Below are 72,089 nucleotides of genomic sequence, written 5' to 3' on the forward strand. Positions count from 1 at the left end.
GGGCGAAGCGGCACGGCTTGTACTTGTAGCGGCTCGGCTGACATGTGTGGCGGCATAAAGCCGGTTCAGGTAAAAGGGACACGTGTCCGCTTGGTTGTGGCTGGATTGAAGATGCATAAAAATGGGGGTTCACTTGGATGGGAAGGTGCATAAAGCCTGATCAAATGGCTATTTTGGTAAACACCTTAGTCAAGCGGCTACTGCCGTAATTTTCCCTATTTTTATACATGTTCTAACATGACAAAATGAGACAGTCATTAGTCATTGTTTACCAAGTTAAATGTACAAACAAAAAGTACGACATAAAAGAGACAAATGAAAGATTGGACACAAAGCCATAGTTTACAACAGAAAGTACAACTAAGAGACAAATGAAAGGTTGGACAAGTCGAAATGGTTTGTTGTCTGCTTCCAAACCTCCAAAGAGGAGGCAGGTGTTCGAATACACCATGGCCTTTTCTTTGTACCGTCCCATTAAAAAAAACAAATGAAAAAGTACATTCTTTTTTTTTTTTTTTGAAAAATAAAATCTTTCTTGAACTATGTATCTGATTATACGACTTCAAGCAACAATTGATGAATAATCCAAACACTATCTTTTACAACATGGTTTGAAACAAAAACTTGTTATACCGCTATTATCAATACCGAAAATGAGAAAATCAAATACCAATACAAGTACTAGTATGGGGAAAAAAGATATTCACATCCCTAGTTTTTTGAAGGGCAAATTTTTTTTAGAGTTAATAGCCAAAATGGTCCCTGAGGTTTGCTTACTTTTGACACTTTAGTAAATCCAAAATTTTTAAATCTGAGTCCCTGAGGTTTGCATTTTATTGCCATTTTAGTCCAAATTTCAAAAACTCCCTTTTTTAACTGTTGCAACCAGCCTGTTTTGTCCTTTTGTACGTGCAGAGGTATTTTGGTCATTTTTATGAGCTATTATAACAAACTCAGATCAAGAACCCAGAATACCCCTGCGCAAAAGGACAAAATAGGCTGGTTGCAAAAGTAAAAAAAGGGGGTTTTTGAAATTTGGACTAAAATGACAACAAAATGCAAACCTCAGGGACCCAGATTTAAAAATTTTGGATTTTGGACTAAAGTGGCAAAAGTGAGCAAACCCTAGGGACCATTTTGGCTATTAACTCATTCTTTTATTCTTATCGAGTTGTCGTGTCTCTGTGATACTTGAAACCAAGATCTTCCCCTCCCAAGATGTTTAAAGGCTTTGCCTTTATTAACCACCACTCAATTGGTTCTCATCCCTAGTTTTAACCTTGTAATTGAAGTTTGTAGAAACTGAGGATCATAACTTGAGTCATTGTATATGTTGGTGATTATGGTTCTTGGTGGATTAAGACTCTTATGATTTCTTGGATTTGATAGTGTTTTTTTTACCTATATTTGGCTACAATCATTACATTACATTATCCTAACCTTATCTATAACTAAACATACATATCTATGCTTAGTATTTGTATGCAATCGTCCATGGCTTTATAGCCTAGTGGCATATTGGGGGTGGGATAAGACTTTAGGGCCAATAGGTCCTGGGTTCAATTCTCACAAAGGGGGTTTTCCTATAATTATTGGGTTTCCTCCTGAATTGGTGTATAGGCATTATGCCTAGTGAAGATGGATATGATCGGGTGGTTACGCTGGTGGCACGATGATACTCTAGTGATCCGTCAGTGATCCAAAATTTGTCGTTCAAAAAAAAAAAAATATTTGTATGCAATCCCTAATCTCTAATTTTATGCCTATCTACCTATTTACTCCTGTATTTCTTTTTCTCCAATCTAATTCTAAATACTGATTCAACATTTAAGATGTAATATACAACCAATTGCAGTTATCAGACAATCACAGCATTTTTTTAAGAAAGAAACATAAATTCCTTTTTCTCAAGGAGAGGAAAATCATTCAAATGTTTTAACACCAAATCCAAATAAAACAAACATGTTATGGGATTTAATTTCCGGCGCCTTGCGGTTGAACATCGCCTTGCGGTTGAACATCGCCTTGCTGTTGAACATCGCCTTGCGGTTGAACATCGCCTTGCGGTTGAACTTCGCCTTGCTGTTGAACATCGCCTTGCGGTTGAACATCGCCTTGCGGTTGAACTTCGCCTTGCGGTTGAACATCGCCTTGCGGTTGAACATCGCGATTAACACTGAATGATCCACGATACACATAAAAGGAGCCGTCCTCTCTCATCCGCAAAAATAACGCCTACACATAACAACAGCCAGAAAAAAAAAAAAAAAAAAAAAAAAAAAGATAACATAAATCAAGTGTTTTGGGTCAACCCATATCAAAACTATCCACTTTGACCCAATCTTGTTTTGACTCATTACTACGTTAACCAACCCACCCCACCTCGTCACTTGTATCAAGATTATCTAGCTTTTGTTATGAAGCACGAGAGTACCAAATTGCCACAATACCGATTATACACGGGCGGACCCACATAGGTGGATCGGGTTCTCTGGACCCAATGTTTTTAAAAAATTAGTAGATTCGGTATATTAAAGTGTAAAAGGACCCTATAAATACAATTAGATGGGCACCATAAAATAAAAAGGAAAACTGCTGTAGTGGTAAACCCCCCCCCCCCCCCCTCTCTTTTCCAAAGAGAGCTCATGGGTTCAATCCTTGTATAACCCCTTTTTCTTGTTTTTTTTTTAAACCTAGTTCAAACCTCGCTAAAGCTGGTCTAGTGGTGAACCCCTCTCTTTTCCAAAGAGAGCTCATGGGTTCAATCCTTGTATAACCCCTTTTTCCTGTTTTTTTTTTAAACCTAGTTCAAACCTCGCTTTGACCCGACCCAAGGACCGATCCAAAAATTTTAATGCTTTGTTATGAAAAATTTGAACACAGAAAAAAAAGGACCCCATTGAAAAAAAATCGACCAACCCAAAAATTTTAATGTTTTGTTATGAAAATTTTGAACACCGGAAAAAAAGGACCCGTTCAAACCTCGCTTTGACCCGACCCAAGGACCGATCCAAAAATTTTAACGTTATGTTATGAAAAATTTGAACACCGAAAAAAAAGGACCCCATTGAAAAAAATCGGCCAATCCGAAAATTTTAATGTTTTGTTATGAAAAATTTGAACACCGAAAAAAAAAGACCCCATTGAAAAAAAATCTCGGATCCACCACTGATTATATAACATCATGATCATGCAAAGAGAAGTTTACTTTGGGCATCATGCTTCTCTCGTATCCATTTCAGTTATGCTTCAGTTCACTATTCAAGCATATTGCTTTCAAAATTTGAACCGAAAGCAGGACAATCATTAAAAACGATCGAAGAGGTGTTGGAAGAAATACCTGACTGAAATGAAGACCGCTGTCTACTACACCGGAATGAATTTGTTTCCCGCAGACATACACGACACACGAGATTTCAGAGAGGAAATCGTAATCGATGGACGTGATTTTATGATAGACATTCTTGTGCGGGAGAGCCAGGAGCGCGCCGAGGATGCTGGAAGGGTCATTGTACGTCTTACCCTCACAACTAAACTCAGAATCGTTGTCGAATTCCTTTAATAAAAGTGCCCGGTCGCGATCGAACTTGTTGAAGTAATGCCTGACGTATGAGTCAACCATTTTTGTTACATCGTCCATCTGGTTCCTGGTGTTGGGGTAAAAGTGTGGAAAATACAGAGGAGAAGAAGACACGGTCTTGATGCAGATGTTTTCTTTTCGAAGACAACACTCTTGAGAGAGTGGTATAAATAGTGGTGGAGTTAGCCCATTATTTTAGGTAGGGGTGCAAACGAGGCGAGCGGCTCGCGAGCTACTCGAGAAAAAGCTCGAAACGAGCCGAGCCTTATCGAGCCCGAGCCGAGCTTGAGCCTCAAAACAAAGCTCGTTTGTTTATCGAGCCCGAGCTCGAGCCTCACATGTGAAGCTCGTTAGGCTCGTCGAGCCTTATCGAGCCTCAATGTAAACGAGCCGAGTCGAGCCGAGCTTATTTAAACTTGTTTACGAGCCGACCTCGAACCTAAAAATAAGCTTATTTAGTAAACAAGCCCGAGCCCGAGCTTTACTTATCGAGCTCCCAAGCCTAAAAAGTCTATTATTTATATTATTTTTTATTTAATATACTAATTAATAAATAATAAACGAGCCGAGCCCGAGCTTGATAAAATACAAACGAGCCGAGCTCGAGCCCGAGCTCTCATAAGTTAATCGAGCTCGAGCTCGAGCCTGGCCGAGCTCGGGCTCGGCTCGGCTCGTTTGCACCCCTAATTTTAGGAGTATCCTCCTATTTGTTTAGGGACATCCTTTTTATAAAACCCAAAAACCCTCCCAAAAACTGAAAAAAAAAAAATACACTACTAATGTGGGGTTGAACCGTAGCCTGTGCTACCCCTCTTAATACATTAGCTCTGCCCCTGGGTATAAAGTCTGTAAAGGCTTTATCATGCCACATCAGATCCACCTAAACGCCATATCATATGGGGGGCTTTAAAGCCCCTCCCTTTAACTTTTTAGAGTTAATTGCCAAAATGGCACCTGAGGTTTGAGCACATTTGCCATTTTCGTCCAAAATGACATTTTTGTACCATTTTGCCCCCCACGTTTGTAACTTTTGCCATTTTCATCCAAACAACTAACTTAGTTTATTTTTTCTGTTAATTTGAAGAATATTTGGATGAAAATGGCAACTATAAACCATAGGGACGAAAATGACAAATATGCTCAAACTCTTTTTAATTTCTTTTATTTAGTTAATTTTGTCACATATATAATAAAAAGGAATATACATGCAATTTTTATATGAAAAAAATAATAGTTCTGTCACATATTTTTTATAAATTTTTGTCACACCCTAGCTTTGCGGAAGCGTGGTTAATTTGGTGTGACTTCTTAATACCATAGCTTAATCATAACAAGGCTATATGAATTAAAAATATGCAAGATCATCCATTGATAATAAAAATATTAAACATTGTCTTAACGGGTTAACACCCAACAATCATACTTGTCTAAACATTACAAATGCAAACTTAAAGTAAACATGGTTCAGGGACTGTGACTTGTCCAGGAAAGAGTCACAAGCCTCGAACCCTGGATGACCTCGGGCCTAATGCAGCGGAAAACAAGCCATACCGCGCCAGATCGTTAGTTTCCTGAAATACATGTAAGTTGAAAAATCAACAATAATGTTGAGCGAGTTCATGCGAAAGTGAGTAAATAAACCTTTATCTTCATCAAAAACCTGGTATGTAGCGAATAAGGAAAAAGAGATCACCAATGGTTTGCAAGGCCATTGATATGTGTGAAGTGCAAGTAGGGATGACTCAAACCTAGCGGATTTATGCGTCGGGCACTAAGTCACCCCGAGGTCCGTTCAGCTGGACCTGGGGCTGGGCTCGCTACACCCAGATAGATCTACCGCTCCTGTCCCTCGGTCCTACCATGAGGATTAATGGCCTCAAGTTTCCGCCTACCCACTCACATGATCTAAGTAACAAACCTCCTTACGCTAACCATACCATGTATAAACATATTCATAATCATTGTAACATGTATTTCACCCCCGCAGTTTATAAAACTGAAAACAGTTAAGAGAAAAGGGGGACATGAACTCACAGTCAGTGCGTAGCTAAATCAAGCACTCCAAATGTCCGAAAGCTGTGCAACGACCTACATGTGCTAATTCTATTAGACGGATGGCCGTGCTTTAGCTTTATAGTTTAATTTTTCGGGAAACAGTTAGACAACTGTTCCTTGTATATATTTGGTAGTTAATTTCCTTCCCAAGGATGGGGGAATAAATACATGTGCGTTTATAATATTAAGTCTCACTTAATATATTTTATTTCTCATTCCAAAATATAATTATTTTTCTCAAAAATAATATATTTTCTCTTCGCATAATACTTTCCAAAATAATACGTTGACAATATCCGCATTTATGAATATTTCCGGATAAGGCGTAAGTTACGTTTTGGCGATTTAGTGGTAATAGTAATTACCGTTGTAACTTATATGTTTGTCGTGTAGGCGTTGGTATTATTTTGGGTTCGACAAAGTTTGTAAATATTATTTTTACTCTAAAAATAATATTTATATATTTTCACAAAATAATCATAAACAGTGTGGTGAAAAATATATTTATCGAATAAATATTTATCACGTTTAGTTTTTGTGAAAATCCCACCTCCGATTATTTAATAAATAAAGTCTTGGCGAAATATATTTGAAAATATATCAAAAATAGTCTAACACTTGTAAATAATTCTAAGTGTTAGATTTTAGAAAAATTTCGCCAGAGTTTCCCCTGTAACTGGAGGTGGCCACGCTTTCAAGCGTATCATTTTCTTTTACAAAATCACTTCAACAATTTCTTTAAATCAACCAATCAATTTCCGATACTTCAAACCAGTTTTAACACATCGATCTTGCAGACTAGTATGTAAAATCGCATTGTTACATGAACTTGTAATTTTTCCGAAAGTCGTAATGTAGATCACCTTATATGTAGTGGATCTATGTATAAAATAGTTTAGTCTTGTAAAAACCCCGTTTTTGGAACAAATCACTCTTTACAACTTCCCGACAACTTTTGTAAAAATTGTTATTTTGTCGGATCTTTCGTTTCACAAGTGTTTATACACTTGTAGTTTGTAAAAATCATATTTGTTAACATGTCATCCAACTTTTATAAAACATGATTTTCTCGACACTTGGTTCTACGAATATACCACTTGTACATACGTAGATCGGCTCGTTTTAAATACTATTTTACAAGTCAAAATACTTTTACACAAGTTCATGTTTCTCGTGTGGTGGAGTTTCACCTTTTAACCCTTGTACCGATAGAAACAAGCGTATGTCAAGATTTGTGATCTTAAAAAAGTCGGGTTAAACGATGATAAGAGCCACCACAACGTAGATCGGGCCTCAATAATCAACATATTCGAATACTATGACTTTTACACGCGTTATAAGCTTTTAACCAACAATATTCGAGTTTTAGTAGTCTTTAAAGATTCAAAACGCATGACTTCAACTTTTAACCGTTAAAAATCATATTAACCACTTTAGATACGCTCGAGAGTGAGTTTTAAATATTATACCTCTAGCTCGGGGCTAGGGAAGAATCTAGTCGGAAAAGGCGTGGATAAAAGCAAATGAACGAGGTCCTTCAACTTCCGCTTGCTTCAAGCTTCCTTATACGTGACCCGAATGCCTTGTATGTACTTGGAATGGCAAGACAAGAACCGAAAGATGGATGGTTGTGGGTGGGGGGTTACGGCCGAGAAGAGAGGGAGAGCAAGAGAGAGTGAGTTTGTGGTGAGTGGTGGTGGATGACAAGTCTTGTGTGGTGGAGGGTATTTATAGAAAAATCAAGCTCCTTCGTCCAACGGATTTATGTCGTCTAGATATCCACGAAACCAATATAATAATCAAAAGTTTGTACTCCCCTTGTCCCATCATGTTGGCCGATTCCATTAGGGGGGGGGTATCCGGTTGGATCTCGATTGTTCAGTTAGTGTTCAGTTATGTTAAGTAGGTTACTTTTAGAGATTAACCCCGTTAGTTGTTTGACGCGTTATAAAGCGGGTGTTAGGGTAATCAGGGACCCTAACTGGCTTAGAAAAAGACCAATAATATTTTTGGCAATATTTTTATGTTCCGGGTATAGTCCGGTTGTTCGGTTGGATAGTAATCCGTTAAAGTGCTTAAGTAATCCTTTAAGCGTCGTAATTAATATTTTTAGCGACACAATTTATTCTGCAAAGTGTCAGGAATATTTCCTCATATTTTGGCACTTTATTAATTAGCTAGAAGCTAGTGTGTTGATAAAAGTGCTGTGTTTTGTGCTTAGAGTACGTTTTAGGCACATCCAATCTCTGTATCTTATTCCTAGAGACGTAGTTATACAACCCTTGTATCCCTACACACACTATGGGTGTAGTAAAATATTTCTGGCTCGTACAGGCCTTTAGAGGCAGTGTTTGCCTGATGCTGGCTATATCAGCATGTCAAATAGGTTATCCGTTCAAATGCTACTGTGCTTTTGTGCATCATGTCTGTCACTAGAGTTCAGTAAGTAATAATGTAGTGACGGAAAAATCAAAGTATGATGCAGATATGTACAAGTATCAACAATCAAGTAGCAGTTTATCAGAAATCTCAGTTAAGCACAGTAATTAGGCAACAATTAATAGATAATTAAGTCGTACGGATACCTGGTTTAGTGAGGGTTGTCACATTCTCCCCCCGTTAAATAAATTTCGTCCCGAAATTTTAAATTCTGCTTGTAGAAGCAGGGTTCTCAGGAAATAAGTGGGGGTATTTCTCTTTCATTCGGTCTTCACGCTCCCAGGTGAACTCAGGACCATGTCTAGCATTCCAACGAACTTTGACGAGCTTGACACTGCTCCGGCGGGTCTTGTTTACTTTCCAATCCGTGACCTCGACAGGTTCTTCAACGAAGTGGAGCGTGTCATCAATATGAATTTCGTCGGTAGGAATGGCAACGTTAACTTGAGTTGGACTTCTCTTCAGATTGGATACATGAAATGTATCGTGAACATTATTCAGTTCGGCAGGTAGATCCAACTTGTATGCTACGGTCCCAATTCTTTCCAAAACTTGAAAGGACCAATGTAGCGCGGATTCAACTTCCCACGCTTCCCAAAGCGTGCCACACCCTTCCAGGGTGATACCTTTAACAAAACCATATCCCCAACCTCAAATTCCTGGGGTTTCCTTTTCAGATCTGCGTAGGTCTTCTGACGGTCACGAGCCGCACTGATGCGATCTCGGATTTGCGCGATCTTATCTGTAGTTTCCTGAACTACATCAGGACCTACCAATTGTCTATCACCTACGTCAGACCAACAGAGCGGCGACCTGCACTTGCGCCCATATAAGGCTTCGAATGGCGCGGCACCAATACTGGTGTGGTAGCTGTTGTTGTATGAAAATTCAACCAGGGGTAAATGCTTATCCCAGCTACCGCCTAAATCCATCACACATGCTCTCAGCATGTCCTCCAACGTCTGAATCGTCCGCTCACTTTGGCCGTCGGTCTGCGGGTGAAAAGCTGTGCTCATATTCAGCTTTGAGCCAAAAGCTTCCTGGAAGGATTGCCATATCCTCGATACGAACCTCCCATCTCTATCAGAAATAATCGAGAGAGGTACTCCATGGCGTGTAACAATCTCTCTCATGTAGATTTCAGCCAATTTGCTTGTATGATCCTTCTCGCGGATAGGCAAGAAGTGTGCTGACTTTGTTAAGCGATCCACTATCACCCAGATAGTGTCATGGCCTTTTGGCGTTCTTGGCAATTTCGTAATAAAATCCATGGAGATTTCTTCCCACTTCCACTGGGGAATTTTTGGTTGCTGCAGAAGTCCCGAAGGCTTCTGGTATTCCGCCTTAACTTTGGCGCAAGTTAAACATTTGCTCACGTAAATAGCAACATCGCCCTTCATCCTAGGCCACCAGTAATAATCTTTAAGATCCTGGTACATCTTATCCGCTCCAGGGTGGATAGAGTACCGCGACTTGTGAGCTTCATCAAAGATAACCTCTCTTAAACCACCAAACAAAGGAACCCAAATCCTTTTCTCAAAACACAACGTTCCTTCCCTGTTTGGCACCAAAATCTTCTCCATCCCACGGAGATATTCTTCCTCAAAGTTTCCCTCCTTGAGAGCTTCCTTCTGTGCTGCACGAACGCGCGAGGAAAGGTCGGTTTGAATTATCATTTCCATAGCCCTAACCCTTATGGGCTTGATTCTCTCTTTACGACTTAGGGCATCAGCGACCACATTCGCCTTCCCTGGATGATACTTGATCTCGCAGTCGTAATCGTTCAACAACTCGACCCATCGCCTTTGCCTCATATTCAACTCCTTCTGATTGAATATATGCTGGAGGCTCTTGTGATCTGTGAAAATCGTACACTTTGTACCGTAAAGGTAGTGTCTCCAAATCTTCAAAGCGAAAACCACTGCGCCAAACTCCAAATCGTGTGTGGTATAGTTCTTTTCGTGCACCTTCAGTTGGCGTGATGCGTAGGCGATAACCTTTTGACGTTGCATCAACACACAACCCAATCCTTGACGCGATGCGTCACAGTATACCACGAAATCGTCAGTGCCTTCTGGTAGAGCTAAGATTGGCGCGTTGCAAAGCTTGTCTTTCAATATCTGAAACGCTTCATCCTGTTTGATTCCCCAATCAAACTTCTTATCCTTCTGCGTGAGGAGTGTCAACGGTTGAGCGATCTTTGAAAAGTCCTCGATGAACCTTCGGTAATAGCCAGCCAAACCCAAGAATTGTCGGATCTCAGTTGGCGTCTTTGGCGTTTCCCAATCTTTGATCGCCTCGATTTTGGTTGGATCCACGTGGATTCCATCTCCATTCACCACGTGTCCAAGGAATTGCACCTCTCTTAGCCAAAACTCACACTTAGAGAATTTGGCGTACAGCTGTTCCTTCTTCAGCAGCTCCAGAATGGCTCTAAGATGCTGCTCGTGCTCAGCCTTTGTCTTCGAATAAATCAAAATGTCGTCGATGAATACAATTACGAACTTATCCAAGTATGGCTTACAAACTCGGTTCATCAAATCCATGAACACTGCAGGTGCGTTTGTCAAGCCAAACGGCATAACGAGAAACTCGTAGTGTCCATATCGAGTTCTGAAGGCTGTCTTCGGGATACTTTCCTCCTGTATCCGTAGCTGATGGTATCCAGATCGAAGATCGATCTTTGAATAGAAGCTCGAACCTTGAAGCTGGTCGAACAGATCATCGATTCTTGGCAGGGGATACCTATTCTTGATCGTCAGCTTGTTCAACTCTCTGTAGTCAATGCACATACGGAAACTACCGTCCTTCTTCTTCACAAACAACACTGGAGCTCCCCAAGGCGAGAAGCTTGGTCGGATAAAACCCTTGTCTAGCAACTCTTGAAGTTGTGTCGACAGCTCTTGCATCTCAGACGGAGCAAGTCTGTAGAGTGCCTTAGCCACAGGCGCGGCGCCTGGAACTAAGTCGATGCGAAACTCCACTTGCCTTTGAGGTGGCAAGCCAGGCAAGTCTTCTGGAAAGACTTCTGGGTATTCCCTCACGACAGGGATGTCTTCGATCTTCGGCTCAGCAGCCTTTTTATCCACAATGTGTGCCAGAAAAGCAACACATCCTTTCTGCAAACACTTTCTCGCTTTCAGGCAGCTAATCATCCTTAACGGCGTCTCACGCTTCTCCCCATGAACAACAATGATGGTCTCACCATCACTGGTCGGGATACGAATAACCTTCTCGTGACAAACTATCTCTGCCTTGTTACTCGATAACCAATCCATTCCTACTACCACATCGAAGCTTCCCAACTGGACCGGTAGTAGATCGAGAGCAAACTCACGCTCTCCCAGTTCGATTACGCAACCCTGAATCACCTCGTTAGCTTCTACTAACTTCCCATTCGCTAATTCGATCGAATATGGAATATCTAACTTACTAGCAACTAAACCAAGCATGTTTCTAAATTCTAGCGATACGAAGCTATAATCGGCACTAGTATCAAACAAAACGGATGCATAGCGTTGGTTTACAGGGAACGTACCGGTGACAACATTGGGATCCTGGCGCGCTTCCCTGGCCTCCATGTTAAAAACTCTTCCGCGTGCCTGGTTTAATTCTGGGCAATTCCTCTTGTAATGCCCTTGATCTCCACAATTGAAACATCCGGGCCTCTGCCCGTTCCCACCATTGTTTCCAGCTTGATGGTTTCCCTGGTTCCGATTCATGGCGCCTGCTTGGTTAGCATTGTTGGCACGGTTCCCATCACCTCCCTGGTTTCCTTGTGGGCGGTTCCCATTACTACCACGGTTATTCCTATTTCCAGATCCTCCCTGGCCTCCCCGGCCAGCACTAGCCCAGCAAAAGTCCTTCGTATGACCAGTCTTCCCACATGATTCACAAACTCTTAGGCTGCAACGACCAGAGTGATGTCGTTGGCATGAGTTGCACTTGGGTTGTGCACCCATGTATCCCTTCCCTTTCTTTTTACTACCAGCTGTATCTTGAGCTGGCACATTCTGCTCTCCTTTCTTAACCACCATCCCGGTGCCCTGCTTGAAATTCGAAAACTTTCGCTTGTTTCCACCTGACGACTCCACATGAGTCTCCTTCTTCTTGGGCTCGACTTCATCAAACTTGTTCAACCGAATTGCCTCTTCGGTGAGAGCCACACTCAAATCAATGGCCTCAGTGATAGTTGCAGGTTTGGAGGAAGTCACCATGCTGATTATTTGAGGAGCCAATCCCCAAATGAAGCGTTCAATTCTCTTGAACTCCGGTGTAACCATGTAGGGTACCACGTGCGACAAATCGTGGAACCTCTGAACATACTCAGCTATCTTGGGACCTTCCATCTTCAGGTGCCAGAATTCGGTCTCTAACCTCTGGATTTCAGCACGAGAACAGTACTTCTTGCGCATAAGTTCTTTCAACTCAGTCCACGTCAGTGCGTAAGCTGCAACTTCGCCAAGGGTCTGGACCTGTAGGTTCCACCAGGATAGGGCTCCATCCACAAATAGCCCTGAGATGTAAGTGACTTGTTGATCCAGCGCGCATTTGCTCATGCGAAGTACGGACTCGGTTTTCTCAGCCCAGCGAACGAAAGCAACAGCACCCCCTGTGCCATCGAAGTTTGTGGGCTTGCAGTCCAAGAACTGTTTGTAAGTACACCCATGCGGTGGATTGTTGTTGTTGCCCGTGTTGCCAGAGTTGCTTCCACTCATTCCTCCCTGAGAGGCAGCATATTGAGCAATAGCAGCAGCAATGACTTGCTGTAGTTCGTCCTGAGTAGTAGGCATTGGCTGAGGTTGTCGTCTTGGCGCCATCTTCTAAAGATGTGTACGTTGGTCAGGCCATAATAAAGCGTACGTATATAGTAATAATAATAGCACATAACATCTCATGTTATCAATATATCACACACAACATCCCATGTCCCAACATCCCATGTCGCAAATATCATACATACAACATCCCATGTCGCAAATATCATACATACAACATCCCATGTCCCAACATCCCATGTTGCAAATATCATACATACAACATCCCATGTCCCAACATCCCATGTTGCAAATATCATACATACAACATCCCATGTCCCAACATCCCATGTTGCAAATATCATACATACAACATCCCATGTCCCAACATCCCATGTCACAAAAATATAAATAAGAAATCAAGTGCATCAGATATGGTGAGAATACCGCGATTGCTACATATATCGAGACCATAAAGTGTAGTAAGTGTGTCATACAACCATCAATCAATTAGGGGCTACATCACCCCTGTACAAAACTATATCGTATCAGTATCTCATACATCAGGTACATCAAATAAGTATCAATAAAAGTCAGAAATCATCAGATGGTCTCCAAAAGGCTGTGCAGTCACAATCGCTGTCGTCTCACCATCGTCTACCACTATGGCACCGATGAGCTCTATGCGGATGGGGGTGGAGGAGGGGGAAAGTGAGTGTAGAGTAAGCGGCGTAAATGAAGCCAATCCTCCTCCATCGCCTGCTGAGTGCGAATAACAGAAGCGATCTGCTGCTCCATAGTCGTAAGTCGGGCAGCAAAGTCCGGGGGTAGTGATCGAAAAGGCTGAAAAGATGAAGATGTCTGACCATGATATGGACCTAGTGATAGCTGAGCTCTCTCGAGCTCCTGGAGTCGCTGTGTATGGGACTCATGCTGATGGACAAAGGACATCAAGACGTCCTCTATGGTATGCCCCATATGGAATGGATGATATGGATCAGTGGGTGGCATCGGAGAGGAAGATGACCAAAGCAGTGGCGTGCTGGTGGGATCGAATGGTGCTGCATGAACAGAAGATGGAACAGGTGTCATCTGAGGTACGAAAGGCATAGGCATCGGTACGTGACCAAAAGGGTGGGCTGAAGAGCCCTCTCCAGGCCCCGCTGGAGGTACAAACGGTGGGATCTGAAACGAAAAATCAGTATGATGTGCATCAGTGTGATGTGGTGGAAATGGTGGAACATCCTCGTCAGCAGGTATCCAACCGTGCTGAGCCTCCTCATCGGGTGGATCCATATGCTCTGCAAATAGAGCGTGCTCAGGCTCGAGGGGTACAGGATCAAACGGAGCAAAGACAGGATCAACGGGTGCAACATGCTCACCTGGGTGGTCAACAGGGATATCAGCAATCAAAGGGGGATCAACAAAAGGTGGATCAATAACAGGATCATCAGCTATCAAAGGAACATCACCAACAGGTGGGTCAGCCAAAACGGGCTCAACAGGAACGTCAGCATGTACCAAGTCATGCTCATGCACAGGATCGAGAGCAACTGCCTGCTCTGGGGCCAAGGCAGGCTCTGGGTCATCAAAAGCCATGTCAAAATCAAACTCTGGATCAATGGGGTTGATAGGATCAGCAGGATCAACAGGATCAACAGGGTCCTCCATATGCTGGTCCATAGGAATATACTCAATGTCGCGGTCATGATCAAATCCTGGAGGAAAAACGGGATCCGAATCCTCAATGTCGTCGTGCTCGAACACAAAGCTCGGGATGGGTGCGGCAGAAGATGCCTGATCGGGGTCCGAGTCATGTACAAAATGCTGCGTGCTCACCTCGTGAGACGGTACAGATGCCACAGACTCAAAGGAGTCTGGGACTGGCGAATGGGCGGGCGAGTCCTCAACTGGAGCACCAGCGATCATCAAAAGATCGCCAGCGGGAAGAGGGGCAGCATCAGGAATCTCATCCTCGTAAGGCTCGTCCTCAAAGAGATCAATGTCGCCGTCAGCCTCGGCGTCTGGTAGCAAGTCGTATGCTGGATAAGAAGCAAGAGGTATGGGAGCTGGAATCGCTACCAAGGGAAGATACTCAGCAGGATCGCCATCAATAGGCTCATAAGCACCCTCGGGTAGAGCGAAGGGCAAGGAGTCATCATCATCGGTGCTGGTGAAGTCGGAGGTATGCACCTCGTGCTCTGAAGACACAATGTCGTCCGACACTATGGGTAAAGGTCCGGTGGTATCTGAATCACATACGCATAAACATGTCGCATGCCACGGGTGATTCATAATGTCAGTTACATAATCACAAACATGCACAAATAATCAGTAAATCAGGTAATCACACAAGTTACCAAGTAATATTCACATAATCCTCCTAGTCCCACTAGCCTCCCAGCCTCCCAGACTGTCTTTCCTAGTCCCACTAGCCAACTTTCCCAGCCTCCCAGACTGACTCCCTAGTCCCACTAGCAAACTTTCCCAGCCTCCCAGACTGACTCCCTAGTCCCACTAGCAAATTCTCCCAGCCTCCCAGACTGACTCCCTAGTCCCACTAGACAACTACCTCGATCCATTAGATCGAGCCTCGGCCTCCCAGACCGAGCCTCAGTCTCCCAGACCGAGCCTCAGCCTCCCAGACTGAGCCTAAAATAATAAATAAAATATGCTCAACATTTGTTTATAAAAAGGTTTTGGATCTGGACTTAAGTGGTATGCAGTAAAAATGTTTTCGTGAGAGCCCTAGTGATCATAGTCTAGACTCGAGAAGGAATCCTAGTTCGCTATGATCAGAGCTCTGATACCAAGCTGTCACACCCTGGCTTTGCGGAAGCGTGGTTAATTTGGTGTGACTTCTTAATACCATAGCTTAATCATAACAAGGCTATATGAATTAAAAATATGCAAGATCATCCATTGATAATAAAAATATTAAACATTGTCTTAACGGGTTAACACCCAACAATCATACTTGTCTAAACATTACAAATGCAAACTTAAAGTAAACATGGTTCAGGGACTGTGACTTGTCCAGGAAAGAGTCACAAGCCTCGAACCCTGGATGACCTCGGGCCTAATGCAGCGGAAAACAAGCCATACCGCGCCAGATCGTTAGTTTCCTGAAATACATGTAAGTTGAAAAATCAACAATAATGTTGAGCGAGTTCATGCGAAAGTGAGTAAATAAACCTTTATCTTCATCAAAAACCTGGTATGTAGCGAATAAGGAAAAAGAGATCACCAATGGTTTGCAAGGCCATTGATATGTGTGAAGTGCAAGTAGGGATGACTCAAACCTAGCGGATTTATGCGTCGGGCACTAAGTCGCCCCGAGGTCCGTTCAGCTGGACCTGGGGCTGGGCTCGCTACACCCAGATAGATCTACCGCTCCTGTCCCTCGGTCCTACCATGAGGATTAATGGCCTCAAGTTTCCGCCTACCCACTCACATGATCTAAGTAACAAACCTCCTTACGCTAACCATACCATGTATAAACATATTCATAATCATTGTAACATGTATTTCACCCCCGCAGTTTATAAAACTGAAAACAGTTAAGAGAAAAGGGGGACATGAACTCACAGTCAGTGCGTAGCTAAATCAAGCACTCCAAATGTCCGAAAGCTGTGCAACGACCTACATGTGCTAATTCTATTAGACGGATGGCCGTGCTTTAGCTTTATAGTTTAATTTTTCGGGAAACAATTAGACAACTGTTCCTTGTATATATTTGGTAGTTAATTTCCTTCCCAAGGATGGGGGAATAAATACATGTGCGTTTATAATATTAAGTCTCACTTAATATATTTTATTTCTCATTCCAAAATATAATTATTTTTCTCAAAAATAATATATTTTCTCTTCGCATAATACTTTCCAAAATAATACGTTGACAATATCCGCATTTATGAATATTTCCGGATAAGGCGTAAGTTACGTTTTGGCGATTTAGTGGTAATAGTAATTACCGTTGTAACTTATATGTTTGTCGTGTAGGCGTTGGTATTATTTTGGGTTCGACAAAGTTTGTAAATATTATTTTTACTCTAAAAATAATATTTATATATTTTCACAAAATAATCATAAACAGTGTGGTGAAAAATATATTTATCGAATAAATATTTATCACGTTTAGTTTTTGTGAAAATCCCACCTCCGATTATTTAATAAATAAAGTCTTGGCAAAATATATTTGAAAATATATCAAAAATAGTCTAACACTTGTAAATAATTCTAAGTGTTAGATTTTAGAAAAATTTCGCCAGAGTTTCCCCTGTAACTGGAGGTGGCCACGCTTTCAAGCGTATCATTTTCTTTTACAAAATCACTTCAACAATTTCTTTAAATCAACCAATCAATTTCCGATACTTCAAACCAGTTTTAACACATCGATCTTGCAGACTAGTATGTAAAATCGCATTGTTACATGAACTTGTAATTTTTCCGAAAGTCGTAATGTAGATCACCTTATATGTAGTGGATCTATGTATAAAATAGTTTAGTCTTGTAAAAACCTCGTTTTTGGAACAAATCACTCTTTACAACTTCCCGACAACTTTTGTAAAAATTGTTATTTTGTCGGATCTTTCGTTTCACAAGTGTTTATACACTTGTAGTTTGTAAAAATCATATTTGTTAACATGTCATCCAACTTTTATAAAACATGATTTTCTCGACACTTGGTTCTACGAATATACCACTTGTACATACGTAGATCGGCTCGTTTTAAATACTATTTTACAAGTCAAAATACTTTTACACAAGTTCATGTTTCTCGTGTGGTGGAGTTTCACCTTTTAACCCTTGTACCGATAGAAACAAGCGTATGTCAAGATTTGTGATCTTAACAAAGTCGGGTTAAACGATGATAAGAGCCACCACAACGTAGATCGGGCCTCAATAATCAACATATTCGAATACTATGACTTTTACACGCGTTATAAGCTTTTAACCAACAATATTCGAGTTTTAGTAGTCTTTAAAGATTCAAAACGCATGATTTCAACTTTTAACCGTTAAAAATCATATTAACCACTTTAGATACGCTCGAGAGTGAGTTTTAAATATGATACCTCTAGCTCGGGGCTAGGGAAGAATCTAGTCGGAAAAGGCGTGGATAAAAGCAAATGAACGAGGTCCTTCAACTTCCGCTTGCTTCAAGCTTCCTTATACGTGACCCGAATGCCTTGTATGTACTTGGAATGGCAAGACAAGAACCGAAAGATGGATGGTTGTGGGTGGGGGGTTACGGCCGAGAAGAGAGGGAGAGCAAGAGAGAGTGAGTTTGTGGTGAGTGGTGGTGGATGACAAGTCTTGTGTGGTGGAGGGTATTTATAGAAAAATCAAGCTCCTTCGTCCAACGGATTTATGTCGTCTAGATATCCACGAAACCAATATAATAATCAAAAGTTTGTACTCCCCTTGTCCCATCATGTTGGCCGATTCCATTAGGGGGGGGGGTATCCGGTTGGATCTCGATTGTTCAGTTAGTGTTCAGTTATGTTAAGTAGGTTACTTTTAGAGATTAACCCCGTTAGTTGTTTGACGCGTTATAAAGCGGGTGTTAGGGTAATCAGGGACCCTAACTGGCTTAGAAAAAGACCAATAATATTTTTGGCAATATTTTTATGTTCCGGGTATAGTCCGGTTGTTCGGTTGGATAGTAATCCGTTAAAGTGCTTAAGTAATCCTTTAAGCGTCGTAATTAATATTTTTAGCGACACAATTTATTCTGCAAAGTGTCAGGAATATTTCCTCATATTTTGGCACTTTATTAATTAGCTAGAAGCTAGTGTGTTGATAAAAGTGCTGTGTTTTGTGCTTAGAGTACGTTTTAGGCACATCCAATCTCTGTATCTTATTCCTAGAGACGTAGTTATACAACCCTTGTATCCCTACACACACTATGGGTGTAGTAAAATATTTCTGGCTCGTACAGGCCTTTAGAGGCAGTGTTTGCCTGATGCTGGCTATATCAGCATGTCAAATAGGTTATCCGTTCAAATGCTACTGTGCTTTTGTGCATCATGTCTGTCACTAGAGTTCAGTAAGTAATAATGTAGTGACGGAAAAATCAAAGTATGATGCAGATATGTACAAGTATCAACAATCAAGTAGCAGTTTATCAGAAATCTCAGTTAAGCACAGTAATTAGGCAACAATTAATAGATAATTAAGTCGTACGGATACCTGGTTTAGTGAGGGTTGTCACAATTTTCATCCAACCACTAAGTAATTTAATTTTTTTTCTATTAAGGCGAAGGATGTTTTAAATTTAATAAATTAATACAGAAATTAATTTCCAATTTTTTACTTTTGATCATGTTACTTCACTTTTTGGGTTGTCATAGGGATCTTGGGAAGGTTTTAGGGATCTTAAGACACCCCAAAAGAATAGTAACAGGATCAAAAGTTAGTGATCTGGTGACAAAACATAGTAAGTGTTAAGTTGGGGGTGACGGACGTCAAAGTGATAGTTGGGTGTGGCAGCAGCCAATGACCAATAGTTAAGGGTGATAAAATCTAATAACCCTTAAAAAGAATATTATACCTAATTTACAATACAAAAATATTCATAATTGTATTTAGATTTCTTTTGAAATTTAATAAATAAAGATCCTATATTAATTTATAAAATTAATAGAAAAAAAGTTACAGACGTGGGGGGCAAAATGGTACAAAAGTGTCATTTTGGACGAAAATGACAAATGTGCCCAAACCTCAGGGGCGATTTTGGCAATTAACTCAACTTTTTAATAAATATTTCTTAATCAACATTTTTAGTTTCTTTAATAACGTTATTACGAAAAAGAAAAAGAAAGCAAGCTTGCATTCTAGAATCGGTGATACGGGAATTGAGTTTAGCATTTGTATTTAGGTTGGTGGCCGAGTATAAGGCTGAGGTATATGGCTTGGAATCGGGCTAAGGTGGGTTTCTTTTGTACGGGTGATGCATAGGGATAATACTTGTATTTATTTGAATTTTAATTTCTTAACTTTTTGATATTTAGTTTCTTTTTGAAGTATGATTCCTATCCTTTTAGGGTTTATGTTTTGGTAGTTTTGATTGAATTTGAATTAGAACTTTGTTCTTTTAATCTTTCTTGAGTCATTTGATAGCTTTCATAATTGCATCAGTTGGTATCAGAACTTTTGATTCTCAGATGATGCACGGCGTGGAGGTGAATACTTGCTTGCTCATAGAGTCGTCGACAGAGGCAACGACATGAGTGTTTCATATTTACGTGCTCGTGGAGAAGAACGACACCCTACTCGTAGATTCACCGATCAGGGCAGCGATGGTGTTGGTGCAGTCATCTGTCGACTACGTCTAATGTCGAGTTCGGGTTGCGATGCGGATCTGGTCAAGCATGATGTTATCATGTTCAATGATGACATCATGTGACATCATCAAGAAAAATATGATCATCATCAAAGGATTTCAAGTAAACGACAAAACATGTTGGATCTTTGTGTTGATTGGACCAAATGAGGGTCCAATGAGATTCCACTTCTCAAAGATCAAATGACAACATGTGAAGTCAAAAGACAAACTTGTGAACCGCTTTTAAGGAATCTGTTCGGATCGCTTATTTGACAAGTTGATGGATCGCTTTTAGTGTAATGTTCATGGATCGCTTTTATGGCATGTAATTTCGAGCGGTCCCAAAGTACTATAAATAGGTTGAATGTCATTTCATTTGTAATAACTTTCAGATCTGATACCGAGGTATTGCCGGTTTTTCCTTGTAATCGAAACGTTGTAAAATCAATATACAAGAGGATTTAAGTATGATACAAGCTGTGTACGCATCCGTTTCCTTGTTTCCGCCTCTGAAACGGAGTTGAGCTCTTCCGAACGACTCGTTTAGGTCGCGAAATCGATTCTATAGATGGAATCTATCCTGATCCACAGGATCCGAAGATCATGCGGCACCGACAACGAGTTCGAGATCTTGAAGAGATCATATGGCTTCGTTAAGGAGTTCGAGATCTTGAGTTACGAGGGGAGATGCACGTTATGGAAACAGAATCGGGAACTATCATTCGAGATGATGTGAACGAGGAAGAGGAGAATCCTTTCGGCCATCTCCACCATTAGTTGCTTGAACCGTTTGGTCAAGATTGTTTCTCCGAAGAATGAAAAATCGATAGGTTATCTCTTGTTTAGCTATAACCACATATAAAGATCTAAGGCATCCCCCTCGAAATGCATTGTTGCAACATCAACATTTTCTTCACGATGGTGGTATAAAACCGAAAATACCTCACTGCATTTAGTATCCAACCCCTAGGAAGTATCCAACATTTGTGGTGCAAATTGGTTGATCTAGAGAGTTTTTTCATTGCACTTATGACCAACCTGTAAGATTAAATATATTATTATTGTAATATTTAATCTTGTAGCCATATAATCATTTATATTATATAGATCAAAATATACTAAACCTATTATATAATTAGTTGGTAATTGTTGATGGACCATATTACCCTTATTAACTAATTGGGTTTTCTCTTAGGTGTATATATAAGGAGATAACCGGAGAGGTTAGAGTTTAGACTCTAATAATAAATCACAATCTCACCTCCCCCACATCTCTCTCTCCATCCGAATTCTACCCTTGAATTCGGTTTTACCATCATCATCATTTAACAACCATCATTTCACAATATTTTATTTAATCATAACAAATAAAAATAATAATAATAATAATAATAATAATAATAATAACAATAATAATAATAATAATAATAATTTTTTGATGGTTTTTTTTATTTAATTTTAATACAAACATAATACCCCACAATGCCCACATCCCTACTAAACCCATCATAGAAAACGCCCCGTAATGCGTCATTGCTGACTGGATTGCCACAATGCAAAACGCCCAAGAGTAGAGGCATTACCACTACACAGATCCGACAATAGGGTCCACGGACCTTCCACAGTTTCTTCAAATGAAATCAACTGCTTGGATTGGAGTGAGGTCCGTATGTTCAGTTGGATATTTTTGTTATTCAGATCTCTATTCGGTCATCTTTCCAAACTACAACACACGAATGTGTGATTTCAACGAATTGGTGTGACTCGGTAGTTAGATAACGATAAGTTTGAACTTTATATTGCATTACATCCCCGTTGAAAAACAGAATTATAGTCCTTTTCCTTCAATTTTTAGAATAGCCACCAGCAGTATCAGTTTGTTACCAGTGCTGTTGCCCTGAGCCTGAGGAACTTTTAATAAGCTGTCACAGTTGTCAAATTCATTGCGTGCATTCATATTGTTTGAACAGTCACACCCCAGCGATTAACATCCACTAACGATACTGTTATTACACCCGAGACGATTCAAGTGAGTCATATGAAGCAAGTGTCTGTCTATTCAATTGAGAGGAATCATTGCATTACATCCCCGTTGAAAAACAAAATCACAGTCCTTTTCCTTCAATTTCCAGAACAGTCACCAGCAATACCAGTTTGTTACCAGTGTGGTTGCCGTGAGCCTGAGCAACTTTTAGTAAGCTGCCACAGTTGTCAAATTCGTTGCATGCATTCATATTGTTGGGACAACAACAGATAATGAACGAATTGTTGGACTTCTTGTTCCAAATGCAACTGTAGGATCCGTACTTTACGGCACGCTTACCTTAATCACATATTCCATGGAGTAACATATCCGACAATAGGGCCCACGGATCTTATGCCCACCCGAGACCGACCTCTGGACTACACGTTCTCCGAAATCGATTCGGGTCACGTGTTGAATGATAATGGTAAAAACCGATCATCTTTCACCAAGAAGGATAACGCAAACAAGTTCTCCACAGTATGTGCAAATGGCGGTTTCCAGAAGAAATCGCAGACTAATACATAAAAATACATATAACGAGTTATCGTCTTCAGAATCAGACGAAGGTTACAAACACTCATAAAATCACCAAAATGATATTGAAATTTGCGAGCCTTCAAATAATTTTGGGAAACATGAAAGAAGACCACCAGTACTACCAGTTTGTTACCAGTACGGTTGCCGTGAGCCTGAGGAACTTTTAATAAGTTGTCACAATTGTCACACTTGTCAAATTCGTTGCGTGCATTCATTTTAATAACATTGTACAAACATGGTTCACGTTTAATACGCTGTTTGTTACCAGTGCGGTTGCCGTGAGCCTGAGGAACTTTTAATAAGCTGTCACAGTTGTCAAATTCGTTGCGCGCATTCATATTGTTTGAACAGTCACACCCCAGCAATTTAAAGGTCTCTCTCTAAAATATGCAACTTTACGGCACGCTTAACTTAATCATATCTTCCGGGTCGAATATTCTAACATGAAATTTAGATTTTCCTAGATGTTTGAAGACCATCAAATGTCCAAACTTTAAGCAATAATCCTTAAGAAACTCAGGCCACCCCTTCTATAGCCAGATCTTACCGTCGTCAGACACCGTCCAACTGAGAGGCTAAACCTTGTCATCTGAAACAATTAACAGGACATTGTTGTTCGACAGGATTTGCTTCCGGTGATCTTTGGTAAACTTCTTCGGGATTTTCTGTTCGTGAAAAAAAAAATATTGATGGTACGAGAGAACGGTGAAGAAAATCAGAAAAGCCGTGTAGTTTTCTGTCCAAAGTGTTGCTTCTTCGCCCGGGTGACAGAAAGCTACTGCGTGACAAAAAGCTACCTTGGACAATTAAATTGACACCTTCAATATGCATCGTATAAGCCTATACGATGCGTATTACTTTTTATAATGGGGACATTGTCAGCCGTTGACTGACCTTGAAGTTTGAACCAACCCTATACGCATCGTATAGACCTATACAATGCGTATTGAAGGTCAGGGGCGGACCTACCCATTTGGGTAGGTGGGCGGCGGCACCCCTTGAAAAAAAGGTTTTAAGGTTAAATTTAACGCAAAATCTTGACCGCACTCCTTGAAAATTTTCAACCGCACCACTTGGAAAATTTCAACCCCCCCCCCCTTCTAAAAAAAATCTTAAGAATTAAAAAAAAATGTAAACATTGATTTTTATTAAAATATAACCTAGTATATATAATTATTCTTTAACCACTTTACTTAACAATTTAACCCAATAACTTTCACTTAACAATTTATCCATTAGCCCACTAAACATTCTATTGTAACCCAAGCACATTTAACCATACCCAATTAAATTTAAAGTTAAATAAAATAACCCAACCCAACCACCCCTTCCAATTCTTTCTTCCACTCTCCCTCTTCTGATCGCGCAACGACCGACGCACGAAAGCAGTCAATAGGCATGACGGAAGCAGCTGCATTCTCACCGGAAAAGCTTGATTCCGGCCACCCCACCACCTGGAATACAGAATTTAACGAGGTACCTTCTTTTATTTATTTATTTTGTTGTTGTTTTTTGTGGTTTGTAGGAGAGATAGGGTTATAGAGATGTTAAAAGAGTTTGAAATTGTGGGTGTTTTGATGATTTTTTTTGTTGTTCTAGACTTTAGTAGCATGATTTTGTTGTTTTGATATTTTTTTTGTTGTTCTAGACTTTATTAGGGCTTGGAAATTAAAATTGAAAATCATGAATCGATTTATATGTAATAGAAACCATGAGTAAGGAAGTTTTGGCGAGATTTTTCATGAGTAACCATTAGAAAAGTAACTCTAGATGATGTTTTGCATAGATTTCAAAAAATGAAAACATGTAGGGCATAATTTCAAACATATTTATAATGACGTTTGACGTGTTTTTGATGGTTATATAAATTTGAGTGAATTTCAAGGATTGTCCTTTATCTTTATACTCATTTTCAGGCACTGTCCTTTATGTTCAAAATTGACGAGTTTTGTCCTTTAGGCCTAACCATGTTAGTTTTTCAGTTAAATTTGGTCATGTGCTTTGCACATGAGGACATTTTTGTAAATTCAAAGGTTGCAGAAGCTTTGAGCTGTAAATCTGCCGTTGAACTTACCTTTAAATTGATAAAAATGCCCTCATGTGCAAAGCATATGACCAAATATAATTGAAAAACTAACTGGATTAGGCCTAAAGGACAAAACGTGTATGACATGAAAACATAAAGGACAAAACTTGTCAATTTTGAACATAAAGGACAACGCCTGAATATGGGTATAAAGATAAAGGACAATCCTTGAAGTTCACTCTATAAATTTTAGTTTGATGTTCTTTTCTTTTACATGACTGGACCCGATATGAACCGATTTTTTATATATACCTAGGAATCTAAAATCTTTAAAAATATTACGCACCCCCATTGAAAAATTCATGGGTCCGCCACTGTTGAAGGTGTCGATTTAATTTCCAAGGTGTGCCAATAATACGACCCTTTGAATATTCCCCATGCCAGTCCCACATTTCACCTATTTTTCCTCCATCGGTCCTCAGTTAAAAAACTTAACAGAGTTAAGTTTTTTTTTCCAAATTACAAACTAACGTATTAGGGATTTTGATCAGAACGAGGATACAAGTATATTGATGTAAAACTTACCTCGAAACAGTGCTCTAAACAATTGATTTTTGTTAATTTGAAGTTTAAACACCCGAATTGAATCACCGTTTTCATCGTTTTGAGCACAATTTCAAGGTAAATTTACATCATTCGACTTGTATCATCGTTCTGATCAAAAGCCCTAAAACGTCAGCTTGTAATTCAAAAAAAAAAAAACTTCACTCTGTTAAGTTTTTTTAATTGAGGGCCGGTGAAAGAAAAATAAGTGAAAGGTGAGACTGGCATGAGGAATATTCAAAGGTGAGACTGACAATAGCCAATGACGTCTAGCTGGAATTATTACAGGGTAAAAAGATATTTTTGCCTTCATAACATATAAATACAAATAATATCATGATCAAGATACATATCTCAAAAGAAAATTTTATTTTCCGAATAATGAAACTATTGTAGTGAAGCATTACTAAACATGGGTTAAGGAGAAAAAATTAATTTTTTTTCGGGGGTATCTTTCAGGTATATGGTTTGGGTAAACCTATATATAGTTTCAGGTAATCGGGTCGGGTATAACCTAATTCTCTACCCGTCCCATATCCGTGAAATATATAGTTTCAAGTATACACGACCCCCCGAATGTTTTGAATTTCAGGTATGTTCGTCGAGCTCAGTTTCTCTTTTTATCCATCATGTTTCGAAGACGTACGAAGAGCAGCCTTGTATATCATAGTTATTGTTGAGTTAGAGCCGGTCCCATATGTGAAAGGTGAGCAAAGCAGGTGATGATTTTGTAGGAATATGAGTAAATTTCAAAGTTCGTCCTTTATGTATGTCTAATATATCAAAGTATGTCCTTTATCTTTAATAAGCTCATAAAACATCCTTAATGTTTGAAAAACCAATCAGGTTATGTCCTTTACCCTAAACCTTGTTTGTTTTCCCAGTTAAGTCAGGTCACATGTGAAGCACATGAGGGCATTAATGTCATTCTACCTACCAATATATATATATACACCCACACATACATACAGAACACACACACTCTCATCTTTCTCTCTGCTCTCTCTCTCTACTACCACCACCACCACCACCGCCGCCGCAAAACACAACCTGCAACAATACACCTCCGACTAACACCACTTCAGCCACACCTCAGCCACCACCACACTTCAGCCACCGACCACACCACATCAGTCCCCCGTCGGTGACCATCACCTCCACCTCCACAAACAAAAACAAAAACAAAATCAAATCCAAATTAACGAAAGAATCAAATCAAATCAAATCCAAACAAACCTACAAACAAAATCAAACATAAACAGGCCGCTGCCACCGCGCCACCTGACCACCGCCGCTGCCACCGCTTCCCCTACACAACCCTTTTCCACCCGAACCTACACCGTCTGAGTCATCAAACTCGCCACCACCACCGCCGCGTAAACCACCAGCCACCACCAATTTCAACCGCCGATCTGCCAACACCACCTCCACTTGCAATATCCATCACGAACAAAACCTGCCACCATCTTCCAAAAGCCCGATTCCTTTGATTAGGTGATGAATCAGTAGGGTTTTCGAGTTTTTTTTTTAGGTCAACAAAAATCCCCAAATTTCACCACCACAACCGTTAGATTAGAAAGACAGGGTTTTTCTTTTTGTTTTGTTGAGAGAGATGATAGTTTGCAGAAACTTGAAATTGAAGAGGATTGTAGGGTTTGAGTTTTCGTAGAGAGAGGGAGAGGGGCTGGTAGTAGAGAGAGAGCAGAGAGAAAGATGAGAGTGTGTGTTCTGTATGTATGTGTGGGTGTATATATATATATATTGGTAGGTAGAATGACATTAATGCCCTCATGTGCTTCACATGTGACATGACTTAACTGGGAAAACAAACAAGGTTTAGGGTAAAGGACATAACCGGATTGGTTTTTCAAACATTAAGGATGTTTTCTGAACTTATTAAAGATAAAGGACATACTTTGATATATTAGACATACATAAAGGACGAACTTTGAAATTTACTCTAGGAATATTCAAAAAAAAAAAGTTGCTTCATATCCATAAGACTTTGATTTCAAGTGAGAGAAAACTAAGACTATTAATAATTGACCAGGAAATTATATATATCATAAATCTCTTTTTTATATTTTAAATCCTTTTGTTTTCATTTCAAGTGAGAGAAAACTAAGACTATTAATAATTGAATAGGAAATTTTATATATTATACATCTCATCTTTTTATTTTTATAAATCTTTTCGTTTTCATAATCCAAGAGTAAATGTTACTAAGATAACTTGATTAAATTTTTAAGGCGGTGGTGAGGAGTCGTGAGTCGTGACCGGTGGTTGATTATAAATCAAATGAGAACCAAGGGTGTCGGTTGTGCAGTTGTACTTATCATACGCGAACAGTTAGAGTTATTTAAATAGGTAATTTATTTAAGTGAACTCATCCCGTCTTAAAATTTGTAAGAGTCAACTCATCTAGACTTGAAATTGATCCGTTTCACACAAAACCTGACTCGTTCATACCATCCAGTGCATTTGTCCAAATTGAACCATTCGACTCTGATGCGGGAATATCAAGTGTCGACTCAATTATGTAATGAAATAAATCCACATTTAGTGTTCATTAAGTTTTGTTTTAATTTATGTCCATTGAGTTGATCATAAAAACTCTATATAAGTTCTCATGTAATTTGTATTGGGGGATAGTTTTGAGTTCTATAAAATAATTGTTTGACTTTCTTCAAATTCCGTGCCTTTTGGGTGGAATCTTGGGGGTTGGGGAAGAACTACACGGGTATTCTTAGAATCAACGTGTTCGATCTTCGTTTCCGTATCACGCCCTACATCAGTTGGTATCAGAGCTAAATTCCTGGCTCAAAATGGCTTGTGAGAGGGATTATCGCTTGTACCACACTCTACCATGTTTTGATGAATACGAGGATGAGCAATGGTATTCTTGGGCATGCGACGATGATTCGGGTGGTACCAGTAGTGTGCTCACCATTAGACATGACCACAAAAAAGAGTCGACGATCATGGGAGCCGGTGATGACGAATCAAGTTTCGAAAGTCATAGCGTTAAGGGTGATGGTCCTACTATGGTAACGGGTGGTCCAGCGGCTACATTTGGAACTCAACCTGTTAGCATGGGGGGCTTGCAAAAAAATTTCATGAGCAAAGCAATGAAGTCGAAGGCATTAAGAAACACAATAGATTTTGGTGCTTCTCAAATTTACTTTTGTACAATTTTAAAAGGTAATTTTCCAACAAATAGTTTTGAGGAAATTATTTTGGATGATGAAAACCATGGTATACAAAATTCTCATGCTTTAAAAATCTGGTACGATGTTCTATTTGAAAATTTGGTTGATGGCCAGATTGTGGAGGTTGGAGAAGCTATGTCGTCAAAAGATGCCCCTCATATTGATCAAAATGAAGAAAAAGTTGTTAACCTTGATGGGTATTTTGTAAAAAAATACAATGAGGTCCATGGTTTATGATTATATGGTTATTTAGTTGGAACTATATTAATTGAGAGGGTCAAGACAATAGTGAACAAGAAATGGTCCTATGCTCCGTTCGACCCAGGTGGTACAGGTTCAGAGTCAAATGAGATAACTCATGAAGTAGAACTACTTGGGCGGGCCTTGATAATAATCGAAAAGAATCGGATTGATGTTCCTTTCGATCCAGGTGGCTTTAGCCTGGGACAAAATTCGAGGTCGAGTTTTTCCAAAGGTGGGGAGAATGATGCGGGAATATCAAGTGTCGACTCAATTATGTAATGAAATAAATCCACATTTAGTGTTCATTAAGTTTTGTTTTAATTTATGTCCATTGAGTTGATCATAAAAACTCTATATAAGTTCTCATGTAATTTGTATTGGGGGATAGTTTTGAGTTCTATAAAATAATTGTTTGACTTTCTTCAAATTCCGTGCCTTTTGGGTGGAATCTTGGGGGTTGGGGAAGAACTACACGGGTATTCTTAGAATCAACGTGTTCGATCTTCGTTTCCGTATCACGCTCTACATCAGACTCTCTAGTTTCTTGCACCCGATCAAAGCAGTCGGGCCAATCCGATCTTCATTCTTCACAATATGCTTTTAACATATAATATAAGGTATAAGGTTCAACTGAAGTAATAATATTATTTGTGTTAAAAACATTCTTCACAATATGCTTTTAACATATACAAGTTATAAGCTTCAACTGAATTAATAATTTTTTATTAATAGAATTAAAGAGAGAAATAAATAATGTAGGGTTGAACTTCCACGATACTGTCCGTATACAAATTAAAAAAACTGGAAACAATAACTATTATTTTAGGACTTTCAAAGTAATATATTTATACAAAGTCAAATTTGATTTTTTATTTTGCACAAGAAATAAAATAAACAAACACATTCACATGTTTAAAACATCAGAGTAAACTATTTAATTAAAAACACTATCCTATGTTTGCAAACAAAAAGTGGAATGTGGGCCCTACCTGACTATTTGGGGTTTGACCACACTCGTGTTTTCATTTTTCCAAGCAACTTCCTTTTAACTTTTAAAGATATGCATGTGTTTGATGTATCATGTATCTATGTTAGGCATCCATCCATCCCACACATCTATGACATCACAGACATATGATGGCTTTTCAAAATGCATGTCTTGGACCATCACGTGAATGAAGTGAAAATTATTACCCGTGTACCCGGTAGATATGTATGGACCATGAATATCGGAACGGGTATAGAGACGTATGAGGAAAGATTACGGATATATATTTCATACCTCATTCATTGTCATCTCTATTTTCAATATATTATAACGATCAGTACATAACATTTGTTAACTAGAAGTTAAGTTAACTAGAATCTATTACTTATATTAAAACAAAACAATTTTGGCCACTTGGCATTTGCTTAAACCACTAGATGCCACATGGCACTTCAATACCACTCTCTCAATCCTTTTGAGCGCCATTCCATTCTCTTCACACGCGTGTATACTTTTCCTCTACTTTGTAAACCCTAATTACTATACAACCGTTTCAAAATCATCTATTCATCTTCTCTCCAATTTCTTCCATTTTCTCATCAGTTTTCCTTTTCCCTTTCCAAAACCCTAAATTCAACCATGGCCGCATACCTCTTTCCACCATAACAATCTTCGATCTGAATATTTATATCCATTATTCTGGCCGTTCACTCCATTTCGCAATGAATCAAGACTTGATCACCACAAAGAATTGCATCAACAATCATCAAGAATCAACATAATCCATGTTAATCATCGATTCTTGCTTCCAATTTCTTATTATAGGTATGTTTTTTCAACTTTTACATGTTTTTTTTTTCAAAGTTGTTTAGAATTTTATTGTTTTTTGTTCGATTTACAAACCCTAGATTGATTTTTTGTTGATGCTAGAGGATCTACCATATAATTTCAAGGTTGTGGTTAGTTGTGGATGATGGATGCGGCGATGGTGATTAAGGTTCTTTCCCTTTGATTCAATATAACAGATAAAAAGTTTAACTACTGGTATTAGTTTATAATATCTACTGGTATTAGTTTATACCAGTATAATTATTGTTAATGCTAATCGAGTCTCTTTTTTTTTACTTCTATCATTAAATAAAAAAAGAAAATAAACTAATGCAGGATGGGGAATGTAAGCAATAGTAAGTACCTTAAAATGGTTAAACTGGACTACAATAACTGTGTAAGCATGCATCAGCTCCAATGGAACACTAATCAGCAGTAAGTTTGCTATTTTTTTCACATGATTTTGTTACATGAGAAAACAATCGTTTTATTTGTTCCAACCGGTTATTGCACCAACTGCTTAAACCACTGAACCATAACCATGGTTAAACCAAATTTACAAGTGAATGTTCTTTAAATATCTAACTTAGTAATCTATTGCCAGATACAGACAAAGGAGAAGACGGTTTCTATGTTCAACAGAAGCTGACAACAAAGAGAATAGAATTCGGTAACAGAGTTGTCCACTGGTAACAGTTCGGATGGAATTACAAATGGTTGTTCATGGATAGGAAATATGGTGGTTATGGTAGTTGTCCAGGGAGATGACCGCCAGTGAAAGGAGATGACACCAGAACTGTGACATGTCTGAGCTAAAGCATGGCGGCTTGGCTTGGTGATGTTTTGAAACTAACGATATTGGTCACGATGGTTGTTCGAGAGGTGGTGGTGGCATCAGCGGCAAAGAAGGTGAGGTTTGTGATGTCAGCTGGCGGGGGCATTGGAGGCTCCGGCAACGACTGGTGATGGTGGCGTTGACAACAATTAGCAGCTGATGTATGTGGTGATGAAGGTGAACATCGAAGACTGAGATGCGAGAACGACGATCGATAAGTGGTGGTAACTTTTTATTTAGTTATATTTTGTTTGTCTTGAACTAAGAATGATCCAGTTAGCTAAAATGAATTATGTTAGGATTATTGTTTGTGAGATCCTTAAGAGGTTTCCGTGTGTCGTGGTATGTAACTTGGAATGTTTTAGCAAGATGCTAGGAACAGGTGGGTCATTTAAAAAAATAATTTTTTTCTAACACCATTATTTTCATTCAACGCAAGTATTGTATTCTTCAAATATACTATGTATGAGTTAACTTTGCTCCATGATTGCAGGCTAGGAACCCAGTGGTTGCTTCACCAGTTGTGCCGAATCATACAAGCTTATCATCTCAGTCAGTCAAATGCTGGAGGTTATTAAATTTCTGGTTTCGCTGCACATATTTAATTTCTTTATATAACAAGAGTTTTTCATGTTTTGTCAATAAAATGATGAAATAGGAAAATTTTAAAGCAGTTCGACTCTCAGGTTTCTTTTTTTTTTCTTTTTTTTTTTCATTCGACCGATTTTTTTTCAATTAATTAGTTATAACCTTTCTAAGTAACTAGAAATTTGGATCATTATTTGTTGTTTGATGTTGCTGGTACACGCTATTGGGTTCGTATCGGGTAACATGTGCATTTTTGGAAGAAGCCGATTAGAGCTACATACAGGTATGTCCAGTTGACTGATTAAACGGTTGGTTCAATATCCTGTTCAGTCCTAAAAAGGTGCATGGTACCACACAATTCATCACACCACATAGAGTCATAACTATGGTCATTATACTGTTTGGATAGACTAGATGTTTGGTACATTTCGTGATCCTTTGGAAGACGAGGCCAAGAATACATAATAATCATTCCTTATGTTGGCGAACCGCTGATTTTGGAATTTTAATAACCGTTAAGTGATGGGTGTTAAGATGTCATCTCTGGCTGTTTTTGTTTGCAAATGACCGTGACGTTTTATGCCAATACGGTAGAAAAGGAGGTTTGGGGAGGTTACCTTCCCCTAAGAGTAAAAGTCTTAGATATATCTGAACCGATAAGAGCAATAGATGTTTTTTGTTCTTTTCAGGTGGAAAAAGTTGATCACAAATTTATGAGGTGAAGTAACCTGACTCGAAATCAAGTGATTCTAAATTCTCTGCTTGCAGTGAAATAGTAGAGTGTTGTTGGCAGATGATCTAACTCTTGCTACAATGAAAATCGAACTGGATCAGGTTAAACTTTGTCTGGCATTCCAAATATGAGATGCAACATATCTAGGTAGTCAAAGATGCCAGATACACCGAAATCGTCTTAATAACAAGAAAAAATCGTCTTAGTCAAAGACGCATAAACGCTTGTAAATAATTTTCTTTTTCAATATCTGATTATTATCAATTGGTTCTTAAATATTCATCCCATATATTGCACCGTCTTTTGGTGGCTGTGAAAGCATCTTGGATCAGCCAGCCTTCATGTCTTAGTCGTCGGTTTTTCTTTCTTTCTTTTTTTTTTTTTTTTTTTGCATATTCTTTTCAGCCTACAACAACCTTTATATTAATTTAGTTTTGATAATGTTTTTGTTAACAGTGATCTTAGTCAACCAGAGAAAGCCAAATATAGGTAACTGGGCAATCTGGTTTGCTTCAGCTTTCGAGTCGAAGAATACGAGGATCTAGAAGCTTTGTAGGAGCGACATATAGATCTATATTGAGTCCCAACATTGTTCGGAGTGTGAAACAGCGGCTTCAGGTTACTTGATCTACTCCAGCTCCTTTTGTATGCAAAAGAAATGGCTGGTGTGTGAATATTAACTCCCAAAAAAATTTCTGTTTTAATTGGTGATAACCAATAAGTACTCAAATAATATGCTTGACCTGTTGGTTGGTGGGATAATTGGGGCACCTGTCCTTTCACTTGGCCCAAAGGCCTGTTTGTACAGGAAAAAAAAGTTTTTAAAGTCAAAAAGTTTATTCTAACATGTGAGTTAAATAGACTATAGGGAAACAAAGACTGAATACCGAGCCGAACTAAAGAAACTGTCTGAGAAACTGATGGAAGTAATGGATGAAAACTTGGGGATACCAAAGGGACACATTAAAAAGATGTTCAATGGTGGTGATGAACTAATATCTTAATTAGCAATTTGCAGCTTATGGTTAAGTTCTTGAACGCCAGCGGAGAACCTGTTACCTGGAAACGAGTATCATCATTGTATGAGATTCTTCAAGTAGTCGACATTTTATGATGTTCTAGATAAGTCTACATTCGAAGCTGGTGGTTATGTTCTGTTAATGAGGTATGGTTCTTTTTCTAGATAGTCAAATTATGGATTTTAGTTCTTGATGCAAGTTTGATTTTTAAATATTATTCAATAAAGTGTAAAATACTTTTTGCATGAAGGCCCTGGGCAAAACGGTAATATTTAATTGAAACAAAAGGGTTGTATTGTAGCTGTCACTACTCACCACCGTCACTATACATCCCAAATTGAATTAGTTGAATCGATACCATCTTTTAACCACTCTGAAATTAGGTATAATTTGTTCCAACTGAAAACTGAAGTCTTGAAGTGTAAGATGTATCACATTAAAATGTATAAATCACACTTTAGTATCTAAAAACTCAAGTAATATAACAAGATTAAGTTGATTTGATTATATGGAAGGTGGATCCTAACTTAATCAGATTCTTTATTTTTAAAGTCACGTATAAGAAAAAACAATTTTATTTTTTGGGTAGGTGCATTATCTGGACTGACATCACTTGCTAATCAAGTTTGGGAGTGTTGATGGAGTAGTAATGTATCATGAGTGCTAAAAGGAGGAGGCTCAACAATATAAGCTTGTGAAAAATATGGATGAAAATAAATGGGATTTATTTTTTAAGTTTTGGTAGTATGATTTGGTTGTGAAATGTCAAAACTACCCCTTAAGAATAAAAAGAAGAAAAAAATGGGGATAATAAACTAAAATGGTTAGCATTTAACTCAGAGTTAGAGAGTTGCATTTGTTATTGACTTATTATGACTTTTTGGCACTTAAATACAAACTTTGTACAAGGACAGACTTATGAAAGGTTCAATATCCTCAAATCTTAAATGGTTCTCATTAGGCCACTTCACTTGCCCCACCACAATGAAAGAGCTTTGGTAAGTGGTGATTTCCATCATAATCTGATGGTTTGAAGCAAACTGCTGAAATGGATTTCAACATTTAGACCTTCTGATAAAAAAGAATTAATTTTAAAAGGTATGGGTGTTTACGGTTCGGTTTTAATGGTTTTTAGGTCAAACCGTTAATAACAGTTTTTTATTATTGAAAACTGAAGAAGACCAATAATGGAGTTGTAGTGTTTATTTTATTTGAATAAAGTTAGATGATCCGAACAAAAAAAAATCGATTCCCATTCATTTGGACCCCGTGTGAAATTATGTGTTTATGGTATGGTATATTTTTTTTGTTGGTAATGTTTGCCAAACATGAATGATTATTCACTTATAAGAAATCATAAAAAAATTTCTTTTGTAAATATAAATTTTTTTTAACACAAACCATAACCCGTGAAGCTCACGGGTATATAAAATGACCGAATTGCCTTTTTATTTATATATAATTTTTATTTCAATATCATTATACGTTTATATTGAAAAATTCTTTCATTAGAAAGTTCATCTCAATGCAAGTAGATATTATATGTTTGTGTTAAGCAACCCGCGAAACTCGCGGGATCTTAAACTAGTTACTGTACTAAATTAACAACATATAAATGACATGTATTTCACCACATTCAATCAATCCGCTACATATTCTTAACCTGCTATTCCAAATTTAAATCAGACAATGGATCGTCACCGGACATCACGGGTACCCAAATTGTAAATAAGAAATCACCAGTCGCCCAAGCACGACCATTCTGACCCATTGCGGTCCGTGGGAGTTTTTTTTATCTCAATAGCATAATCCAAAAGACGGGGGTTATCAACCATCGTGTACAACCCGGTTATCAACATCGCATGTTGGATAACAGCGGGTTGTAAGCCCTTATTCACAATATTTGCCCAATGGTCATCATGGGTGTTGTAGGCACCCCAACGATAAGGTTCCTCCATGGTTGTTTCAGAGGCTACTTGAGGAATTTTAAAAGTACCCATATTGTAGCAAAGTGCCAACACTGGATACTTGCGTCCTCCAGGACCAAAGTTATCTTTCAAAGCCTCAATTATGTTGTAAAACCCCGTAACTTTTTTAAAATACATAACTTTAAATCTTCTACCGACTAATGAGTATTTAAAGTCATGTACCACCTGATTTAGGGGTTCATTGTAGTTCCGTTCTTCAAGCCCATATTGGGTAATAACCGCTTCAAACGAGTAAATCGGAAGGCCTTTTGGACCCACATGTGCTAATAATGCATTGGGGGAGAGCTGTAGCCATCGCTCATTTAATTTTTTCCGCATTATGATTGTGAGCATATGTGTAGCACTGATGGCCAGACATCCGTTACCACAGTGTTTGTCCCATACCTCGGGATAATCATTGAAGCATGAATAGTGAAAACCTCTGTCAACTGGATGTTTTCTGAAGAAAAAAAAATGATATTAGCTAAACGTAAATACCTAAACATATAAGAAAAAAGATGAACACTTTGTGTGAGTAACTTACTCGCTGGTCGTTATTAAATCCGAGTTCATGTTTTTGCTAATCTGAGCACGTGGAGATTTGTAAAAATTTGGAAAGAGATGAGGAGGAAAGGGGATCGCGATAGTGAGTAGTGCTTACTGCGCGACGAGATCACACTATAAAGAAGAGAAATAGAGAACCTTCTCTCTTTGATGTTTAGCTACAGATTGAAAAATATATCTTTGATGAAAGGTGACTGTGGTATCATACATATATATATATATATATATATATATATATATATATATATATATATATATATATATATATAGGTAGAGGATCCTGTAAAAAAGGCCTAAAGTGTGAGAAAGGTAAGAAAGAATCTACACCATAAGATCTTTGATCTAATGGTTGAGATTAATAGGGACCATATTGTAAAATTTGATTTATTTTTTGGACTGGATTGAAAATTCTAGGGGTAATAAAGTCTTTATATCCATTCAAAAAATGGAAACTGTAAATCATAATCCCTACAATCTCTTTCTCTCTCTCTCTCCAGATATCTCCATCTACGATCAAAGATCTCTCTCATAATCATGACAGCGGCCATTCGGAAATCGGAAATCGGAATGATTATATTAACGAGTTTGTTTGTTAATCGAAAATCGGAAGATACGATCAAAGATCTCTACATCGAACGAGTTTATATTAACGAGTTTGTTTGTTAATCGGAAATCGGAAGATACGATCAAAGATCTCTACATCGAACGAGTTTATATTAACGAGTTTGTTTGTTAATCGGAAATCGGAAGATTCGGAGAATGTCGGAGATGATGGATGGCAGTGGTGGTGGTTGTGCGATCTCTCTCTCTACATCGAACGGTGCCGGAAGTGGAGAAGATGATACAGAGGTGTTATTATTCTTTCGGTCATGGTGTTTATTTTCTTTTTCTGAATGGTGTTATTTTGTTTTTTTGAATGGTGTTATTTTGTTTCTGAATGGTGTTATTTTGTTTCTATTGGTGTTATTTTCTTTATCCGAATGGTGTTATATTTATTTACTGAATGGTGTTATATTATTGACTGAATGGTGTTATATTGTTTATTGGATGATGTTATTTTTTGTTTACTGAATGGTTTTTTTTTTGTTTCTGAATGGTGTTATTTTGTTTCTGAATGGTGTTATTTTGTTTCTGTATGGTGTTATCTTTGTTTCTGAATGGTGTTTATTTTTTGTTTACTGAATGGTGTTATTTTGTGTACTGAATGGTGTTATATTTTTGTTTACTGAATGCTGTTATATTATTTTCGTAAAAACACCATGCACTGAACTATGAATTTTTTAAAACACCATGTCATGAACATGGCTATGATTCTGTGAATGATGCAAAAAAAAAGAAAAGAATGATGTTATGGACGGTTATATTCCTTAAATCAAGGATTTTCTCTCTCCAAATCCTTAAATCAAGGATTACCATATTTGAATTTGTTAATGCATTTACAATCTTACCCTTTTCAATTAATTTAGATCTAATGGTTGAGATTTTTTCTTACCTTTCTCACACTTTTTGTCTTTTTTACAATAACTCCACCCTATATATATATAGGGAGGGGCTCATGCGAGAACCACCCTTATTGTGAGAACCTTGAGAACCAATGTGAACACAACCTAAAATAGCTAAAAAAACCTAAAAAAAACCTAAAAAAACCTAACCCCCACCCCCCCCCCCAAAAAAAAAAAAAAAAAACCTAAACCCCCCCACCCCCCCCCCCACACCAAAAAAACCCTAAACCCCCTCCCCCCAGAAAACCTAAACCCACCCCCCTCCAAGCTAAAATGCTAAAAACTAAACCCCCAAAAAACCTAAAAATAATCTAAAAATTATTTTTTGAATTTTTTAATTTTTTTATGTTAAAATCGCTACTTTTAGAAGCCAAAAAAAAATTTAAAAAAAATTTTTTTTTTTTTGGCTTCGAAAAGTAGCGATTTTTTTATAATATTAAAAATTTCAAAAAAAAAAAATTTTCTGTGATTTTTAGCTATTTTTAGGCATTTTTGATGTGTTCACATTGGTTCTCGCGGTTCTCACAATAAGAGGTGGTTCTCGCATGATCTTCTCACTATATATATATATATATATATATATAGGCTACAATGTGTTCTACATGGGTTTACAGAATTACAGGTAATGCTCACGTGGAATTTATTAAAAAATTCATTTGTGGCCAGTAACTTTCAAGAAAAATAGTAGTTACGTTATTTTATATATATTTTGATATTGGGATCAACTTTACGTTTGTGTGTCAAAAAGTTATTAACACAAGCTTGTAATAACAAAAAAATGTTATTGAATGAATTTAGTAAATCAATTAGATTAATAGTGTCATATATGAAAGTAAATATGGTTTGATTTTTAAGATGATAATATGATTTTTAACATAAGCTTGTAATAACGAAAAATATTTAAGCACCTAACTTGTTAATTTTGTGAAAAGCCACGGTTGTAATTTGTTACCCGTGTGGTAATTAACCAATTACTCATTTAGTCATCATTTGTCTTTGAATTAAATTTTTGAACATCCTCTAATTCTAAGTGCATACATAATATGTGGGTGGTAATAGTGGCAGACTTATAGTACAAATAGGGGTAGGACGGGCTACCCTTCAAACCTGTCTTCGTAGTGTAAAAATACCCCTTAACTCCATTTCCGTAGTGTAAAAATATATCTCAACTTCGTTTCTGTTATATAAAGGATATCCCTAATCCTAAAAAAAAATTGGATACCCCTAACTTTTTGGGTTAGTTCCGCCACTGGGTGGTAACTCAACATGGAAACATGGAGGACAATCGTGTAAGAGAAGAAGAGGAGAGAAAAGTCGATGGTCACCGACCGTCCAACGGAGAAGAAGCCGAGGTCTTTGAGACGAAAGGATTTAGAATGGACAAAAGGTCTGTGAATTTGGAGAGAGAAAATGAGCGTTTTGGAAGGAGGTAGATGTCAATCAAATGTGACGTGGATAGGTCCTTGACCTCATGTATTGCTGATTGATGTTCTAAAGATAAACCCAATCAATCTACTCATGTTCATCATCACTACCAACCATTCGTCTTTAGCACCATAACTTAAACCGTAGCCCAAATTATTATGTCCGTTTGAAGTTTAGGCTTTTTCTACCATTTTCCCCCTTATCCAACTAGTCCAAGTGAGAGTCCACCAATTATTACATCAACTCCTCATCAATTAAACACATCCGTATATGTTTATGGACTCACTCAATGTAGAGTCAACATAACCATATAAACAATTAGACATATTGTTGAGACCATATAGCCAGAAAGTGAAATAAACAATTATACATATTGTTGAGACCATGTAGCCAGAAAGAGAAATAATAATTACACGTTGATCTTATTATATATCATAGTTAATGCATGGAGTACAATATTTATAGAGCTGTCATATCTATATACTATTATAAAAAGGAGAAGTGATGGACAAGATAGTAATTTTATTTGCGTATAAATTTTGAAGCATCATGTATAATAGAGAGAAGCCATTTTAAAGGGGCTAAAGTTGCAACTTTTCTAAAATTTTAAGACACCATAGGGGTGCTTTAGGGATTTGATCATGGAATAACAGTACATTAACTTCTTAGACAATTGAATCGTTTCTCAATGAATATATAACCCTAATACCCAAATCACAGTTTCTCTCATCTCTTCACCTTCATCACGACGGAATCCTCCATAACCCTAATATCCCTGTAAAGACTGCACACCAATTCATCACACCTCCGTCCACTGCCATACACCTCCGTCCACCGCCATGAGTTTTATCAATTGTGTACTTCGATCACGATTCAGGTACCAATCATCGCCTACCTGGTTTGTTTTTATTTTGTTTCTATGATTATTATAACAGTGTGATTATTAATCTGTTCCAGTTCTGGTGATCTACGCAGCCACCATCACACTTTGCCGTAAACCTTTGTTCGATGGAGCTTTCGGTCGTACCGTAACTACCATTGCGCCATCAGGTAACCAATTAATTCTAATAGATATGCACAACACATTCAATGACGTTGTTTACATCAGTTTTGCTAAACTGAACTCATTCGATTAACATAAGTGTTCTTTGTAATCGGACAATTTGAAGTTTAGGTGTGCTCTGTGCTGATAAACATAATGCCACAGGAAATTAGTTTGAATTCTGTGATATTCAACACACCTAGCAAGAATTTCAACGACTTAAAGCTCTAAATTCATTCACTAAGAATGACACTGAAGAGTTCATTGATGATCGTGAATTAGCTCAACAGAAAGCTGAAGCAGCAGGTGCGTTTTTATTATATATACATATAGATTTTTCCACTTTTCAATTATTATATAAAAGAAAAATTTTGTATTGGTTTCCCTCCCTTGTTTTGTAACCTTTGTTGTGACGATTAATGCCTATTACTGTGGTTTAATTTTGAAAAATAATAGTTATAACAAAGGTACATTAGATTTGGTGTGTGAGTGTGAGGATCTGTTATTAAAGGAGTTTGGATTGTTGAAGAAGAACCCTTGATATAACATCCAGTGGGCGGTGGTCAAGCCTATCCGTGAGCCACATGTAGCTGTCCAGAAAGTTGTTTAGGGTAATCCTAATCCTAGGTATGTAATCATGTTATAATCAGAAAAAAAATGTTAAAATATTTTCATTCATTCTCTTTAGCTGGTGCATGGACCTTTAACTATTAAGGAACTATCGTTGTATCTACTAAATAAAAGATCTAAAATTTAACAATCTCATAAAAACATGACAATATGGTCAATATAAGTGAGCTTGAAATAACCTGTTTGGTTTTCATACAGGAAACCCGAATCAAAGAACTATTTGAAAAAAATTGAAAAGCTAAGTGTAAAGTTTGATTCAATTGAAAGGCCGAATTTTGAAATGGATAATCCTGGTGAAAATATGTAAACTTTGCAAGCATTTTAACAAAAAACCCCTTTTTTAAAACCAACCCAACCCGAAACCCATTCCGTCCTGGATCCGTTTCGACAAAACCCATTCTGACCTGAACTTGTTCCGACCCAAAGAAACGACCCGTTCCGACCTGAACCCGTTTTCACCCACCACCCGACTCGACCTGCCTATTTTGCCAGTATGTATTTTCACTTTCTGGTTTGATTTGAACATGGAGAGTGTTTACATTGATTTCTGGCCTTTGATGCAGAAATATTTGTTGAAGCCAAATCTTACACTTATCTATACACTGATGAAGAAAATGATACGATTGTGCTAATGGAGTAAGCTTTTCTTGTTTAATTTTCTCATTCGGCTAAAATATATTGTTAAGCTTAAATTACAGGGGGCAAATTTGACCCATTACTTTTGAATCTGTCGTTTCGGGTTATTGTATTTTACTTTTATCTCAAATGGGTCAGAAGGGTAAAATAAGAAGAATTTAGTCAAAAGGAAACATGTAAAATAGTGCAAACGGGTCGGGGTCAGGAGTCACCCAAAGTTGATTCTTATGTAAAACGGGTTAGCTGGATGGGTTAGGTCAAACAATATGGTACAATATTTACCATTTCTAAATAATACACTTGATCAATAAAAGTGATTTACTTGACCCATTAAGAGAGATATCTAACCAGAATCAACCCATTGTCAAATAAATTGGTCAAGATTGATAGATGGCTGATGTATAAACAATTATTTTGGTTTTAGAAGGCAATACTAGCCGCCAATGGGAATGATAGGTAACCAATCTTACGCTCTAGTATGCATCATCTGAATGTTGATGACACTGGTCATACTTCAAGAGCTGCAGAATCTTGTCAAAGCTCTCAAACCACCATGGCATTTCAGGTACATTATTCTTTTTTTAACTATTTAAAACATTTTTCCCTTTTTTTACATTACAAATTATATTAACTTTTCTATTCTAGAGCTCGTATGTGGAAGCTCTAAAATCCCCAATTTCCTTATGTACTATAATTTTCATATGCCAACAGTACCCCAGGCCCAAAGATCTTAGTGAAGTTGCATGGTTGAATTGGGATGGTATGTCATGTGTTTGTATCATTTTGGTATATATGAGAACGTATTACTAAAATCACAGAACTTTGGCTCAATAACAAAAAAAAAAAAACAAAACACTTTCTTTATTTACTTCAGCTAATCCTTTTTAATGATACAAGTCTACCATAGCTGATAGCATGATAAAAGATAGAAACAAAGGTCAATTTATATCAGAAAAGAAGGATCTTTCAAAGTTTCTAAGTCAAGTTTAAATCTATTTTTTCATATTTTTTCCAACTGGAATGGGTAAGGTTCGTTAATGTGATAGCGCATCATTTTTTATAAAGGAACGGTTATGTGGAAGCTTTAAACTTTTCTTTGCAACTGTAGTTGGTCATCTTGTTTCTGTTTTTAAATATATCAAATTTTTATCAAAATATTAATTCTAAAATTTGGTGTGGGTGCAAATGGGCCGGTTGGCTCTGATTAATTTACACGAACACTTACCTATTACTTTTGACTTTCATAATTTCAATCAAAAAGGTTTGAAGTGAAACTTCAGCCCATTTAATTCCAAATCCTCTAGCCAAACAAAGGCTTGATGAACCCACTAGCCAAACATGATGAAGCTGCGGTGTACAACTAGCCCAACTTTATTAACTTGATGCCAGTTTGTGATGAGGTGTTCTGTTGTCGTAATCGATTGATGCAGATCATGATTGTCTCAGGACGTTTATAGGGTCTGGAATAGAGGTCATGGTCGGGGTCTAATGATATATTGGCTGCTGTTAGTTCATCTACCGTTGCTTCTGCTTTGTGGGTTGCGCAAAATGTTACCGCATACATGGTTAAGGGTGGAGCTAATACAAAGTATGTATGACCAATGATACTTTTTTTGTAATTTTGTTTGTGTGGGTTGTTTGTGTTCGTTGTGTTGAGCATGCTGGTTTGTTTTCATCTGGAAGTTCAGATGTCGGTTGCTTTTTTTTGTTGGTTTGTAAATCGAATGGTTTTGTTAATGAAACAGGTAGTGAAACTATTTTTCATACTATTAATAGATGACGTCATTGTAAACTTTTCGATAACATTTTGTTTATAATAAGATTCTCTGGTATGGGGTCTATGTTTTGAACCATGAGTTTCTTACCAAAAAAATGCTCATTTGACCCGTTTCTGTTTTGACCCATGACTGACCAAGTTGCTTTTACTGCCTCTAGCAAAATTACATCAGCAATATACACACATCTTTGTAATCGTATCTTAAAATCATAACTAGATGATAGTTTGCTGCAAATAGGAGTAACAATGAGGAATGCATCTTCATATATGGAATAAAGAGGGTTAATCTATTTATAGTTAATGCATTTCATCAACCGATCCATGAACTGTTAGCGCCTTACAATTGTCGACTCCGCGGCAACGCGCGGGTTTCCCACTAGTATTTTTTTAGTTAAAAGTGGTCATGTAATCATGTATTAACCAATATATATATAGGGGATCGCTAAAATAAAAACCACCTCCAGTTGTAAGAACCGCGAGAACCACTCTCCACCAATCAGATAATAACACCCAAAAGGGTAATATAGTCATTTAATCAAAACAATCAAATCATCTCTCTCCTCTTTAAAGTCCCTTTTTAAAGTCATTTCAATTTCACATCAAATCATCTTTCTCTCCTCTTTGTAAATTTTTGTTATTTTGAAAAAAAGTTTAAAAAAAATAAAATTTGTAAAAAAGTTGGTAGGCACGACTTGTCATATTACATGTCTTTTAATCCAACTAAATAATAATAAAATAACTTTATTATATACATATTTTTAATTTAATTTGAGGATTGCAAGTTGCAACACAAGCAAAATAACTTTATTTAATTACAATACAAGTTCTGTTAAGAATATTATATTTATAAATAAACATCTTTTACTCTATTTGTATTAACCACTATGTTAGTTTGTCACACAGATAATTTAACGCGTTAAAATAACATTGTGGCCGACATAAATCACTTTATTATGTCTTATAGTTATAATCTTCATACAATTATATATACCAAAAATCAGTTTATTCCAATCGAATGGGTTAAAACCGTAAAAAAAGTTTTTGTAAAAAATGTAAAAAAGTTTAAAAACGTGTGTGTAAAAAAAGGCTTTTGTAAAAAAAAGGCTTTTGTTAAAAAAAGGTTAAAACCGTAAAAACGTTTTCGTATAAACTTTAATCTTTTGTAAAAGTAGTTTTTATAAAAAAAATTGTAAAAACTTTTTGGTAAAAAAGTTTTAGTAAAAAAAAAAGTTTAAAACCGTAAAAAAAGTTTTCTTAAAAAACGTAAAAAAGTTTAAAAAATGTGTGTGTAAAAAAAAGTTTTTGTAAAAAAAGTTAAAACCGTAAACTTTTTAACGTAAAATAAAACGTAAACTTTTTAACGTAAAACGTAAACTTTTATGTAAAAACTTTTTAACGTAAAACGTAAAACAATTTTTATGTGAATTGTAAAACGTACAACGTAAAACGTAAAAAAATTTAACGTAAAACGTAAACATTTTAACGTAAAACGTAAAACGTAAACTTATATGTAAAACGTAAAACTTTTTTATGTAAATTAAGAAATGGCTCGTAAAAAAACCGTGTGGTAAAACGGCGCGTAAACAAGGTGTGTGAATACGGGGCGTAAAAACGGCGCGTAAAAACGGGACGTAAATAACGGCGCGGTAAAAAGTTTTACGTAAAACGTAAAAAGTTTTACGTAAAACGTAAAACGTAAAAAGTTTAACGTAAAACGTGAAAATTTTAACCTAAAACGTAAAAACTTTTACGTAAAACGTAAAAAGTTATTTTTTAATGTAAAATGTAAAAAGTTTTACGTAAAACGTAAAAAGTTTTACGTAAAACGTAAAAAGTTTAACGTAAAACGTAAAAAGTGTACAAAAAGGGGCGCGTTAAAAAAAGTGAAAAAAACGGCGCGTTTAAAACGGCGTGTAAAAAAACGACGCATTAAAAAAGTGGAGAAACGGCGCGTTTTAAAAAAACGACGCTTGAAAAAACGGCGCGTAAAAACGCGTAAAAAAACGGCGCGTTAAAAAACTTCGGGAAAACGGTGCGTTAAAAAACTTCAAAAAAACGGCGCATTAAAAAACTTCGGAAAAACGGCGTGTAAAAAGCGTGTAAAAAATTTGGCGCGTTAAAAAACATGGAAAAAAACGGCGCGTAAAAAACGTGTAAAAAACCGCGCGTTAAAAAAACGCCGACTGAGAAAAACGACGACTTAAAAAAAACGGCGCGTAAAAAACGGCGTTAAAAAACGGCGCGTTAAAAAAACGCCGATTGAGAAAAACGGCGCGTGAAAAACGGCGCGTAAAAAACGGCGCCTGAAAAACGGCGCGTGAAAAACGGCGCGTAAAAAACGGCGTTAAAAAACGGCGCGTTAAAAAATCGGTGCGTTAAAAACGGCGTGTTAAAAACGCCGATTGAGAACGGCGCGCTAAAAAAACGGCGCGTTAAAAACGCCAATTAAGAACGGCGCGTTAAAAAACGGCGTTAAAAAATGGCGCGTTAGAAACGGCGTGTTAAAAAAACGCCGATTGAGAAAAACGACGCCTTAAAAAAAACGGCGCGTAAAAATGGCGCGTAAAAAACGGCGCGTGAAAAACGGTGCGTCAAAAACGGCGTTAAAAACGGCGCGTTAAAAAACAGCGTTAAAACGGCGCGGTACGCTTGAAAAACGGCGCGTAAAAAAAACGGCGTTAAAAACGGCGCGTCAAAAAAACGTAAAAAGTTTAACGTAAAACTTAAATTGTAAAAAGTATAAAAATGTTTTAAAAAAATTCTGAATTTAAAAATGTTTTTAATAAAGAAATTATGTTTAAAAAATAAAAGTAATAAAAAGTAATTAATGAATAGGACAAAAAGGTAATTTAAAATTAATATATATATAAAAAGACAAAATAGAGTTATTTTACTTAAATACCCTTTTGTATTATAATATTAAAGACATAATAGTAGCAGTTTCCTGCTGGCCACTTTGTTCTATTTTATGTTTTTAATAAAATAGTAGCACTTCAAAAAAAAAAAATATTAAAGACATAATAAGACAAAAAGCTTTTAATATTAATATTAACTACTTTTAATCACATCCATCCATCTAGTTGATCTAAGGGCCATAAAGTGGTTCTCATGGTTTTTACAACTAGAGGTGGTTTTCATTTTAGCGATCCCCTATATATATATATATATATATATATTGAAAAAGGCGATGTATTAAAAAGACTTAAGCAAGGTGCTCAAGCAAGTACAAATTACAGGAAAATTAAGAAAGGTAACAGGGGTACAAAACAATTATTCTCTTATACAAAAACTCCTCCATTTTTCCCATGGCAAATCCTTGAGTTCTGAGCGATTACAAACCCATGTGAACGAAACTGCCTTGATGTCTCCAATTATCTTCGCAAGGACTGGAAGTTTGCTTTTGAAAATGACGTCATTTCTCGTTTTCCAAATGATCCGGCAGGTTGTTGCTACCATCGTATACACCGCCCTTTTGTATCTCTTTGTCCCTTGATACGAGTCCGTGAACTCCAATAATTGTACCACACTTAGGATATATCTAGGCAGAGGAATCTTCATCCATTGAAAGATTACCGCCCAAATTTGTTGAGCCAAGCCGCATGAAACGAGAAGGTGGTTAACCGATTCAATACCTTCGTTCAATAAGACACAGTTAGCCGAGGAAAGATGAATACGCCGAATCTGAAGTGCCTCTCTTGTAGCGATCCGGTCCAATACGACTCTCCAAAGGAAGCAGTTAACCTTTTTGGGAATCCAATGCAGCCAATTTAGTACTTTTGTTTCGTTTATTAGACTGATTTCATCAAGTTCTGCCCTTACCAATCCTGCCTGAAATTCCACTTGTTTCTCACCCATCCTCCATAGCCACGCATCAGAACTTTGACTAATTGTGACCCTGTTTATGACTGCCAAACATTCGTCCCATTCTTTTAACACTACATTAGATGACAGGTTATATATATATATATATATATATATATAGAGAGAGAGAGAGAGAGAGAGAGAGAGAGAGAGAATGTATAATGTACTTCAAGGCTTAACCTACATTAACATACATGACAAAAAATATAACGTGCGTTATTATCATAGAACATGCGTGATTATAGTCCCATGCGTGGTTATGTGGTCCCATGCGTGATTATGTGGTCCCATGCGTGATTATACCCCTGATCCAACGGTTACCATTGTCTCCTACGTGATGTATGATAAGGCTTTTTGTATGTTAACCTTACTCTCTCTATATATATATATATATATATATAGAGAGAGAGAGAGAGAGAGGAGATTGTCCAATCATACTTAAGTGGATCACAACAACTCTGTTCCGTACTAATTTTTAATAGCTTAGTTGTACCACCCTACTCATGATTCTTTTTAATGAAGTTAAAAGCTTAGGTGTACGACCTTACTCCTGATTTTTTTTTTGAAAAGTTACTCCTGATTCTTTTTAAGACCACCCGTAGTGGGGTCTTTTTAAAAAAATTTCAAAAAAAAAAACGTCGGATAACGCCCCCCCATACTACTACACCCGGCGTTTCCGGGCTTTTTTTCGAAAAAAATCAAAATGGCGTTTTAATTAAACGCTTTGCAAGATTTGACCGGCCAATCAATGTCTTCCAACGGCTATATATTAACAGCTACTTCTTTTATTTTTTTATTTTTTTAACCTTTTACCTATATATATATATATATATATACAGGATAATGCTTGGTGAAAAACCCCACTTTCTTAAGAAACTTAGCAAACTATATTTGTGGCTATGATGTTGCCACGTTTGATCTGATATCATGAGTGTAACTTTTAAATGAAGGTTATATTAGTAATTTTCTTTACCCCCCTAAGAATTATGAGATGACCTCTTCATTTAATGCCCATCAGATCGTACATTCACAATCCCCCATATTTATTTTCCATATTTCCCTTTTGCCTTTTATCTCTTCTTCCTCACTCATCAGAGAATTTTCAATCTTCATACTTACACCAAAGTAGCAAGCATCTCCATTAATATCAATGGAGACAAATCCACCAACCTCTGAATTAATGTCGTCGGTCCGTAGTTTCCCAAACCTGTTCTTTTGCAGCGACTTCCAAAACGATGAGGTTTTGGTGTTTTTATTTTCATGAAAGAAATCAAAGAATCAAGATGCTGTCAAAATGCTTGAATTAATGTTACCAGAGTTTGGCATCAAGTTTGACAACGACAATGAAGAAAATGTTTCAGGTTTGTACAACGATTATGTCGTTGATGTTGTTATTTTCATGAAAGAAATCAAAGAATCAAGATGCTGTCAAAATATTTTCATTTTGGTTTTAGTTTCCTTTCAATAATAAGTTGGTTTTGATGATTAACTGCCATTTACTTTGATTTTCGTTCTTCACAATTGGTTTTATTTTTTCCAGAATTAAGAATGTTGCCAAAAGATTTTTAATTTTCAATACCATTGATTTTTGTTTCAAAAGAAAGAAGGACGTTTATATGTAATAATATTTCAGTGTTATTGAAAAAGAAGTGTTCTAGGCAACCCAGGTTTAAATCTCTGAAATATTTAATCTTTTTTCCTTGCTTTTCACAATTTTCAAAAAAAAAAGACGAAAAAATATCAAAAATTATTCATAAAACCTGGATGTTAATAGGTTTTTGTGTAATGGTTGTTTTAGAGATGAAACATGTTTTTTTTTTTTTTGTGTTAACATGGTTCTTAAAAGGGGTAAATGTTTATGTAATTTACAGGTTTTTATTTTTGTGTTAAAAAGTTATGCTTGGTTTGCATAAGAACTGATTTTTGGTTGTGTTGTGATTTTATTTGAGAAAAAGATTGCAATTTAGCTAAAAAGTTGTGATGTTGTTTGAGAAAAAAGATTTTTCTGGCTATGAATGTGTTAATAGTTATGTGTGGTTAACGACTTAACGGTTATCTTATCTTTTTGTTATTAGGATGGTGATGGATACAAGGGAAACAAGATCCAATTCTCGGGACCGTTGGTTTTGTCAAACGTGGATCAGATGCTTAAGGATCATGACCATGTTTATGTTACAGCACAACACAACTAACACGTGTTATAGTTTGAACTTCATTACATGCATGTGTTACATGGGACATGAAACCCATGTACAACGTAACACGTATTAGTGCTATGTATTTTTGTTTACTAGTAATATGTAATGTGAGACTCTTCTTGTTTTCTCTAGTACACGATGTTAAAACGGTCTAGACTTAACACATTTTCTGTTGGAGGCGCCCGTATTTGTACCTTTACTGTTACAGTTACTATTGAAGTTTATGCATCCATTATAGAAGTCTCAACACATGTTATAATAGAGGCTTAACCCACGTTATATCATGTTTACTCTGTTGTTATTAAGTTACTATTGGAGTTTATTCATCCACTGTGGAAGTCTTTACACACGTTATAATAGATGCTTAACACACGTTATACATTTCAGTCGCTTAACACATGTTACAGTATGTATATACACATCATGGTGTTTTGGAAACTAATAGCTTATACATGACACCATGTTAGGTTAAACCAAGATTATAACAGAGGGTTAACACATTTTATCCCAGGTATACGGTGTTACGATATTAACTTATATGTTCCATATTAACTTGTACACGTTTTTACTATCAGTATATGCACATCATAGTGTTTTGCAAACCACTTTCATATACATGAATACAAGTCGGGTTACAACAAGATTATAATGGTGGAGGCGCCCGTATTTGTACCTCTACTGTTACAGTTACTATTGAAGTTTATGCATCCATTCTGGAACATGTTATAATAGAGGCTTAAAACACGTTATATCATGTTTACTCTGTTGTTGTTAAGTTACTATTGTAGTTTATTCATCTATTATGGAAGTCTTAACACACGTTATAATAGATGCTTAACACACGTTATACATTTTCAGTCACTTTAACACATGTTACAGTATGTATATACATATGGTGTTTTGGAAACCACTAGCTTATACTCATGTATTCAGGTATAACAGAGGCTTAACACATTTTATTCAGGTATACGGTGTTACGATATTAACACATTTTATTCAGGTATACAAGTGGGGTTACAACAAGATTACGATATTAACTAAGCTCCCCATTAAACTCATCGCCCCCGTCGACTGTTTTCACCCTTGTCACATGTTAAGCAATTATATGTTCCGAACAGACAAATTGTAACACATGTTAGATCAGTATATACACATCATGGTGTTTTGTAAACCACTAGCTTATACATGAATACAATATTATATATTCCAAAATTACCGGTACATGTGTTACCATAAATGGCTCGTTTCATATTACACGTTACATCATGGTGTTCTATTACAGCATGAACCACCAACACATATTATAAATGAACGAAGACTTCTTTTTCCAAATGATGTGACTTATTCAATGTCCTCGCATTAACGTCGCCTTCATCCATCCAGCTTGTCAATTGAATATCTTTTATGGATCTGTTTCTGTAAATCAACACACGTTATATATCATTCTAACAGGTGCTTAACACATGTTATGTGTCTGTCTCTGTAATTCAAGCAACCCAACAAAAAAAAAAACAATTATTGTTAAGATCAAAAGCCCCAAACAAGCAACCAAACCAACAAGAAAACCCGTTCAAAATCTCATCCTAAAGTTTTAGATTTATTTAAAATACATGAACATTAACCATTACTAGAACACGTATTAACTTCGCCTACATCCATCCAGCTTGTCAATTGAATATATTTATGGGTTTGTTTCTGTAAATCAACACATGTTATATAACATTCTAACAGGGGGCTTAACACATGTTATGGGCCTGGGTCTGTGAATTAAACAACCAAACAAAAAAACACTTACTATTCAGATCAAAAACCCAAACAAACAACCCAAACCAACAAAAAAACAGCTACTGTTAAGATTAAAAGCCCCTAACAAGCAACCAAACCAACAAAAAAACCAGTTCAAAATCTCATCCTAAAGTTTTTGATTTGTTTAAAATACAAAATCATATTAACAACCATTACTAAAACACTTTCAGCACACAAAAACATATTAATAACCATTTCAACAAAAAATCAAGTGTGAAATGATATTTCAAGAACACTTACCGGATCTATAACCGTCCGATGAACATGAAGAAGATCTTCAAACCTTCTTCTCACACACACACTTGTGCGTGTGTCATCGTTCTCTCTCTAAAACAACATACTTCAAACTTCTTCTCTCTCACACACTTGTATGTGTGTTCTTGGTGTTATAGATGAACATGATGAAGATTGTTGTTTCTCTCTCTAAAACAAAAAAATTCATCTCTCTAAAAACCTTCATCCTGCCGTCGTTCTCTCTCTAAAACAACAATCTTCAAACATTTTTTCTTTCATACGACATAGATCTGAACTTGAAGATAGAAATTTGTGTTTGGTGTTCATCATGTTCTTGATTGAAGAGAGAGGAGAGAGGAGAGAGGTGAGAGGAGAGAGAGATAACATGTGTGTAAGAGAAATAAAGTTGATGTGTGTAAGAGAAATAAAGTTTCTGTCTTCCCAATGCGTATGTTACATACCAAAAATGCCCTTGGATGGTACAAATTGGCAGGCTTTTCTATTTCCTTTTATTTTTATTAATACCAAAATATTCATGGCCTTTGATCAACCTAGATGTAAGCTAATCAATGGTTCAGAATGGGTTTCCATAGTTTTCTTAAAAAGAAGGGGTTTCTTATATAACCAAGCCCTATATATATATATATATATATATAAACTCATTCATTTTCAACAAAAACAATCTCAAAAACTCTCTAAAAAACCCAACCATTTTATAAAAAACTTGATGGATTCTCCTAGTTCTTCAGGCGGTTGCTTCACACGTGGTGACCAAAAAGGACCCACTATTATTCTTCAGGCGGTTGTTTCACAGGACCTTTAGGTTTGGTCGGCTTACTTTGGCGTGGTCGGGTCATGCAATGATATCAATGTTTTTGAACAATCTCCGTTGTTAGAGGAGTGGATTTCTGGCAAAGCTCCAAAAGCGTCGTTTTACGCAAATGGAAACTACTACCCTCATGGATATTATTTGAGCGACGGAATTTATCCTAGGTATTCGATTTTCGTGAAGACGTATAGTGATCCTATTGATGAAAAAAGAGCATACTTTAAAAAGATTCAAGAGTTTTCACGAAAAGACATTGAGAGATGCTTTGGGGTTCTTAAACAACACTAGCAATATTTGAGAAATCCTTGTCGTGCATGGAGCAAACAAAAAAAATGAGAGATGCTATGTACGCTTGTATAATCATGCACAACATGATTTTGGAAGACGAAGGAAAGGCGATATGCCAGAATTATGTGTCAGAAACCGTTGAAGAGGAGCATCCACAGGCGACAATGGAAGAAAGAGTGAATAATGCGCGAGAGTTGCGTTACGAACCGTACCATTCCCAGCTAATGGTTGATTTGGTACACCACGCATGGTCGGTTCGGTATGTACCACCTGAGGGAGAGGAAGAAACGGAGGACGAGTAAGACGAAGTTGGCGAGGGTGAATAAAGCGAGGACGAAAACTAGTGTTTTTTTTTTGTTTTTTTTTTAATTTAATCGGATATTTTTTTTTTATTTCTAGTATTGTACTTATTTTTTAATTTAATGAAGTATTTAAAGTTAAAAAAAATAATTGTGAAATGATTGAATGGGGTTATTGGCATAATGCCCCACTACGCCACTTTTGCTATAATGCCCCAACGCTGACTATAATGCCACATGTCGGATAATGCTCCATGATGGGGGCATTATGTTTGTTCACCGGTACACATGGTCTAATGAAGTTAAAAGCTTAGATGTACGACCCTGATTCTGTTTAATAAAGATACATAAATAATAACCAACAACCCCGTGACCGGTCAAACGAAAAACCATCACACAACCAGTTTTATTAAAATTTCATAACTAGTTTTCATTTTGGTCATTTGGTTTTGTTCCTTAATTCCTTGACTGTTCGAATCTACAAACAAGACATGTAGCTAGACTTGATTTTTAATAAATTATTATTTATTTATCTTTATAAGGGAGGTGAGGGTGCTTTACTTTCTATCACTCACCACACCGAATCATGTTTCGTCACGTCATTGAACTTGACTTCATCACTAGTGATGGATTTTAGTAGGGGTGCCCATCACTAATCTTGTAAGATAACATGTTCAGTCGTTGTTCCCTGATCTGTGAGATAACATTTGAAACATTCACGCGTTGTCACCATCACGCGTTATCACCACCACGCGTGATAGGATTGAGCGGTGGGGTGTTCCACGGGGATCCACGCGTGGTCACCGTGCCACCACGGAGCGCCCCGTCTTCCCTAAAGGGGGGGATCAGAGTTGACTTCTAGGAAAATAAGGGAAGTGATGTGAGATAGTTTGGTCATGTTATGAGCATACACACTATATATGCGGTTGGAACTTTGGAGGGGAGGAGTAGATGAGATCCAAACTGATTTGGGATGTGTCGATTAAGTATGATTTGTTTGACTTAGAGCATTCACAATTGATTCACATTCTCTATCTTTATAATTATATGAAAAGTCAGTATCTTTTTCCTCTCATTTTCAATTAAGTGATAGTTTTTATATTTTAGTTCGGTACATTTTCTCTCCTACATTCACAACTAATTTCAAAAATGCTAAAAAATGTAGAGGGTGGACAATATTTTTTTTTTTAAATTTATTGATAAACAACAATAATATTTTCTCTATCCCACATTCGTAACCAATCAAAAACACTCTATGATATATAGACCTTACTCACTCACATTAACCTGGAGGATCTAAAGTGAATGCTCTTCCATCTCTCCAAAGATATGGTTCATGATGGGAGTTGGTAAAGAGTAAAGACAATATAAAAGTTAAGGATTTTAAAAGAACATATTAGCTTTGTAATAGATTTCATGCCTTAAAGGGGCTTAGTTTATAATAATATTTTACCGGATGCCTGTCTGTCTAATAATTAATGTTGTGAAAAAAAAATATTTTCATTTGCATTAAAGAAGGAACTAATTAGAAAAAAGTTTATAAGATGATATGTACTGGTTTAGTGAATAATGTTTCCATTTTTGGGCGTTTTCTGTCATGTGTTAGTCCAGTCAGTAAGAGGGAATAATTGGACGTTTTTACAAAAGGGGCGTAGTGAAATAATGCTCAATAATGCCCCAACCAATCATTACACAATCATTATTTTTTTTAATTTAAAAACTAATAATATTTCATTAAATAAAAAAATTACAATACTAAAAATAACAAAAATAAAAACGATCATACTTAAAAAATACATTAATTTTCGTCTTCACTTTTGTCATTCTCGTCATCTTCGTCTTCCTCAGCTGGGATATACCGAGTCGACCATGCGTGTTGTACCAGATCAACCGTTAACGCGTAATGGTGGGGTTCGTAACGTAATTCTCGTGCATTATTCACTCTTTCTTCCATTGACGCTTGCGGATGCTCCTCCTGAACGGCTTCCGGTACATAACTCTGGCATATCGCCTTTCCTTCATCTTCCAAAATCATGTTGTGCATGATTATACAAGCGTACATAGCATCTCTCATTTTTTTGCTTGGTCCATGTACGACAAGGATTTCTCAAATATTGTCATCGTTGTTTAAGAACCCCAAAGCATCTCTCAATGTCTTTCCGCGCAGACTCTTGAACCTTTTTAAAGTATGCTCTTTTTTCATCGAACGGATCACTAAAAGTCTTCACGACCATCGAATACCTAGGATAAATTATGTCGCACAAATAGTATCCATGAGGGTAATAGTTTTCGTTTGCGTAGAAAGAGGCTTTTGGAGCTCTGCCAGAAATATAGTCCTCTAACAACGGAGATTGTTCAAAAACATTTATGTCATTGCAAGACCCGACCACGCCAAAGTAAGCTGACCAAACCCAAAGGTACTGTGAGGCAACCGCCTGAAGAATAACAGTAGGTCCTTTTTGGTCACCCCATGTGTGTTGACCTCGCCATGCGGTCGGACAGTTATCCCAACGTCAATGCATACAACCCAAGCTCTCGTTCATACCCGGCAAACCATGCTCATTATAATGGACCTCGTAAATCTTTTGAAGGTCGTACCAAGTGGGCGTTCTCAAATAACGCGCGTCGTACAAATTTATAATACCTTTAACAAACGTATACAACCATAAGCTAATTGGTTGATTTGGTGTAATTTTTAATCATGTCAGACGACTGGCTGGCATACTCTCATTTTTCCTGAAAATTTACAATTTTGCCCCAGTTTAAAGTTATAGTCTTTCATTTGTTTTAGTTTTTAGTAAAAGCATGACAGTTTTGGTTTTAATTGGTTGACTCGATCTTATTTTATTTTTTTAGATCGTATTATCAGTAGTATGTATAAGTAACCGAAACACATACGTACATGTTATAAGAGATAAATATTCGGCTTGATGCCCCGCAACGCGAGCGGGGCACTAACTAGTTCCTCTATATTGGGTTAAGGTTGTGGGCTGGAGTGGCCCAATGGGCTATTAGATTACGTCCGGGTCTAAAGCCCAAAATCTCTTAAACTTGATCCGTACATGCGACATATGTTATCATAGTCGAGCAAGATTTCATTAACCGGGGGTAAATAAATAAATTACATTTAAAACGCTTTGCAACTTATTTTCAATTTATTTGGGTAATTCACCTTTAGAATTAGGTTTTCTTTGATTTTTCACTAATTACTTATTCTTTAATTATATATATATATTATATATATATATATATATATGGAACCTATTAAGTCTAACCACCATTCAAGTCAATATCCACCATTGGATCATGCTGAGATTAAATCTCAGCCCTTTAAACTCACCATTTTAACTGCTTTTACGTCAGTTATCAGCAGTTTTATGGTCTCCTTTTTTTTCTCCCATGTCGCAGGTAACTTCCATCCTCAGTTTTACGTTTCCGTGGGCATTTCTCAGCGGTTTATATAGCTGGTGCCTTTTTTGCCCTTATTATCCGATAATTATGTTTCCGTGGACAGTTCTCAGCGGTTACCGTCCACCCTTTTTTTCCTCCCACGTCGCTACCTCCGTGATCCATATATAATGTAATATTCTAATGGTTAGATTGAAAAGAATCATTGAATATCTAAGAAGAAAACCACCGAGAAGTACGGATCGAAACTTCATGAAACCTCGCAGCAAAATCATCATCGCTACATCATGCTTCAGAATTCCTAATTCACGCTTCAGGGTAGAATCGTTTACTTATGCTTCACTCAATTGGTGAGTTTTTGTAGTGGTTTGATCCGAAATTATTGATTAAGTTGTTTTAATCATTTTGTTCTTCATAGTTTTTTGTGAAATTTGTAGTGATTTACTTCGAAAAAATCGATGAACAGTTCTAATCATTTTTTTCTATGTAGTTTTTGTAAATTTTGTAGTGATTAGTTTGATTATATCGATTAAACACTCGTGATAATTTTGTTGGTCGTGGTTTCTATTAAATTTGTAGTGAAGAAGTCGAAGGATATAATTCTTGGATTATGAACAGTTAGGCTGATGCTGTTACTCCTTGGGGTTTGAATCGGAATCTCCATTAAATAAGTTGAATATTCGCCGATGGAAGCACACGACGTCACTTTCCGCCATGTTCTGGTTTTGCGTCGCCGTGTAAGCCTGTAAGGAGATCTTGCTTTTCCGTGTTAATTTTATTTAGCAAAATTCAGTTTTTGATGATTATATCTAATTTTGATGTAATGATGGAAGTCTTTCAATTCATATATTGACAACTTTTAACTAACATTAGAGCCAGAAATTTGATTGTTCTTGGTCAATGTTGATGCTATTTTACAATTCATGTGTTGTATTATGATTTACAACAAGTATTGGCACTATTTGTATCTGTTTGAAGTTTGGATTTGATGAATTTGACCATTTATGGTGGGCACAGTAATTTGTTTCTCATTTTTTCAGGTTTAACTGTTTGATGCTCTACTCTTCACAGTGACAACTTCCCTAAGTTGTCGTTCATCATTTTTCTGCCACTTTGCCGGTCGGCATTCCGATGTGCGATCTATAGGTTTCATTGCTCGATTTTGTCCATGATTTTGGTGCAGCGGGCTTAAAGCAAGTTTCATGCTGCAATTTTGGCCTTTGGTTATTAACGTACGGTTTCGTTTAAGCGAATTGAGGACGGAATTGCCAAAAAAGATCACCCGCTTTTGAGGTTTCCTTTTCTCCCCTTTAGATGATTACTTCATCCTTCGTTGCTCAAAATATTACTTTTATACAAGTCCTACTATAATGTAGGCATTAAATATGAAAGAGGTATGATGTTTATGTTACCTAAATTTGGTTCTTGGTGGTTTTTACTTATACATCTTATTATTGAGTTTGAGTTTAGAACTAGATGTTCAACTGTTTCTCATCATACTTTTCTTAACTCATGGTTTTCATAGTATAGTTGAGGTTTTAAACTTATAATATATAAGCTTTCCTGACTTTCTCTGTGCATTACTTTTACATTAATTTTTAAGTTTTGCATTGATTTGAGGCAGATTTTAAAGGAGAATAAGGACAAGAAAGATGTAGGGCAGAAAACTTTCAGGTGTTGAACTATTTAACTTTAATTGAAAAACCAGATTCTAATACATTTAGTGTAACAATGTTAATAGATTGTTATTCATCCATTTAGGGTAACAATGTTAATAGATTGTTTGTTGTTAAATTTAGTGTTCCTTGGTATTGATCTAACTGTCAATCATTGGTTTTTTATGATTAATTTTTAATTTAATGACATCTTTTATAAGTTGAACCAAACCATTGCACATCTTTGATGCAAATTAATATAAGATTGTATTCCAATCAAAGGAAGAAAAAGTAAAGGGGTGGGCATATTTCGGTTAGGTCCGAAAAAAACCCGAAGTCAAAACCGATGTTGGACCCTAACCGATCCCGACCCGATAATAGCAGCATGAAATCGGTTCCAAATTTTGTCCCAAGTCGGTCTCGGGTCGGTTCTCGGTCCATGAAGAAGGAAAACCGATTCTGGACTAACCGGCCCGAATCGCAAAACATCATATTGTAAATTTCTACATTTGGGTATCAACTTGGAAAGGATTTGAAGCTAATCAATATAACGATTTAATAACCAACAGTTTAAAGGGCTACAGTCACACCACTTGTCTAAACCATAGGGTTGTCTCTATAAGAGAAGTTACAGATGCACCACCGTGTGACTACGGATCACTGCTCCTAGGATCACTGCACCACCGTGACTGTCGGTTTTAACCCACACAATGAGATAAAACAGAGTAAAATTGCTTGTAAAATCATCACTTTCATTATCGATCACAACTACAAGCGGTTTTACAATTAACTCGCCATGATCTCCATGATGGCCTACAACTACTTGCTAGAGAACAATAAACCTGCTGAAATGAAACATGCATGTGAAATAAAACCACAATGAAATTAAGAACAAAATAATAAAAAAAGGAACTGAAAGGAAACGTGCATGGAGGTTGTTGATATTTTTAAGAAGCATGAGCTCAGCCTTTCATGAGTAACATGGGAAGGCCACATCACCCACCACTTTCATGAGTAACTGTGAATATCAAACTAAAAGTCGACAAAAGGATTGAAATTAGATCGGGTTCGGTCTTTGAATGGAAACCGAAATACCCGAAGTATCATAGACCCGAAACCGAATCCTTATTTAGGGTCAGTCTTCGGTCTTGGTTTTTAAGGGTAATCGGGTATCGGGTCGGTTCGGGTAATGAACGGGTCGGTTTGGTTCTTGGACCATGCTCACCCCTAAAAAGTATTCCTTATTTAGTCAATTTGACAGTGTTCTCCAGCTTTCAATGGGTGCCTTGATCAGTGCCTCAAAATCCCGAAGCCTTATCATCTTCTTACTTGAAGCAAAAAAAACGTATTTGGATTTGCTCGATCATGTTACTTAAGTCGTGCTTCAACAGTGATTGTTTGGGAAATTGCACATTTTGTAGCTTATGCATTTGCACAAACTATTTTGCTAAATCGTAATGGTGAGCCACGATCATCAGTTTTTAGAGAGCATATCAAAGTCGTTAATTTAATTTTTTTGATGACGTCAACGGGTGAGAGAATATGTTCGGAATTAAATGATGGTCGTGGTCCGTATATATTTTGCTTGAATGGACACAACTATCATAGAATTGGTACTCACTTCCAACCCATGACGATGGTCGGCTTAGATTTTTCCCAATTATATATTTATGACACGGCAAATGAAATTGAAATTGACAATCGTTTTTCATTCGTTTTCCTTTTATAAATTAAAGTCGGTGCTTTTGTTTGTAATGTTGTTTAAATTTGTGTACACCTAATATAGATTACCTTTGTTTCTACGTTGTTTAACGTAAGCCGTCCACCGGACGGGTATTAAACTAGTTTTTGTTGTTAGTATTGGAACCAACCGTAAACTGGCTAAATAAAATGCTCATTATTTTAGAAATTATGGCCTACGAGCTATTTTTGTAATTTTCTAAATCTCTTAAAATTTAATAATTTATGAACAATCACCGTTTATGAATATAACCAGTAAAACTAGGGATGAAACCGAATCATAACCGAAAACGAACATTTAAACAAGATTAGCCATAACTGATAAAATCAATTGGTTATAGTTAAGAGAATCTAATTGACTGAGCATTTGGTTATGGTTATGGTTAAGGTTAAGGTATCTTCGTTAACTGACTTAACCCAAATTAAACCAAACCTTATATGTTTATGATTTTTCAACTTTTATAATTTAAATTGGTTTGTACGTGAAGTGGTTGCTAATTTGGAAAAGTGTAACGTTTTTTATTTTGTCTAGTTTGCTCGTAAAGATTATTATACAAAAGTACATTTAAGTTTTCAAGAATAATATATCATTGATTGATTCATGCTTACCATCGGGCCCCATAATGCATTATTCCAACTTGATTAACAAAACCCAAGCTTGGAACACCATAACTAAATTATTTTTTGTTGCAACAAAGATAAAAAGGTAATAAATATATTGGACAATTAATCGAACTTAATCAAAACCAACCCATAACTGACGGTTTAACCAAACCATAGCTGACCGATAATCAGTTGTGGTTATGATTAACACTTTTTAATTAATTAGGTCCACGGTTAACCCACCTATGGTTAACCGAATCCACTGGCCACGATTTACCGAATTTGCATACCCACGTAAATGCATACGTAGTGTGTAGACATTTTCTTTTAAACAAAAAGGGTGTTTAATTGTCTACGTACATGGGCGAAGCTTTTAAGCGGCGGGAGGGGGCGGCCGACCCCGCGAACTTTTCGCTCAGTAGTGGAGAGTATGTAGATTTCGTATAGAAATTTTTTGGTATATACGTTTTCGACACCCCGATTTTATAGAAATTTTTAGGTCCGGTAACTTCCGTCCCCTCGATTGGAAATCTCAAGCTTCGCCACTTTCTACATATTAGCAACGTCTCTATCTTTCACCAAAAGAAATTTACAAAACAATTCATCCATTTTTCACTAATCAGTACATTCTCCACATTATCACTACCTTCTTGTAATTTTTAAATAGATACAAAGTTATTGATGTTATAAATTCTTAGTCTAATTAAAATTCTTGAAAACATTCTATTTTTTTTTAATTATTAAAAGATCTTAAAGTTACTAGGTTATTTAATACTAAAATATTTTAAAAGTATAAATTTATATATATTTCTAAAATAAATAAACATAAGTAAATCTAAAAAAACCAAAGATTCAAAGAAATATAAAAATGAAAATGGGCCAGGAAGTTATCCGTAGGCCCATCTGTCTCACGAATATCTTCTTCCAACACTCACAAACAGACCCGGATAATACAGCGTTTGTAGGTCTCCGGTCTGTTGGCCCGTCATGTGCCACTTTGGCGTTAGTGATCTCGAAAAACATCCCATTCCGGATGGACTAAACAATCTTTAAAGCGTGTTGAAAATAGAGATAACAATGAATTAAGTATGAAATATAGGGTCAAGTTATTCTATAAAGTCTTTTAATTGTAAGAAGTGTAAGAAGGATTTATAGAGTGACAAGTGTCTAATAACCTAAAACTAAACCCACTACATCACCACCAAAAACCTAAACACCCACCCCCCCAACCACCACCCAAAAACCTAACCCCCCCCCCCAACCCAAAAACCTAAACCCCCCCCCCCCCCCCCCCGGCAAAAAAAAAAACAAAAAAAAACTATACCTCACAAAAAAAACCCCAAAAAACCTAAACCCCCCCCCCCCACCCCCCAAAAACCTAAAAAAAACCTAACCCCCCCCCCCCCCCAAAAAAAAAAAAAAAAACCTAAAAAAACTAAACACCCACACCCACCCCCACCCACCCCCACCCAAAAACCTAAACCCCCACCCCCCACCCCTCGGCAAAAAAAAAAAAAAAAGAAATTTTTTTTTTAGGGTGGGTGATGTGTGTGTGTGTGGGGGGGGGGGGGGTTATGTTTTTGGTGGTGGTGGTGGATGTTTAAGGTTTTTTTTTTTTGTAGTGGGTTTTTTTGTGTAGTGGTTTTTTTAGATTATTGGACACTTGTCACTCTATAAATCCTTCTTACACTTCTTACAATTAGGATCCTTTGTATTTGATCCTAATCCATGAAATATATATCCGTAAAACAATCAAACACATGCATGTTTAAAACCGTTAAAAAAACATGCATATGATTAAAAGTTAAAAGGAAGCTGCTTGGAAAACTGAAAACAGAGTGTGGTCAAACCCAAATAGTCGAACCACAGTCAGGTAGGGCCCACATTCCACTTTTTATTTGCAAACGTAGGATAGTGTTTTTAATTAAATACTCTGATGTTTTAGACATGTGAATGTGTTTGTTTATTTTATTTCTTGTGCAAAATAAAAAATCAAATTTGACTTTGTATAAATATATTACTTTGAATGTCCTAAAATAATAGTTATTGTTTCCAGTTTTCTTAATTTGTATACGAACAAGTATCGTGGAAGTTCAACCCTACATTATTTATTTCTGTCTTTAATTCTATTAATAATATTATTAATTCAGTTGAAGCTTATAACTTGTATATGTTAAAAGCATATTGTGAAGAGCGAAGATCGGATTGGCCCGATTGCTTTAATCGGGGTGCAAGAGACTAGAGAGTTGAAAGGTTCAATTTGGATAAGTGGACTGGATGGTATGAACCGGCCAGGTTTTTTTTGTGAAACGGATCAATTTCAAATCTAGATGAATTGACTCTTACAAATTTTAAAACGGGATAAGTTCACTTAAATAAATTACCTATTTAAATAAGTCTAACTGTTCGCGTATGATAAGCAAAACCGACACTCTTGGTTCTCATTTGATTTATAATCAATCACCGGTCACGACTCACGACTCCTCACCACCGCCTTAAAAATGTAATCAAGTTATTTTAGTAACATTTACTCTTGGATTATGAAAACGAAAAGATTTAAAAAATAAAAAGATGAGATTTATGATATATAAAATTTCCTATTCAATTATTAATAGTCTTAGCTTTCTCTCACTTGAAATGAAAACAAAAGGGGATTTAAAATACAAAAAAGAGATTTATGATATATATAATTTCCTGGTCAATTATTAATAGTCTTAGTTTTCTCTCACCTGAAATCAAAGTCTTATCTTATACAATGGATATGAAGCAACTTTTTTTGAATATTCCTACGAATTCATCACATGCATTGTTCACCTTTCACATATGGGACCGGCTCTAACCCAACAACAATAACTGTGATATACAAGGCTGCTCTTCGTATGTCTTCGAAACAGGATGGATAAAAAGATACATTGAGCATTTGAGCTTGACGGGCATACCTGAAATTCAAAACATTCGGATCAGGTATATTTGAAACTCATGGGTATGAAATTGAGAAAAAAAAATATTTTACGAATATGGGACGGGTAGAGAATCAGGTTATACCTGGCCCGATTACCTGAAACTATATATATGTTTATCCAAACCATACACCTGAAACAAACCCCGGAAATTTTTTTTTTTTTTCTCCTTAAACCCTGTTTAGTAATGCTTCACTACAATAGTTTCATTACTCGGAAAATAAAATTTTCTTTTGAGATATATGCATCTTGATCATGATATTATTTGTATTTATATGTTATGAAGGCAAAATTATCTTTTTTTTAAATTTATATCATCAAGACATTTACATATTTTATATATTACAAAATTTTATAGTGATTAACTTATTATAGTTGTTTAGAATATATAAATTAAAATGGTAAGAAAAGAAGCTGGTGGCACGATGATACTCCAGTGGTCCGTCAGTGATCCAAATTTTCCGTTCAAAAAAATAAAAAAAGAATTAAGAAACTAGCGGGTATACCTAATATGCGACGGATAATTACCAAACATATACTCGGCGTGTATTGGACCAAGTATAGGATATGATTTTATAACAAGTATGATTTTATGATTATCAATATTTGGCTCGAACCCGGCCCGTTGTCCTGGCTCTATATATATTGCACTTACTAAAAGCTTTTTAACCAAAAAAAAAAAAATTTGAACTTGTTATATTCGTTAATATGATTCAGCAATAACTATGTTTGGATAAGGTGTTACTTGCCTCGTAATACACATGCAAATAGCCAGGTAAATCAGTTAAATCAAGCTCGACCTTGATACGTTTAATTTAAGAGAGCTCGAGTTTGATCTCATTTAAGTTAAAGAGAGATTGAACTCGAGCTTGGATCGTTTCAAGCTCTATTCTTAAAGCTCGGTGTTTGCTCATGACTCATGAGTAGTTTTTTAAGCTCTAACACATCTAGTGCACGCGGCATTTATTATTCGTTACTTATATGTATATACATATATTTTTTATATGTATAGTTATAATTTTTTATATAACATAATACATGCTATTTATTTATTTTTCTTATAATTGTACACATAACAACAGTTGTTATGTAAATTATACATTTAATATACATTGCCTAGAAACTATATAAATTGTAAGCTAGTTTAGGTTCGTGAGCCTTATTGAGGCATGCATGTGATTTTGAATCGAAATGGTGATTTTAAGTTTTAATGTATAAATATACATAGAATAACTTGTAAGTGATGTTAGAGTTAATAGAAGACAAGATTTTGATGGAATTGGACATTTTGACCTATTGAAGACAAGATTTGATGGAATTGGACATTTTTCTAACCTAGAATGGAATTTAGAGTATAGAAAAGCTAAAATTATATATTATTTGATGATCATTGTCTTGTTACACGATTATAGGTATTTTAGAAACTTAATTAGAGTTATTAGAGTAATTACATTGATGATAATTAGTTTAAAGAAAGTGATTTACAAAAGGGTCAAGTTGACTTGGACTCGCTTGGACTTTAAATGTGTAGTGAATTAGAAATGAATATTTGATAACATTTGCAAACAAATGGTTAAATTGACCATACTTTAGTCAAAGGATTAGAAGCAACATAAGTAGGGGTCAACTGGTAATAATTTGAGATGAAAGCTTTGATAATTTGGTGAATTAACTAAGTAAATGTTTAAATAATTTGCCACAAAACCACAAAGTCGGTACATAGAGATTTTGAAATAAAGTATGCACCAAAATCCATTTTCATAAAATGTTTAGCTCGTTACATTATGCGACTATACATTTGATATGATAGCAACCCTTGTGATTCTAGTAATGTGACCGGTTGATAACCGACTATTGTGTTAATCTAAGTATACTTGTTAAACTGATTCGTTCGAGCGAGTTTTGAACTGGCTTAAGTAGCAAGAAATGCTTACATAAATGCGAAAAATATACAAAGTGATACCTTTTGGAACTAAATAAAATTGTATTATCAATGGTGATAGAAACTAGACACCAAGAAGTTCGACTCTCAAACTAGGGTTGTAAACAAACTGAATGAGCACGAACAAAACCTTATTTGTGTCCGTTCATTAAGGAATGTCATTATTATGAACTGTTCACGAACGCTTATCGAACGATTGTTCATGTTCGTTCATTAAGGAAATGAACGTGTTCATAAACTGTTCACGAACACTTACCAAACGCAAATGAACTTAGGCAAATGTTTATGAACATAAATGAAGCAAACAACATTTATGAACACAAATGAATACACACAAACATATGTTCATTTTAAAATAAAATCTGTATTTTTCATCACAAAGATTACGAATAATCCACCAAATAAATAAACACTTAGAATAATTATCTGAACACAGTTAGCTATCAGTAACATGATTAAACACAAAATTAAGAAGTAAATGATGGATCTTGAAGGAGACATATAGTATAACTAGGTTTTAAAATATTTAAAAACTAAAAACAATAAAACAAGAAGACAACATACAAAAACCTTTAAATGAACAAACACCAATGAACATATTAGCGAATATTCACGAACACAAACAAACGAACGAAGTTTCTTTTCCGTGTTCGTTCATTTATTAAACGAACGAACATAAGCGAAATTTCCACCAAATAGTTCACGAATTGTTTACTAAACTTTCAGTTCTTTTACAACCGTAATAACTAAACTATGCATATTTTCAAAGGAACAACACAATCGAATGTGATTGATAATTTAAAAGTTTTACGAAGCTTACAAAGTTCTTAGTCTCACATTACTTTTAAGAACCAAAGTGATTGGAGACAGGTGGTATCAAGGAGGTATCAAGGAGTGTAATAAGCTGTTGACTACAAGTGTTAAAGATTTTAGTCCTAATGGTGAACATTGTTATAGAATTAGTAGGTGTGGTGCATTTTTTTTCAAAAAAACATCACTTTTAAGAAATAAAAGTTTAATTTTTTTAGCAGTTGTTTACAAAACATAACCGACATGTTAAAAAATACATGGTAGGGATGTAAGAGGTTCTACGTGAAACTAATCGAATTAACCGAAAACCGCTTAACTGAAAATCGGTTATCAGTTTTTTTTGTACCAAGAGAATCAAACCATTTATATTTTTATATATTCATAGTTTTTATACCTCCACTTAGAGGTGTACAAATCGTTTTTTTAACCGGTTTCGGTTTTTTTTTACAAAATAAACCGGTTTTTCAAAACTAGTTTTGTTTTAAATCGGATTGATATGGGGATAACTCAAACTGGTACTAACCGGTTCGTTTCGGTTTTAAAACTGGTTTGGGCAAAACGAACGGTCTAATTCGGATTTTTAAAATTGGTTCGATTTTTAAACCAGTTACAAATGTCTCGAAGAAGAACCGGTCTATAACCGTTGGGCGGGGTTGAGCCCGAACCGCTTTTCTTTTAAACCGGTTTCGGTTTTTTCCGGTTTTGATCTTAAACCAGTTTTTTGTAGTCTAACTCCATTTCTTATATTTCAATATTTCATGTTTTATACCTCAATTTTATGTATCTATATGATATGGTCAATATGCACATCACAATTACCATCCATGCATCACAACGTGGTTGCTACATTATTCACCTTTTCCTTACTTTCATGAAGATAGTTAGTTTTACTATTCCATTTGTTTAGTGTTCGTGGGTTAGTGACTAGTGGTAGTAGTAGTTTTCTTTTTAAGCCTATATATTGGCATTGGTATTTCTGTATTATTTATGAATGAAATTATGAAATTAGTCTGATTATCTTTCTATAATTCTAATCTGGTTTCCGTCTATTTTCTTTGGCCAATCGATTACTGGTTGGAACCACATCAGTGGTATCAGAGCCGCCGTGACCCCCCCGGAACCATGGCTGCTCACACTCTATCCGAAAACGAGTTTCTTCAATGGATGAATGAATCCTTGGCGAAACTCGTGTCTCAATTGCAAACCATTTCCGATGAGTTGCGATCTATCCGAACCGCATGGGAAACCCCACGAATCCAAACCCCAACACCACCAACAGTTGCCATCAAACCACCTTCATCAACCGTTGCCGCACCGCCATCCTTGTTAATCGCTTCCGTCACACCCCCACAAATTGCAACCGAACCGCCACCAGAAACAAAACTATCTCCGGAACCATTTATTCCACCACCAAAACCTGCCACACCATTAGCAACACCACCACAAATCCTCACCACACCATCAACAGCAATTGCCGTTACAACCAAGATTATAATGAAGACTACGATTCCGGCAATGACTACACGGAACTCCTCAAGATCTATTCTGCCTAACAAAGCTTTGGAAGAAAGAACTTCGACAAATAATGTTCACACAAAAAAGGAACTTGCAACTATGTCGAAGGTCTCCGGTGGCATGAGGAGACGTGATTGGCGACCACAGTGGCGCTACGTTGAGACCACACAGTGGCGTTTCACTATGACTTCTCCAAACGCTTTGGGACGGACCGAGTGGCGTCCGCCGTGGTTTCCACCAAGTTGTAACCGGATTTTCGCCTTGCGGACAAGTCGAATTCGAGTGGGGTGGAATGATGTGTACCACACACCCACATCCGAAACCCACGTCCGAGAAGACCCACGTACAAGACTCCTGTGCATGCATAGTTTCATTTTAGTTATTTCCCTTTTTGAAAGTGTTGGTTTAGTGGGTTTATCCCATTAGGTCCATGTTCTCTTTTAATTCGGTTTGTAATTTGTAAGCCTATAAAAAGGCATTTGTATTTAGTGTCTGGGTATGAATGAAAAATATTAGTCTTGAATTCTCTCACTAAATTGCTTTCTAGTTTCCTTTCTATTTTCTTTGGCCAACGAAACCGTTGGAACCACATCAGTGTTATCAGAGCCGTCGTGATCCCCCGTGAATCATGAACGCTCAAACTCTATCCGAACACGAGTTGTTGGATCAAATCGAGTCAAGTATTGCTCGGATGATCGATATTCTCAAAAACCGACCTCGGTTCCCCACCTCTCCACCGCCTAAAGTACCACCACCACCCATTTCCGCCACCGAACCACCGGCTTGCGCACCATCACCATATGTCATTGTCGCGCCACCGAAACAAGTGCTCGTTGCAGTCCGTTGAGTGGATCAAGCTCAAAAGAAAATAGCAAGAACTAGAATTTGAGATAACTCTCTATAATTTTCATTCATAAATAATACAGAAATACCAATGCCAATATATAGGCTTAAAAAGAAAACTAACACTAACTACTACTACCACTAGTCACTAACCCACGAACACTAAACAAATGGAATAGTAAAACTAACTATCTTCATGAAAGTAAGGAAAAGGTGAATAATGTAGCAACCACGTTGTGATGCATGGATGGTAATTGTGATGTGCATATTGACCATATCACTATACTTCTATTTATTTATATCTCGATTTCATGTATTTATATATTTATTTCATATATTTATATCTCAATTATATATATCTTTTAAGCAAAAAGTTTAGACGAAGTTTGATTTTGGTTGTTAATTGAAACAAAAAACCGGGTGTGGGCCTAAGTATGACCCACTAGAACCCCATAGTAAAAGCCGGCGTCGTTAGTTTAACCGATAAAAAAAAACCGGGTCAAGTAGTCAATTTATTCACGCAACCCAACTCAACCCGTCAAATAAAGACAAACCTAGTCAAAAACTATTTGGTCAAACTTCATGTTCGCCGTCATTCATTATTCAATCATCCCACTTGCACACGCCCATACCCCCTCTTCCTATATAAATAACTCTTTCATCTTCAAACCTCATTCATCTTCAAACCGGTTTCTCATAATCATCATAAACAATAAGTCATAACTTAGACTTCAATGGGTGCGGTAAGTTCTCATATATATATATTCCTCTTTTTCAAACCCGTTTCTCGGTTTCACATTCGCATCTAAACATATATTTATCGTATTTTTAAAAGAGTTAGTTTTGCTGTTCAAGAAGATTAGCAGCGCAACTTGTTATCGTTTTAAAAAACTTAGTTTTGCTATCAAAAAATAGTTAGTGGCGTGCAGCTTATTATAGTTTTTTAAAAAAATAGTTTTGTTATCCAAGAAGGGTTAGCAGCTCAAAGTGGCGAAACTTGAGATTTTCGACCAGGGGTTTAAAACGCAGGGCCGGCCCTAAGAATTCATGTACCTTGTTCGACCTCGAAAAAATGTGCCCTTAGGCCTTACCGAAATTGGGTATTTGGCTCACTAAAGGTCTAAACCTAATGCCAAATGGGTTAATAACTAATCTAAACCATCAGAATAGTTTTGTAAGGGGGCCTATGTTGGTGTTTGTATGGATGTACCCGATTAAAAAATTATTTTACATATACATATCGGGTTTTTCATAAAAAAAACGTGCCCCTCGAAATATCGGGCCCTGACCGGTGGTCCTCCCCGCCCACCCCCAGGGCCGACCATGTTAAAACGTATATACCAAAAATTTCTATAAAACCGGGGTTCAAAAACGTATATACCCAAAAAATTATATACGAAAACTACCTGTTCTCAATACTGAGCAAAAAGTTCGGGAGGTCGGCCGCCCCCACAAAGCTACGCCCTTGGTAGTGCAACTTGTTATAGTTTTTAAAAAAACTTAGTTTGCTATCAAAAATAGTTAGTGGCACAACTTTTCGCGCGTTTATCTTCTATTTTGATGTAAAAGAAAATATATATTAATTTGAATTTTGAGTTAAATTATTGTTTTGTTATCAAAGAAGGGTTACCAACGCAACTTGTTAAAGTTTAAAAAAAAAACTTAGTTTTGCTATTAAAAATAATTAGTGGCGCAACCTTTTGCTCGTTTGTCTTCTGTTTTGACTTTCGATCTAAAAGAAAATGTATATTAATTTAAATTTTGAATTAAATTATTGCAGAAGGATGATAAGAAAGACTCCGGAGACAACAAGGCTGAAAGCGGATCAACCGCGGTTGTGTTAAAGATCGATTTGCATTGCGACGGGTGCGCGAAAACGGTCAAAAGTTCCATTCGACGCTTCAAAGGTGTGGAAACGGTGAATGCGGATATCGCCGGAAACAAATTAACGGTGACCGGAAATGTGGACCCTGTGAGCGTTAAAGAGCGAATCGAAAAGAAGACGCATAAGAAGGTGGAGATAGTCTCACCTCCGATGAAAAAGGACGGTGGTGGCGGCGGCGGTGCTGAGAAGAAAGGTGATGATAAGCCGCCGGAGAAAAAGTCCGGAGACATAAAGGCAGATGTTAAAAAACCCAAAGAGGTACTAGTTGGAAATTAATAGGTTAATTAATAATTAATTAATTAATTATGGTTTTTTTTTAATTATTTTGATTAATGGGGTTTAATAAATTAATTACTTTTTTTGGTAACTGTAGGTTCAGTCAAGTACCGTTGTGTTGAAGATTCCACTTCATTGTGAAGGATGCATACACAAAATTAAACGAACTATTTCTAAGATCAAAGGTGAGTTTTTCAAAGGTTATTTTTTTTTACGCGGTCGGTTTTGGTTATGATTATAATTGATTCGGTTAATCGATTAGGTAAAAACATGGTTGGGTTCCTGCTTTGGACAAAATACGATATTTACAAAATATATGGACAAAATTTTATGACATGTAACATATTGTTCACAAACAAAATAAAATATATATTTTTTAAAAACAAAAAAACTTCATTAAAATACAAAAACAACAAATTACAAACAAAAGGTCAGTAAAAGGTCAGTAAACTGATTCTACTAAAGACGAATCGACTCTTAAAAGTCGAACAATTACTATTCACGACATGTTGGATCAGTTTCGTTAGTTTTATAGACATATAATCATAATCGAACCTCAAAAATCGATTATCAATTTTTTTAACCAACCGTTAGTTTCTCAATCAGTTCACTTTTGTGGTTTCGGTTTTTTCGGTTATTTTAGTTTTATTTTGGGTTTTAGGCTTACAACTTTTCTAAACAAGATTTTTTTTAATTTAATTAATATTAAATTATTTAATTAATATTGGTTGTCTGTTAACAGGGGTAGAATCGGCAATACCAGATGCTAGCAAAGATTTAGTCTTGGTGAAAGGGACAATGAACGTGAATGAACTTGTACCATACTTAAAAGAAAAATTGAAAAGAGATGTTCAAATGGTTCTTCCCAAAAAGGATGAGAAAAAAGAGGAGAAAAAAGAGGAGAAAAAGGAGGTGAAAGCCGACGGTGGTGATAAGAAAGAGAAAGCCGGCGGTGGTGGTGGTGATGGCGAGAAGAAGAAAGCCGAGGCGAAGGTGGTTGGCGGTGATGGTGGTGGTAAAGATGGAACTAGAAGCATTGAGGTGGTCAACAAGCTAGAATATCATGGACAAAGTCCATACACATACACAATACCAACTTATAACCAAAGTTATTATAACCAAGATTACGGCGTCTTGCCTTTTGAACATGGGTATGTCATGCAATACTCGAACGGACCTCCACCCCCGCCTCCAACATACTATAACGATTCTAGTGTGCCAGATGCAGGGATGTTCAGTGACGAAAACCCGAATGCTGCTTGTTCGATCATGTGAAGTGAACTTGACATGATAAACAATCTGAACCCTGATCTTGTCATCTAATGATCACTTAGTCACGTGGTTGAGGAATTCGCTTAATACAAATAGAGATATAGTTTTTTTAACCGATTAAATTGATTGTCTTATATTCGGCTAGCTAGTTTTAGTAATTAATTTCATGAGTCTTATTTGTTTATAAGAATTAACTGTATAATAGTTTTGTTCTAAATAATAATAAGATGATTAAATTTTCTATTAGTACTGCTATCTAACCTTGTCGTTTTCTTCTATTTGTTCTAAAGAATAATAAGATGATTAAGGGGGTGTTTGGGGTTGAG

At 36.7% G+C, this 72,089-nt stretch overlaps 2 protein-coding genes and 4 long non-coding RNA genes across 19 annotated transcripts; 5 read left to right on the forward strand and 1 right to left on the reverse strand.

Moving 5' to 3' along the window:
• Positions 1-1,874: 1,874 nt before the first annotated feature.
• On the reverse strand, positions 1,875-3,728 carry LOC110881677 (nuclear transport factor 2). 3 transcript variants are annotated; one of them, XM_022129877.2, is made up of 3 exons: positions 3,341-3,728; positions 2,133-2,235; positions 1,875-2,078 (listed from the first exon to the last, which is right to left on the reverse strand). In XM_022129877.2, exons 1-3 carry the CDS (start codon positions 3,638-3,640, stop codon positions 1,975-1,977), a joined length of 507 nt encoding a protein of 168 aa, XP_021985569.1. In that variant the 5' UTR covers positions 3,641-3,728; the 3' UTR covers positions 1,875-1,974. The 3 variants fall into 3 exon arrangements, with proteins under 3 accessions (XP_021985569.1, XP_021985564.1, XP_021985562.1); XM_022129872.2 differs by having other exon boundaries at positions 1,875-2,024; positions 2,079-2,235; XM_022129870.2 differs by having other exon boundaries at positions 1,875-2,235.
• Positions 3,729-30,232: 26,504 nt separating this feature from the next.
• On the forward strand, positions 30,233-35,325 carry LOC110881699. 9 transcript variants are annotated; one of them, XR_004863524.1, is made up of 9 exons: positions 30,235-30,618; positions 30,724-30,790; positions 30,958-31,056; positions 31,226-31,677; positions 31,756-31,838; positions 31,950-32,327; positions 32,734-32,878; positions 33,234-33,942; positions 34,386-35,325. It is a non-coding gene; the product is annotated as an uncharacterized LOC110881699 (long non-coding RNA). The 9 variants fall into 9 exon arrangements; XR_004863515.1 differs by having other exon boundaries at positions 30,236-30,618; positions 31,226-31,838; positions 31,950-32,026; positions 32,115-32,327; XR_002559861.2 differs by having other exon boundaries at positions 30,236-30,618; positions 31,226-31,680.
• A 4,670-nt stretch (positions 35,326-39,995) lies between these two features.
• On the forward strand, positions 39,996-41,566 carry LOC110940576. Of its 4 annotated transcripts, none has more exons than XR_002593314.2 (5): positions 39,996-40,131; positions 40,212-40,304; positions 40,424-40,602; positions 40,808-40,923; positions 41,490-41,566. It is a non-coding gene; the product is annotated as an uncharacterized LOC110940576 (long non-coding RNA). The 4 variants fall into 4 exon arrangements; XR_002593310.2 differs by having other exon boundaries at positions 40,429-40,602; XR_002593322.2 differs by having other exon boundaries at positions 40,462-40,602.
• A 444-nt stretch (positions 41,567-42,010) lies between these two features.
• Positions 42,011-42,379, forward strand: LOC118480608. The gene is made up of 2 exons (XR_004863529.1): positions 42,011-42,127; positions 42,274-42,379. It is a non-coding gene; the product is annotated as an uncharacterized LOC118480608 (long non-coding RNA).
• A 13,923-nt stretch (positions 42,380-56,302) lies between these two features.
• On the forward strand, positions 56,303-58,110 carry LOC110881707. Its single transcript, XR_002559865.2, has 3 exons — positions 56,303-56,612; positions 56,842-57,007; positions 57,303-58,110. It is a non-coding gene; the product is annotated as an uncharacterized LOC110881707 (long non-coding RNA).
• A 10,868-nt stretch (positions 58,111-68,978) lies between these two features.
• Positions 68,979-72,009, forward strand: LOC110881716 (heavy metal-associated isoprenylated plant protein 6). The gene is made up of 4 exons (XM_022129893.2): positions 68,979-69,073; positions 70,111-70,473; positions 70,589-70,676; positions 71,234-72,009. The coding sequence occupies exons 1-4, from the start codon at positions 69,065-69,067 to the stop codon at positions 71,764-71,766; spliced, it is 993 nt and encodes a 330-aa protein (XP_021985585.1). The 5' UTR covers positions 68,979-69,064; the 3' UTR covers positions 71,767-72,009.
• Positions 72,010-72,089: the final 80 nt, after the last annotated feature.

The sequence above is a fragment of the Helianthus annuus genome, chromosome 1, assembly GCF_002127325.2.
Source record: "Helianthus annuus cultivar XRQ/B chromosome 1, HanXRQr2.0-SUNRISE, whole genome shotgun sequence".
NCBI classification, from domain to species: Eukaryota; Viridiplantae; Streptophyta; class Magnoliopsida; order Asterales; family Asteraceae; genus Helianthus; species Helianthus annuus.

Bases quoted from the DNA above. Each gene is read 5' to 3' on its own strand.
- LOC110881677 (XM_022129870.2), bottom strand. From the start codon at position 3,640: ATGGACGATGTAACAAAAATGGTTGACTCATACGTCAGGCATTACTTC. The intron at 2,236-3,340 runs GTATTTCTTCCA...TGTTATGTGTAG, and splicing joins GCGGTCTTCATTTCAGTCAG to GCGTTATTTTTGCGGATGAG.
- LOC110881716 (XM_022129893.2), top strand. The intron at 70,474-70,588 runs GTACTAGTTGGA...TGGTAACTGTAG, and splicing joins ATGTTAAAAAACCCAAAGAG to GTTCAGTCAAGTACCGTTGT. The intron at 70,677-71,233 runs GTGAGTTTTTCA...GTCTGTTAACAG, and splicing joins AACTATTTCTAAGATCAAAG to GGGTAGAATCGGCAATACCA.